General features: G+C 38.8%; 4 protein-coding genes across 20 annotated transcripts; 1 reads left to right on the top strand and 3 right to left on the bottom strand.

Moving 5' to 3' along the window:
• Nucleotides 1–12,460: 12,460 nt before the first annotated feature.
• Nucleotides 12,461–13,952, bottom strand: LOC103707933 (transcription factor MYB93-like). Its single transcript, XM_039134252.1, has 3 exons — nucleotides 13,746–13,952; nucleotides 13,501–13,630; nucleotides 12,461–13,392 (listed from the first exon to the last, which is right to left on the bottom strand). Exons 1-3 carry the CDS (start codon nucleotides 13,876–13,878, stop codon nucleotides 12,678–12,680), a joined length of 978 nt encoding a protein of 325 aa, XP_038990180.1. The 5' UTR covers nucleotides 13,879–13,952; the 3' UTR covers nucleotides 12,461–12,677.
• A 9,822-nt stretch (nucleotides 13,953–23,774) lies between these two features.
• On the bottom strand, nucleotides 23,775–37,480 carry LOC103707934 (tobamovirus multiplication protein 1-like). 8 transcript variants are annotated; one of them, XR_604220.3, is made up of 13 exons: nucleotides 37,129–37,472; nucleotides 34,913–35,003; nucleotides 34,781–34,833; nucleotides 32,641–32,733; nucleotides 32,485–32,556; nucleotides 32,337–32,409; nucleotides 32,080–32,125; nucleotides 31,908–31,971; nucleotides 29,231–29,284; nucleotides 28,902–28,979; nucleotides 28,682–28,787; nucleotides 28,475–28,588; nucleotides 23,775–24,108 (listed from the first exon to the last, which is right to left on the bottom strand). XR_604220.3 is itself a non-coding variant. In XM_039134249.1 (12 exons), the coding sequence occupies exons 1-11, from the start codon at nucleotides 37,288–37,290 to the stop codon at nucleotides 28,686–28,688; spliced, it is 888 nt and encodes a 295-aa protein (XP_038990177.1). In that variant the 5' UTR covers nucleotides 37,291–37,474; the 3' UTR covers nucleotides 23,958–24,092; nucleotides 28,682–28,685. The 8 variants fall into 8 exon arrangements, 6 of the variants coding, with proteins under 6 accessions (XP_008790872.3, XP_008790877.3, XP_038990177.1 ...); XR_604219.3 differs by having other exon boundaries at nucleotides 23,933–24,092; XM_039134249.1 differs by lacking the exon at nucleotides 28,475–28,588 and having other exon boundaries at nucleotides 23,958–24,092; nucleotides 37,129–37,474.
• Nucleotides 37,481–40,178: 2,698 nt separating this feature from the next.
• Nucleotides 40,179–44,679, top strand: LOC103707935 (protein SENSITIVE TO PROTON RHIZOTOXICITY 1-like). 7 transcript variants are annotated; one of them, XM_039134247.1, is made up of 3 exons: nucleotides 40,179–41,376; nucleotides 44,369–44,392; nucleotides 44,424–44,679. In XM_039134247.1, exon 1 carries the CDS (start codon nucleotides 40,269–40,271, stop codon nucleotides 41,364–41,366), a length of 1,098 nt encoding a protein of 365 aa, XP_038990175.1. In that variant the 5' UTR covers nucleotides 40,179–40,268; the 3' UTR covers nucleotides 41,367–41,376; nucleotides 44,369–44,392; nucleotides 44,424–44,679. The 7 variants fall into 7 exon arrangements, with proteins under 7 accessions (XP_038990175.1, XP_038990176.1, XP_038990174.1 ...); XM_039134248.1 differs by having other exon boundaries at nucleotides 44,366–44,392; XM_039134246.1 differs by having other exon boundaries at nucleotides 44,363–44,392.
• Nucleotides 44,680–47,679: 3,000 nt separating this feature from the next.
• Nucleotides 47,680–66,835, bottom strand: LOC103707936 (LRR receptor kinase SERK2-like). 4 transcript variants are annotated; one of them, XM_008792659.3, is made up of 12 exons: nucleotides 66,624–66,835; nucleotides 64,036–64,159; nucleotides 57,844–57,976; nucleotides 57,585–57,656; nucleotides 55,430–55,573; nucleotides 55,263–55,334; nucleotides 55,024–55,089; nucleotides 54,875–54,945; nucleotides 54,599–54,739; nucleotides 53,859–54,200; nucleotides 52,772–53,166; nucleotides 47,680–48,271 (listed from the first exon to the last, which is right to left on the bottom strand). In XM_008792659.3, exons 2-12 carry the CDS (start codon nucleotides 64,100–64,102, stop codon nucleotides 47,957–47,959), a joined length of 1,818 nt encoding a protein of 605 aa, XP_008790881.2. In that variant the 5' UTR covers nucleotides 64,103–64,159; nucleotides 66,624–66,835; the 3' UTR covers nucleotides 47,680–47,956. The 4 variants fall into 4 exon arrangements, with proteins under 4 accessions (XP_008790881.2, XP_038990169.1, XP_038990170.1 ...); XM_039134241.1 differs by lacking the exon at nucleotides 66,624–66,835 and adding an exon at nucleotides 66,562–66,591; XM_039134242.1 differs by lacking the exon at nucleotides 66,624–66,835 and adding an exon at nucleotides 66,500–66,519.
• Between the last annotated feature and the right edge of the window lie 3,984 nt (nucleotides 66,836–70,819).

Genomic DNA, 70,819 nt, shown 5'->3' with positions numbered 1-70,819 from the left:
TGCAATCCATCAAAGATTTGCGATATTACGTAATTTCCCAAGAAAAAAGGCTGCCATATGTTTGAAACTTCGAGATCGTGCCGTGGATAAGGAAGACATCGTACAGCACCGCATATATCACATCTTATCTTGAACAGGCCAAAATACGATTCAATGAAGCCCGTCCGGTTTATTCCCGCTCACGTAAAGTTCCAGCTTATGGACTCAAAAAACCGCACGAAAGAGGGAAGTGCACGTCCCTAAGTTCATGAATATTCTCGACAAAATCTTGTGCTTTACACTGGCATCCCATCCACTGGATAGCTACTCAAAACTAGCTTTTCATGTTTGGACAGCACAACAAACTACAGGAATATCGTCCCATGACTCCCATCCAACCATGGTATCATGTCCCAAAAATTATGCCTTGCATTGCCATACTGATCATAAAGCCATCATTGATATTTCCAACCACATGCATGCATGGATACGATTGAAGAGCTTATCCGTGTGAGATTTTTATACTAACCTTTCAATTCAGTTGCTGAGAGGAGGCCATGCATGAAGACAACAACAAAGTCATTGGTCTAATAATTTTAAGATTTGCAAGACGTGGTTGATGGATTGCACTCTTGTACATCGATGTGGTTCGTGTCGAAACTCGAATCCATATGATTTTCAGGTTCATTCTCTATACACAGGATAATTATATATGATCATCATCATGTCCAAACCATTATATTAATGTAAGATAGATAGCATGTGTCAAGAATCCAACTACATTGAAACCCAATTAGCTAGAGGGGACATTGTACTTAAGCTGAGAGAGGAGAAGACAACAATATAGAGATGGAACTATCAAGCCTCGCTCCTCTTATTACGGTAAATTAGAAAACTACGAATCACTATTTGGATTAAGTGAAGTATCCATGTATGGATTTTGTTGGGAAAAAGTAGGAAACAAAGGAAAGGTAAGTGAAGGGGATCCAGAGGCCCGTGATCCCACTATCCCGAGATTATAGGATCACCATTGACATGACTGCTATACCTCAAAAATTGCAAATCAATGGCTTTCATATGCTCTCCAACTACATTTTTGTTCATCTCTCGTTTTAGTTTAATCGGTTCCCAATCCGGCAAATGCGAGATATTATGGGGTATAGCCTTTTAATTAATATAGTGATTATATGCTTCGCATTCTATTCCATTATATCTTTAGGTCATCCAGATTTCTTTAGGCCACTAATGATACTTCACAATATATTGGTTTATTATAAAAAACAAACGGTGATCCGGTTGTTTTCTAATTCATACTGTCTTACACATCAACCAAAGAGAGTTAATATTTTTGCTGGTATTGAGAGAGTGTTTTGAGATGCATGCCCATCTTGGCATGTTTAAATTGGGTGCTCTCAATATGAATCTCAAAGTGGTTAAACTTTATGGACAATGAAGATCCATATATTGTCCTATTTGAAGTTGGACATAAACCACTCTATGCAAATGCGCTATGTCATGTGAATTACTCTGCTTAGGGGTCTTTTGGAGGCAATAGTTGCAAGTTTGGGTTTGGCAACTTATTTTTCTCAAGACAGTGACATCATGTTGGCCCATAGAAGTCTCGAAGTTTGATGTCTGAATAGTTTGTCTTGCAAAAAATGATTCTTGACGGAGAGAGTCTCAACTTGAGAGGGACACTGGACAAACCTGGCTAGTTCGCTGGTGCTTTCGAGAACACAGTTAATTTTGAACAGCCCATACAAGCCAAACACTCACTCAGCTCTCTCTCTCTCTCTCTCTCTCTCTCTCTCTCTCTCTCTCTCTCTCTCTCTCTATCTCTATCTCTATCAATCTATCTATCTATATATATATATCTATATCTCTTGAACATGATAGTTATCTACAGGGCATGCCAATATGATAAAGAGGAGGTAAAGAACATAATTTTTTTGGAAAATAAGGATGGTAAATATTAACTTCAGTAAAATTAGGGTTGTGTCGACAAACTCTTTAAAAAATCACAATTTACCATTACAATAAAAGTAATGATCATGATTAGAATTTATAATAGAAATTACGACAATTGCCACAAAAAATTAGCAGCATGATTTATATTCTCACAGCTTTACACTATCTTCCTGACTTACATCCAACGAGAAAAAGGGCACGGTGGTTGAACTCTTTAATCGAAGGATAACGAATTGGAGAGTCAATTTGCCTTCTTTTGCCTCTTCGCTAGTCTTGTCACAATTCACATGGTTGTTAGGTCTTTTAACCATGATCATTTTGAACCAAGAGAAGGATCAAATTATTTGAAAGTCAAGCAATAATGGCAAATTTTCCACAGCTTCTCTATATCTCTGCGTGGGTGCGTTGGAAAGAATGGAATTTCAGAATTTTTCTTAACAAGCATTCAATTGTTGCGGCTGTAGCCTAAAAAAGACTTCACATCTTCAATGATTGGTCTACATTATGTGATTAGGATATCCTAATAGAATTCGGAGAGTTTAGGTGATGGTTAGCAATATCCCCAAAAATTTTCATGAAGGCTGACATATAAGATGTCTGGTTCCTTCTTTTTTTTTTTTATCTCGTTCCATCTACCAGATCTAATATAACTTCTTTATATCTTCCTTCCTCCCTCCTGTAATTCTTTTCCAATCTTCAATAAAAGCTAGATGGCCATCTCTGCCTCCCTTTCACACACTCAAGCTTCTATTGAAAAAATACATTATTATTTTTAAATATAAAGATTTGCAATTTCATCTTTATATTATTTTTTAAATTTATTATCTCAATAAATTAGATAGGTACCAAGCGGATAGGTCTTGGCGCAACTATAAGGTTACTCTATTGTAATTCGAGTGTCATGGGTTTGAAAAAGTGAAATTAGGTAGGGGCTAGAAATTCCTTTATGTTGTCAGGAAAGTTTCCAACTCCACCAATTTTGAGAATTGGCCATAAAAATGTTTTACATTTACACTATGTCTATATATGTTTATAAAATCGTAAAAATATTTTATGTATGTTTATATTTTTTTATATTTATTCAATAGTATGTTTCAGTTTTACATATTTAATTTTCATATTAATTATATTAGTATATTCTAAATGATCAATTCTATATTGATGCAGTCTACATGGATAAGTGGAAATTCGAGTGAGTCAAATTTTTGTGCTGTTAATATTGACTGTAATAGGATTTTAGCTAGGCAAAAGACATTATTTATCCATTTGTTTACACTTCATCCTCTTCCTAGGAGAAGATAATATTGATTTATACCATAGCTAGCTGTTTTAGAACTGTCAAAAAACTATTGCATTTGACTACCGGTCAATAAATGGTTGATTGATTAGCAACAACAAAAAAGACTTTTTAGGCTAGTCAGATGTATCTACTTAGTTCGCAGTCGATTGATATTCATCTGTATTGTTGCTTCTATCTTAGCCCATGAGCATCATTCATACATCGAAAAGTCTCTCTTAGTGCAAACGACTTATAAGAAACTCAATAAATGAAGACTGTATAAAGGGCGTTAAAAGAAGAAGAGGTAAAATATAAAAGAGAAAATATGGAGCATGGTTGAGAAAGAGATCATCAGAAGAAAACATTCACGTATTGTCTTGGCCGACAACGCTCGTTACTGTACTTAATTGGGCACCACTAGAAAAGCAGCAACCTAGCTTGGACCACAAAGTCTTAATCACATTTAAGATCAAATAGCTCTTGGGGCCCAACTATGGTATCAAAAATTATTTCCACAGTTATCATGTCATGTGGCACAAGAAGGTTGGTATGTTTTGTCCAACCATGATGGAGTTGTCCTATAAATCACCAGCTATGAAGTGAATATTTACAGCATATCTGTCTTTGTGAATGGCCTACAACCATAACTTATGATGGCCCTCAGGTGATAATGCTAGTCAATGTGGGATCCAAGCACAGGACTTGGGTTCCAGGAATCAAGGCTTTCGTGGGTCCTATTGTAACAAGGTGCACGACACGTATCTAATGTTTGAAGCCAATTCGAGCACGTCCTAATTCAATTCCATACAGGTGTTACACCCCGTAGTTTTCATTCCACCGTACATTGATAGTTATATATATATATATATATATATATATATATATATATATATATATATATATATATATATATATATATTATGTAAAGGGAGGCAAAAAAAGGAGCCATCCAACTTCTATAGAAAATTAATCATATTTGCAGCAGAGATGATTTATATTATCAAAGAAAGAGAGGAACAAATGCGAAAAAAAGAAGCTAAATGGTTTCAAACTAAATGTCTGATGATTAGGATAGAAAAGTATCTCATCTAAACCGCTTGCAAGTAGCAGCATGATGGTCATTGATATCAAAAAGACTTCTCAGCGTTTTGGCTGTTGCTGAGATACAGTATTTTTCGTTGATCTCGTGGACCTCTTCTGACTTATAACTACTGACAAGAATATAACATCAATAGTTCGGATCCCACCGGCTAACGTTCGACTTATGGTCTTTTTTTTTTCCTGTTGCGAATTGCCTACTCATAGTTTTGAACGTTGTAACGAGCAAAGTTCTCTTGTTATGATCTCATCAAAATCGTTACATACCGTTGTGTTGGTTGTAATAATCCTTATTAACCTGAAAAGTAGAAATTTAAATTTCTATATATTTAGAGTAATTATTATTATAATAATTGTTGTAATGGTTTTATAGAATATATTATCTTTACATGAACAGCTTATGTTGTGAATTGATTGCACTCCTACTCATAGTTTTTAACGCTGTAACTGGTAAAGTTTCTTCTTTAATATAAACTAGAATGGTTTTAAATATTGTATTTTGTTGTTATAATGGACTCCATCTGACCGTTGTAATGGTTGTACCAGTTATTATTTATCTAAAATCAGGAATTCAGTTTTTATATTAAAATATCCATTATGATAATGATTGTTGTAATGGTGTTATATATGGAATTATCTTTTTCCATCCACATTTTATTGGTTAAAAATATTAGCTTTGGGATGTAATTAAACTTTTGTAGGGAAGGTTGATGTAAAAAATAAATAAATTTTGGAAAAGTATTTCTACAGCAAATATATAAGTAAAAGTAACGACTATTATTTACATGTAATAGACCATTATAATGCTAAATAGTGTGTTGTAATGATCATTGTCTTTTTCTCCGTTACTTTATATATAACATAACAAGAAGGTATCAAAATCATTTAAGTTGTCATGATAACAATAAAACACTCTAATTTAAAATCTTGGTAGCTAGTGTGGCCTAGCCTGTTGGTATTTTGGAGGGAAAAAGGTCCGAGGATGTCATAATTTACAAAACTTCATTAGCCTACATAAATATTATAACTCAAATCTTATATCAAAATACAAACATACCTATATGTACATACATATATACAAATATGTATACATACACACACCCATATATATATATATATATATATATATATATATATATATATATATATATATATATATATAATTCTGCACCACCTACTATCCTAGTGAGGCGTCCGTCCAAAGCCCATCCTGGAGGCTTCAAAGTACCAAGGAGTATTACAAACGGGGATGGCCATGATGTGCATCCCATGCGCATGGGTCACAGGGCTCGGCTGATAGGGAGGGCCGCTAGGCGCAGCGGACTCGCATTCGAGGGGTGCTGGCTTCGACCACCCCTTACTTCAAGATATCTGGATGATGGTGAGGGATAGAAAAGCCTTACAGGCCAAGCATGTTTTTAGAGGAGCTAACGGAGCTACAGATTAGATGGCTGCCTATATGGCCAGCCATGTCGGAAGTACCTTATGGGTCATAGAGGGAAAGTTGCCTCGAGCGCTCTGCGATCTTTTGTTTTCTGACTTTATTGGGTATATTCGTACACGTAATGTATGAATTACCTACTTTAGCAGCAAAAAAAAAAAAAAAAAACCGGCTACAAGAGAGAGTGATTGTGGGCCGACTTCCAGCCTCTCAAAAAAGCCACAGTAGCCTTCCTACCAAGCGATGAAGAAGCTACAATAGATTTGCTATGGTATTTTTTTTTTTTACTAGGACGGGCTATCTGACGAGTACGAATATATCCAATAAAGTTAGAGAACAAAATATCTTGGAGTGCCCGAGGCAGCTCCCCATCTTCAGCCCACACAGTACTACCTGTATGGCTGGCCACATAGACGACCACCTAATCTGCAGCAGCTCATTAGCTTTATGGAAGACATGCTTGGCCTGAAAGACCACTCCATCCCTCGTCATGGCCCAGATGTCATGAAGCAGAGGGTGATCGTCACCTGCACCTCTCGGACCTCCCTAGATCTCTCTAATAACCGTGTCTGAGTCGTTCTCCAGGATGACTGAGCGAGCTCGCAAACCTAGTCGGGCATGCATGTCGAAGGCCTGCCCACGTGGCCCTCAATTCTGCACCAGGAACCAAAACATCGAATAGCTACCAGTCACCTGTTGCCATCACCTTAATGTTTGGGTCCCTAATAAAAAAACCCCACGCCACCCTGCGTACCTCCGTCCGAGACAGATCCATTAAAATTGACCTTGAGGAAGCTCAAGGGTGGGAGCTCCTAGGTGAAGAATACTGTACGGGATACTACCAAAGCAGGATGGGAACCCCAAATATTCCGAACTGTCAAAGGCCCTTCTGCTAATGTAATATAACTGATTTCTGCCATCTGTGCCTGGGCGATTTCCACCACGAGCCTCGGCGACACGCAATACTCACCGAATGTTCGAGCATTTTTTTCCAGCGAGATCTGGTAAACTGTGCAGGCCGCTCTAATAGCCTCTAGTCATAATGGTGGCATACCCGCTCACCGACGGATGGCCTACATGTCTAAGCTTTCTTTTCCAATGGAAAAAACTGAAAAAACATTCCAAACTGTCTTACGTCACCTGATCCTTCTCGGCTCCTTGCCCTGTGGTTCAGACTCTGTAGTTGTCGAAGTGGACCGCCCAAACCTGCGATGCTTGTCTTCAAATTTTCTTTTTTTTTTTTTTTGCTTTGCTTGCTGTCCATTCTTCCAACAGGATGAAGCATTTCTGGATAAGTCTAGTTGGCGAGTCTGCTTCACGCACGAAACTGCATTTGTTTCGCTCCTTCCACAGGCTTCAGCATGCTGTGGATGATATCATGCAATCCCATTCCCATCGTGGGTCATTTGAGAGCTGGTTTCGCCACTGGGACCACTGGTCTTCAACAGTTTGTGGAAGGGGAGGAAGAGACAGTCGGCTTGAGACTTCAGACCAAAACATCTGCGAGCAAACACAACTCAGAAAGAGATTATTCGAGCATTCATTTTCCTCACCGCAGAGGATGCATGTCGGCTAGAATTTGTTTCTTCTGAAGATTGTATGTTGTTCAGATCTTGTTCAGGATCAAGAGCTAGTTGAAAATTTTCACCTTTTCAGGTATGGGGAGTTTCCAGATGATTTTTGCATGGAAGGAAAAGGACTCCTCCATGCTGAAGAATCTATAACTTCCCATAGATGTGAATGCATAGTGTTTATCCCATTTCTACAAGGCTTTGTCTTCTTCAGTAGAAGTGTCACGTCCTGTAGGAATCGTGTGAGTTGCCTTATTTCTTCTTCGCCTCTGTGACTCATGCTAGCTCTGAAATGGCGTCTGGTGTGTCTCCATCTTCCACGAAGTCTGCCGCTGCAATATTTGTATCAGAAGTTAGAACGTAGAGACCCGGAAAGAAGAGTTTAAGAGACCCGCCTTGCAATATTGCCTACCCCGAATCTTGGAGGTTGGCCGAACCTTTACAACGCTTTCCCACACTTGGGAAGCAACTCTGAGATTCAAGGGGACCTTTGCTCTTGTAATGCAATCCGTAGATGAGTTTCCTCCAAGGTTTATTTCGCTTGTTGAAGAACCTCCACCATTGTTTCATTAATAGGCATTTGTTAAACAAATTTAGGTCAATCACTCCTTGGCCACCGAAATCTTTTGGCCTACGAACCTATTTTCAGTTGATTAAACACTGGCCGCCACGGCAATTCTTGTCGCCTCTCCAGAAAAAGTTTCTCCTCTTTCTATTAATCTTCTTTATTACATCATCAGGAATTTGCATGGTGGACATCCAGTGGGTAGTGATGGAAGTAAGCACGGTGTTGATCAGCACCACCCGTCCTCCGATTGAGATGACGTTGCCTTTCCATGCAGCCAATTTCTTATCAATTTTTTCAACCAGAAAGTTCCAACCTCATCTTTTTGGCTTGCCAGTGTGAAGAGGATATCCTAGATCTTGAATCCGGTAGCTTAGAATGGTCACAACCTAGCTCTTTGGCGAAGCTCTTGCACCATTCCTCTGCGGTGCTGATACCAAACAGTGTGCTTTTTTTTTCCCAACTTGATTTTTTAAGACTTGTGAGAAGTTCCAATGAGTAGAGAATAAATTTAAGCTTGTTAACGCAATCCCTTTAAGCGTTGCAGTACATGATAACTGTATCATCCGCGCATTGGATGCAGTTGATAACTCATATTTTCTTCATTGCTCTGATCCTAGCAATATGTTTGTTGTGTGATGCCAACTTCAACATCTCTTTAGGCTATCAGTCGCAAGAATGAAGAGCATGGGGGACAATGGATCTCCTTGTTTGAGATCCTTCCTTGCTTGCAGCCATTTCGTGGGTTCGCCATTGATAGTTAATGCAAGCTTACTCGTTTGAAGGATATTTGAGATCCAGTTGCACCATCGTTTCCGGAAGCCTCGTGCCATGAGTAGCTCTGTTAAGAAGCTCCATTTTATATTGTCGAATGCTTTTTTGAAGTCCAACTCAAAGAGTACTAATGCTAAATGTGTAGTCCAACTCATACATAGATACATACACTCTCACACGTAGATATTTATGCATACGTACATAGATACACAAAATTCATATTATAATGCAAAATCATACATTCATATTGATATACAAAAGCATTTATTAGGCGCGCACACATATATAATATACTTATATTTTTGTGGATTTACAAATATTCAAATACAACATGTCCATACAAATAATTATCTTAGAGCAAAACACAAGGAGCTAACGATGCATGGCGGAGGAGAGAGGTGAGGCCGTGCGAAGGCGGAGGGGCGAGGCAGTGGAAGAGAGAGAGGTGGGCGAGCTAGATTGCGGGCCCTCTCCTATTAGTCCTATATATGGATGCCAATGGTTTTATGGGTTCATACGAGCTGGAAGTATGTTTGGAAATTAAAGAAATTAAAAATGGCTTACCTTATTCTTGAGGATAGGAGGAGGATGATTGCTACGTTGAGCTCGTTGTAGCAATCGTTCTAGATCTATCTCCTACGAGTTGGCCCAATCAGTCTCACTTCAACTTTATAATATTTAACATATGGATGCTAGTGAATGTATTTACTGTAGAGCCATGTAATCATGCCACTTTAACACAGAAAAAAAATTGCTCGAAAAAGGGAAGCTTGCTAAATTTGTTTGTGCATTTGACATGTTAGCCCAACTTTTTATTGGAAAGCTGTTGGGTTTTTTTTTTTTTTTTTTTTTTTTTTGCTATAACAGATGATTCATACACTTCTAGTATGATCACATCCAAAAAAAGTCAAAAGATAATAAATCTCGGAGTGCTCTAGACAACTCCCTCTCAACGACCGATAGGGCCCTTCGGAATAGTCAGCCACATATGAAACTATCCAATCCGCAGCTCCATTGGCCTGTCTATACACATGCTTGGTCTGAAAAGCGATATCTCCACCTACCATGCCCTGAATATCCCGAAATAAAGGGTAGCACTCACCCGTGCCAGCGGTGTCCCCCTAATCTAGCTGATCGCCGTACCCGAGTCAAAAGCTGTTGGTTTTGAGCAGAGCAAGTCGGAGGATATTAAAATGGCATTAATTAAATGCTATCCTCTTTCACATTGAACTTAATTATGGAGCTTTGTAGGAGTTAGTAACCATAAGTATATTCTTTCATCGATTAAGAGTTGAACCACTTAACAAACAACAATGAAATATGATGGAGGATAATGGTTAGGAGCAACTCATCGCAGCAACATGAATGTGAGAACTCGGAGAACACTTGCACTCCATAGCATTATCCACAAATCCAAATTTACACTTCAAGAACCACACGTCAGTGATATTTGGTGTACAAAAACAGGTATATGATCACAATCTTTAAGATTTTCCTAGATTATTTTTATGATGCAATTCAGGCACACAAGTATTTAAGATTATTTCTATATAGAATCATTAGAGTCGTTGAATCATCCTCCTACCAACTGTTGATGGATTAATATATTATAGAGACAGAGAACGTCCCTTTCTTGTGTTTGCTACTCCCAGCCATCATTTCCATCCATCAGTCACCAACTTTGTGAAAATTTGGGCACCAAATCACCGGGTATCATATAATCTTAAACGTTGTTTACACTTTTTTTTGTGTGGATGAAATCTTTACACATATAGTCTTTTACATTAATTGTTCGCACTGATCAGTGACATAGGAAACTTCATTTGGTATCCAAGACATGAGGCAGAGGATTAGGTACGTAGTGGAGTTTCCCTTTGCACTTACCTGACAACCAAGCCCAAACCCCCTTCTAATCAAACTATCTCCACAAAAAAAAACTTAGTGTAGGCTTTACCCAAGACCTTAAATCATCAATATTAATTAGCGTGTGCGACGTGTGTTAATGTGCGTTGCAACTCTATCAATGGGGTAGTGATTTTGGTCTTAGCAGTCAATCCCTTGTAGGAAAAGGCATCAAGTACTCCACCTACTCACTAAGAAAATGGGACATGGTTCTTTGGAACGTTAGGGTATGATTATTGATTAGTGACTCCTGAGAGGTTTACTCTTAACAAAGAGACTGTGACATAGGTGTATAAAGCTTTCCCTCATGTTGCTTGACCGGGATTGTGAGTGATGTCATTGTTAAGATGTTGGTTTAAATATTTCCTATCATTGCTATTAATTCGTTCTATGACATGACAGCCAAGGTCAAGTATTCTAACCGCCTGACGCGCATGTTTCTTTCCTACTTCTTTTTCTTTATCATAGTTGTTAAAGTTATGATCTAGAAGGATGGGTTAATTACAAGCCTCCTACTACTACTTGAGAGGGAAATAATCATAGCTTGCAGACATATCTTTCTCTAAAAATTGGAGAAGGTACAAGTTTGGTACCTCCTGTTGGTCCTGGATGAATGCTATATGTGGACCGTAATTGGTTGGAAAGAAATGAGAGTCTATCTTCTGGGGTACTTCGATCTTCCCTCGAACTGGATTTCTCGGCTCAAGGTTGATAGATGGACCTTATTCCGTCTTAGTAATACTGTCCTTCTTTGTTTCTTCCTTCTCCCTTGTTCTCACACCCTGTTTCTTCTTTTATAAAACTCCTTTAGTGTACCCCTCTTCATTTTCTTAATGAAATTGTGACAGTTTACCATGTTACATCAAGAATTAAAAAGAAAATTTCTAGAAAAATGTTTGCCAAAATTTTCATGTTGGCTGAATTATTGGTTCGTTCAGGAATATATATATATATATATATATATATAATGATATTGGACAAGTTAGTGTGAATATATCAGTTAAGATTATTAATATTAGTTTTATCATCTCAAAAATTAAATCAAGGTTGAAGAAGATGGTCTTTGTTTTATTATATCATCTGGTACTTCAATATTTTAGCCGTTAAATAACAGCCAATTAAGCATGCCCTTGGAATACCTCCATCTTTCGCCTTTGCCAGGGTAAACTGATATTTCAGTTCATCACTGAGATGGCCAATGTATCAGGCTTTCAGAATCACTCTCTTTGCCCACCTTCTTCAAAATTATTTTTCTAATTAAACAGATATATTTCAAACTAAGATATTTCCATTTCTCTTTCTCTTCCAAGGGACTTCCAACAATTGCAAAAGTGGTGGGATCAAGCATTAATGTTCTGGTATGCAATTCATTGACAAATATCTTTGCTTGATTATTTGAATATTCATATCACGACATCAAGATAAAGGCTTCATTGTGGCTAAACTGGAGAGGGGGAAACAATGGTTGCAGAAGGAGGGGGGGGGTTCTTAAATGCAAAATCCTTAAATGAATCCTACTTGCCCTATGATTAAGATGATCACGGGAAATAACCTTCTTTTTTAACAGTAGATTCCCAAACGAATTCTACTTAATGGTTAAATAACTTGGCCAGGATCATTTAGCTATTATTCTATGTTTTTCTTATACGAATGATAATTCATTACATATATATATAATGCAGACTACCATCTGTATGTAAACATGCATTAAAAATTATTAGCGTTGCTATCGTTATTACGTAACAAAGACTATGATCATTATGCATTATCAAAGAAAGGCGCAGATAGAGGATCTCAAATGGATAAAGCTGGACTAATATCTAGAATTGAAAAGAAAGATAATGAAAAAAACCCATAGAACAAAAGGAAGAAAGAACAGAGAATAGAAGCACAAAAAGCCAATCCAAGTATATATAAGAACCATTTTTGTGTGCGCACATATATGTCTACGAGTGTCTGTATAAGAGATGCACTGCACTAATATCAACGAGCAGTGCATGCAAATACTATTAACACTGATCTCAAACTCCCCAAGAAATGACAAAAAAGAAATGGATATATAGAGGCTATAATTATATGGAAGTATCGAAGGGGGGAAATTCAAGCAAACTCGGTCGTAAATGGATCATCAAGCAAGAGCTCAGGCCAGAAGGAAGGAGTCCCACACCCACCACAGCTAGAGGTACTACAAGCATCCCCTGGATTGCCGGCCGACACATCGGTGAGCGGAGGAAGGGACGAGGGTGAAATCAGTGTCATTCTTGGGGTGCTATTCTGATCTCCCTGGCTTAATACACTAAAGTCGGACCCTTGGTTGGTCTCGTTGCTCATAGGTTGGTCAGAAAAAGAGCAAGGGATCTGGAAATCTGGAAGTTGGCTAATTTGGTTCTGGCCAGTGATACTCTCAATAAGACTTGTGGAAGGGACTGAAGGGAAGGAAGGCATCTGTGGAGCGTTCAAAAGGCTCATAGGATCCATGTCAGTGGTGGTGATAGTTCCGAGGCTATCGGTGTTGGAGTTATTGGCCATGGTGGCATCCGACTGGAGGACGTACTCAAGGTACTGAAGCTTTGCAGCCTGGACGGCCTCGGCCTGGAAGCGTGCAGCATGGTCATCCCAGGGGCGGCCATCGATGAGCTCACGGAGGTTGGCGAGGGCAATAAGCTGGGGGAGGGTAGCAAAGAAGTCAGTCCTCGGACGGTGGGTCATGGGATCAAACCCCATCTGGATGAGCTTCTTCTTGAGGTGGGTGTTCCAGAAGTTCTTGATCTCGTTGTCAGTCCGGCCAGGGAGGTGCGTCGCAATGGCCGACCACCTATATCAATCAAATTGTTAGCTTTCATTTAGATCAAACATGGCTCACTGGAGGTTATATAGTTAATTAGCATATATAGAGTCTCTTGTATGGAGTGTGGAACAGTACTTGTTGCCCAGGATAGAGTGGAGATTGAGGATGGTTTGCTCTTCTTCCTGGGAGAATTTGCCTCTCTTGATGTCTGGCCTCAAGTAGTTCGTCCATCTTAGCCTGCAGCTCTTGCCACATCTATTGAGTCCTATAAGAGGGAAGAGCACCTAGCTTTAGATAGTGCAAAGGAGAAAGAGATATGAACCCACACACACATACAGAGAGAGAGAGAGAGAGAGAGAGAGAGAGAGAGAGAGAGAGACCAGCAAGCTTAGGGAGGGCTCTCCAGCTGCCATGGCCATGCTCCTGAATGTACTGGACCAGTTTCTGGTCTTCTTCAGGGGTCCAGGGGCCCTTCTTGAGGCCATTCTCATCACAGCAGGGAGATCTTCCCATGGGTATTCAGCGAGTGGGAGGGGTGGGGTTGGGGTAGGGATGGAGTAACAGCTAGCCTTCTCCACCTTGCCACCCACCAGAACTATGCTTTCTCATTTATACACTTCTTGGGCTTTATTTCCCATGTTCATCAGAGCTTATGGAAGAAGACTAATTAGTCCTCTTATTATATTAATTAATGTTTTATATCTGTTCTAAGCTCTAACCCGAACATGGCATGTGCGCTGCACGTGACCGTCTAAGGGGAGCTGCGATTCTGCTACCTAATGGTTCAAGAACAAGAAGTATTTGATATTCTGATACGTCGCTAGTATCGCGCATATGTAGTACGTATGGGACATTTGATGCTGCATATTTTTCTAAGATATCTTGTGCATAATTCTAGCGTCTAAGATTTTCTTTTTAAGGATTACATTCCTAAATGTTAATCCCTTTTTGAGCATATTTACACATAAATTAAAAAACAATTAAAAAAACAAATCTCTGAAAACAGAAGGATGGAAGGAAGGGGGTTAGACCAAGGTACGTACACCAGGACTCAAATTCAACAAAATTGAGTTAAAACAGTATAAGATGTTTGATAATGGGTCACTTGAGCGATGTACCTGGCTTATCTATTGATTTGATGATGAGCTGAACCCGTTTCGCATTCTTAGAGCAAGTTCCACAAACTAGCATATCAGCCACAAGAAATGAACACAAAGTTTACAATAGAAAATATGTGTAACTTGGGAAATAGGGAATTAATCAAAATAAATATCTTCAAAAACTAAAATCAAAATTAGCATTAAAAAAATCTCCCCAAGCTCCCAATTGTAAAACATGAGTCGCATGGATCATTTACGATCTAGTTCTAGTTGCCCATGTGCATCAATAACAAGTCAATACGAACCATGCTGGCAATCAAGCATTGAATTGGTGGAACTTTGGCTTCAATGACTCTTTACCTCTCCGACAATTGGAGTAATTATTGGTTGGACCAATCGAACAACGAATCAACATGCACAAAGGTGGACACAAAAGAAATAGAAGAGAAAAGAAAGTAATGAAGTCTTAGTTGTATGTGCTGGTTCATAATTGGACTGGTCTATCAGCTCAGTTATGGTCCTGGACAACTAAAGCTAGTGTTTGGTTGCCCAACTAGGATAACTTTAATGTCCGTGAAACATAAATCACTCAGAATTGCAAAAAAAAACAATCATGCTTTCATGCATTACAATTAGCTTGGTTCGTGTCTCTTTTTCTATAAACAAAATGATAGGTTTGTTACCCTTAATTTGTAGCCAAAAGATTGTAAGAGAACATGAAATGCAACCTCATCAAAGGCGCTAGAATAGTTAGCAGAAAGGACGTTGGGAATTTCGGATGAAAAGCATGGCCCATTGCAGTGTTCTATCATGAACAGTGTAAGTCGTCACCAGCTCCATTAATGAAATAGAGAGAGAGAGAGAGAGAGAGAGAGAGAGAGCGTCAGTGGGAGAAGCCCCCCTGACGGGGGACGTGAGGTCAGAAAACCTCCCCACGCACGCAACATAAGAAAAGCAGATGACTCTCGTCACCACCCCAACCTTCCCCCCATTAATACACAAAACCTTCTCTATCAAGTTTCAAAGCCTCTTGACGTTCACACGTTAGTCTTATCCTTTGCATGCATACATAAGATCCTCACGTAGACACGCCTTCCTTTTCTCAACCCTAGGGCTGCCTAAGCTTTTTGATGAAGTCCACTCTTCAAATCAAAGGCGGCACAGTCCTTCAACTATAATCCAACGGCTGTCAACTCTTTTATTATTATTGATGTCAACCACTGGCAGGCTTAATCAAACCTTAGTCACTAGACAAAACCGATCCAATGACTCAGACGAAGAAAGAGATCGAGAAGAGTGCAAATGCGTTGATAGAAAACAACCACCCAATCTAAAGCTTTGAATCGAGACTATTGAATGAAATATTTTCTTTACTGAAGATTCTGAACTACTCCCCATATACTCAGGGAAATGTTCCTAGACGAGGCATCATAGGAGAGACAGTAGACCATTTGCAGGTCCACCATTCACGCTTATGTCAAAGTAGATCTCCAGCAGGCATCTTACTACAACATTTTTTACTCATCATATGTATAGATCTGAGTATATTATATATGGTCAGGCAGTGATTGACCTTGGAGGGACGTGGACGACAAAAGTGGATCCAAAGTTAAGATGTCCGTATCATGTAATGTAGCTACTTTATACACTCAGAAACAGAATACATGGATAAACTTAGATCCACTATTAAGAGCTCATTTGTAGGCTCGCGATGACAAATAAATACATCAAGAATTAATAATATCAGGTAATGTTCTTTCTTGCTAGGTATTATAATGATGAGGATAAACAGATCGATCCTGTGGCAATAAGCCTGCTAATACTAGCTGCGCTCGATATTATCATCTCAGGCGCCACAGCCGTGTAGAGTATAGAAGGATTGGCTGAATAATCTCTTTGACCATAGGATAATATGTGTGTATAGAGCGTCCTTACAAGGAGCTAGCAAAGAACTGCTTCTAAAGGAAACAAAGATAACAGATATCCGATTAAAAAGAACAAGAGCTGGTGTGAGGAACCCACATTGCCCAAAAAAAAATGCACTCTATTTAAATTGTTACAGCAAATCCAGCACTGTACGCACAACAAACAACGCCTTGCACCACCAATCAGCAGCTCACAAGCATGCATGTATCATGCAACTGAAATGGGGCCCAGAGAGATCTGCGCAGAATTCATTAGTGTTACAGAGTCATAATTGGCTACAAACACTGTTCTTTGCTGTTGCTCTCCGGCGGCGGCAGTCATTGCTGTCCGTGGAAGTGACAGTTTTCCCACCCTTACCAACCCCTCCTCTCATAGGCTTAAAATTTTATTTAATATTTTGAGGTATATAGAATTCTATATGGAAATCGCAGCCGGTTGGCCTCCTTAGATTTTGCCGAGGATATGCCGATATGGTCCCTACCCCCAATCATCTCCCCACTCCATTAATTCTATTCACCAATGTTATTGTTGGTGGTAAAATGGACCACCCCACAAATGCAATTATAGCACCCAAATCCGTCAGCAAGATCGAGCTCATCCAAGTGATCGGGCTCATAGGCCGAGCCGAGCACAGCGAGCCGAGCACAGCAGGCTGCCAACCACAGCGAGCCGAGCACAGCGAGCCGAGCACAGCAGGCTGCCAAGCACAGCGAGCGGAGCACAGCAGGCTGCCGAGCACAGCAGGCCGAGCACAAAAGGCTGCCGAGCACAGAAGGCCGAGCACAGAAGGCCGAGACCAGAGAGCGCCGACCAGAAAGGCAACCCCGCCGAGCCCATGCCTTTGCCAAATATCCAATCTCCGCCTAACCCTCCAAAGGATCTGACAACTAAATATATGACTCCACTTCAATCTACCACCATCCCCAAGTCATTAAGGCGCAAGATCTCCGCAGGCATTCGGCACACCCTATCATTAATGCATGAGACCCCCTCAGGCCTCCAATGCACTCAGTCATTAAATGAACACAGCTCAAGATGATCTCCGGATCACTGAACCATCAAAGCGTACGGCTCTTTCTGACCACCGGTTCACTCAGCAATCAATGCACTTGTCATCTACGGACCCCAGGCCCACCACGGCCGGCGGTTCAACCACCCCAACGGGACCGATCAATCGTGACAGCTCCCTGACAGTGACGGTAACCCATTAATTCGCCCAGTCACATCACAGGTAATCCGGCCACTCTCCCTATAAAAGGGGAGCTTCTCCCTCTAAGAGGGGAGAGGCCTCTTCCTCCCAAGGGGATTATTTCGGACTTCCACATACAATCCTCTCTCCCTTCTTCAAAGTTAAGCCCCCCTCTGACTTAGGCATCGGAGGGCCGGCGCCGGGGAGCCCGGCCACCGGTTTTCCTTGCAGGACTTGCACACCCCCCGCGGCGGAGGACGCAGCCAGCCGGCGCACCGCCGCCCGCCTCCTACAGCAGCGGAGCTCCTCCTTCCCCGGCTTCACGGCGGCCCCCGGGTCCAATTTCCAGCAACAGTTGGCGCTAGAGGAAGGGCCCGAGTTCGCTGCCATGAAGCTAAGAAGCAAAGGAGCTTCCAACGCCTCTCGACGTCCTCCACTTAGTTTTGGACACTCTGTCCAGAACTCGCCACCTCCGGCCGAGTCAACCCCTCAAGTTCGACCGGAGCAGTTTCATGCCTTGGTGCAACAGGTGCAGGCCTTGGCTACCGTTGTCCAAGGCTTGCAACCTAAGGGCGCCCCGACGGTACCGCCCCCTCCGGCCCCAGTTCAACCGGAGCCTCCTACAAGCGGACTTCCCTTTCGAGGTCAGGACTCTCAAGTCCAGGCCTCCCTCTGGAGAGAACACCCAGCTAGAGGCCCTGGTGGCTGGCCCCAACCTTCAGAAGCTGAGTCGGTTCCAGGGCAACCTGCACCCGAACGGACCGCTGCAGCGATCCTCCAGAATGATGAACTCGACAAGAAGGTCGAGAAGTTGGAGCGCCAAATCCAGGCACTCCACGGGAGAAAATCAGGACGTGATAACGACTTCGAGTTCACTACGAAGTCTCCCTTCTCCCCGGAGATCGAAGATGAACCGGTCCCACCACGGTTCAAGATGCCCCAGGTGGAGCCCTACAACGGCAAGGCTGATCCACTGGACCACCTAGAGAGTTATCGGGCCTTAATGGCCCTACAAGGAGCCTCGGAGGCCATGATGTGCAAAGCCTTTCCAGCAACGCTCCGAGGACCGGCCCGGCTTTGGTTCACCGGGTTGAAGCCGAGTACTGTCTCCTCCTTTGAGCAGCTCGGCAGGCAGTTTGCCAGTAATTTTGCCGCTAGCCAGCCCCAGCGGCGGACGTCGGACTCCCTCCTTGACATCAAACAAGAGGAGGGAGAGTCCTTCAAGGAGTACTTGGATCGGTTTACTGCCGCAACATGGGAAGTCCGGGAGCTGGACCAGTCAATCGCCATGTCGGCACTAAAGACTGGAGCCCGGTCTTACATGTTCCTCTTCTCTATCGAGAAGAACTTCCCTGCGGACCTCACCGAAATGTTGACCCGAGCTCGCAAGTACGCCAAGGCTGAGGAAGCCATGGCCTCTCGGCGGGAGGAAGCCGAACGACCTGCCAAGATGCAGAAGAAGCACCAGGAGCACTCCCGACCAAGTAGCAGATTCCCCTGGCATGAGAAAGAGCCCCCTTGGCCCAAGAGCCTAGCTCGCCCGGGGTCTCCCCTCCAAAAATTCCAGACGTACACTCCTCTCACATCCACCCGAGCAGAAATCCTCATGGAGATTGAGGGTCGGGGCTACCTCCGACCTCCATTGAGAATGCGTCCGACAGAGTCGCGGAAGCACTCGAAAAAGTACTGCCGCTTCCACCGAGATCGCGGCCATGATACGGAGGATTGCTACGAGCTTCGTGATGAGATCGAGGCACTTGTCCGCCGAGGTCGGTTGAGTTATTTTGTCCGTGATCATGCCTACAGGAGAGAGCCCGAGGAACAAAATCCAGTGCCGCATAAAGAGCAGAATGACAACTGACCTCTCACGGGCATCATCAATACCATCAGAGGGCGGGCAACTAGAGGCACCAGAAGCTCCGAGCTCGGAAAAAAGAGCTTCCTCAAAGCATCCGTGCACTGTGAAAGTCACATCTCCTTTTCTGATGAAGACCAAAAGGGTGTTGAGCCCTCTTTATGACGACGCTGTAGCTATTTCCCTCATCATTGCAAGGCTTTAAAAAAAGGATTTTAGTACATAATGAAAGCTCGGCTGATGCCTTATTTTGTATGCCTTCCAAAGGATGAGCGCTCCTCTGGCTAGATTCATAGGAGATTCTACCCCAAGAAAGTACTATGAAGCTAAATCCTTTCATGGTCCAGAAGACTGCCGAGCTCAGAAGAATGCCGAGCTCAGAAGGCCGAGCTCCGAAGGCCGCCGAGCTCAGAAGGCCGAGCACCAAAGGCCGCCGAGCTCAGAAGGCTGCCAAGCTCCGAAGCCCGAGCTCAGAAGCTCGAATGCAGAACACCTCCCCCAGAGAATCGAGCCAAAGAAAGCTAGTGCCAAGCTAAGTCCTAAGGGACTTCGAAGTCCACTGTACTCACTGGAAGATTCGAAATGCCAACCCTACTCGGAAGCCATTAAAATATCTCCAAAAGGTACAGGACGCCACTTTGGCTTCAAATAATTTCAATATTTTATCTATTTCCAGGTCGGAGAATCCAAAAAAGACCAACGTCGCCCCGAATAGGGCGCACGATCGCCAACGGACGAGGTCTGTCTCCTGTATGCGTCTCCAATGATGCTCTAGCTAAGCTCGGGACGCCGATTCGACGCCATTCGACGACATTCGAAGACATTCGACGACATTCGACGCCATTCGACGCCATTCGACGACATTCGACGCCATTCGACGCCATTCGACGCCATTCGACGCCATTCGACGACATTCGACGCCATTCGACGCCATTCGACGCCATTCGACGCCATTCGACGCCATTCGACGACATTCGACGACATTCGACGCCATTCGACGCCATTCGACGCCATTCGACGCCATTCGACGACATTCGACGACATTCGACGCCATTCGACGCCATTCGACGCCATTCGACGACATTCGACGACATTCGACGCCATTCGACGCCATTCGACGACATTCGAAGACATTCGACGACATTCGACGCCATTCGACGACATTCGACGCCATTCGACGCCATTCGATGACATTCGACGCCATTCGACGCCATTCGACGACATTCGACGCCATTCGACGACACTTCGACGCCATTCGACGACACTTCGACGCCATTCGACGACATTTCGACGCCATTCGACGCCTCCTACGACAAGCCAAAGAAGGCCGCTGAGTCATCCTGGAGCACTTAACTCCAACTGCATGAGAGGTACACCCTACTTGGCACGTACATCTTTATACATATTTGGCTATATTACAGGATGATCGACGACTGGACTACTTCCTTCGTCCGAGCCAAAAAGCAGCTCGAACTCGGAAGTCGGGGGGTAGTGTTGGTGGTAAAATGGACCACCCCACAAATGCAATTATAGCACCCAAATCCGTCAGCAAGATCGAGCTCATCCAAGTGATCGGGCTCATAGGCCGAGCCGAGCACAGCGAGCCGAGCACAGCAGGCTGCCGACCACAGCGAGCCGAGCACAGCAGGCTGCCGAGCACAGCGAGCCGAGCACAGCAGGCTGCCGAGCACAGCAGGCCGAGCACAAAAGGCTGCCGAGCACAGAAGGCCGAGCACAGAAGGCCGAGACCAGAGAGCGCCGACCAGAAAGGCAACCCCGCCGAGCCCATGCCTTTGCCAAATATCCAATCTCCGCCTAACCCTCCAAAGGATCTGACAACTAAATATATGACTCCACTTCAATCTGCCACCATCCCCAAGTCATTAAGGCGCAAGATCTCCGCAGGCATTCGGCACACCCTATCATTAATGCATGAGACCCCCTCAGGCCTCCAATGCACTCAGTCATTAAATGAACACGGCTCAAGATGATCTCCGGATCACTGAACCATCAAAGCGTACGGCTCTTTCTGACCACCGGTTCACTCAACAATCAATGCACTTGTCATCTACGGACCCCAGGCCCACCACGGCCGGCGGTTCAACCACCCCAACGGGACCGATCAATCGTGACAGCTCCCTGACAGTGACGGTAACCCATTAATTCGCCCAGTCACATCACAGGTAATCCGGCCACTCTCCCTATAAAAGGGGAGCTTCTCCCTCTAAGAGGGAAGAGGCCTCTTCCTCCCAAGGGGATTATTTCGGACTTCCACATACAATCCTCTCTCCCTTCTTCAAAGTTAAGCCCCCCTCTGACTTAGGCATCGGAGGGCCGGCGCCGGAGAGCCCGGCCACCGGTTTTCCTTGCAGGACTTGCACACCCCCCGCGGCGGAGGACGCAGCCAGCCGGCGCACCGCCGCCCGCCTCCTACAGCAGCGGAGCTCCTCCTTCCCCGGCTTCACGGCGGCCCCCGGGTCCAATTTCCAGCAACAGTTATATTTCCCTGATTCAAAGAGTACCAAGAGTTAATCTTAGTAGGCACAAATGCCACAGCAATGAGATCTTTTTGTTCAAATAGATGTGAAGGGTGGTAAGTTCCCAAGGGCACTTGTAAGATTAAAAAGCGTCTAAGGGTACAAAGGCATCATGGATTCGCAAAGATGGGAGTAGTTGGATATGAAAAATGAGTAGTTTCACAAGAGTATATGAGAAAAGAAGGTCATGATTCTATGCAGTAACAAATTGTACAAGAATAAAAACAAGAGGGAAAACTGGCTCCATTTTTAAAGCGTTTCTATTTCTACGTGTGATCGTCTGCTTCCATCATGATCTGATCGGGATTGGAAGTTTCAGAACCTCGTGGCATTGAAAAACAAGTCTAGATGATGTGTGACTAGAGTCAAATTATCACCAACGTACCAAAAGTATAATTATTCCTCAAAAATAGGAATAGTGGTTTTGATGAGGTATAAACAACTTAATTAGCTGCCAGAATCAGTTTGATGATCTCCAATCAAATGCATATAATCACCAGTAGCTGCAGTAATTTTCAAGAGATTGAGATCATAAGCGAATGGTGACACTTTTTTTGACGATGTGGTGGGGTGAGCGATGGAGTTGGTGCAGCCAACACAGAAAATCTCCTCCACCACCTTCAGCAATCCCTTCAATTAAGACGTTCTTCATCGCTGACGCACTTTGTGCCAATCAACAAACTGAAACAAACATCACTACTACTGGTAAAAAAAAAAGAAGAAAATTATCCACGATATTTATTCTTAGTTTAAGTGTATCTAGAGAATGCATCAATGCTTTCTTCTTGCAGTAGACCTCCCTTGCCTTGCATCTCTCCCTAGTCCTAAAACCAGTGGGGAAGTTGTTTAAATTATCATCGGGTTGTTTGAAAGTTGACATGCATTCCAAATATATCCTGTGAGAGTTCATAGAATTGGGTGGGTGGCAAAGTGGTTTTCCTGCAATATCACTCAAAACTACAGCTTGTTTGAATAGAGGAACTTTAAACACCAACTAAACCAGTAAAGGAACAAAACCTAAAAGGGGAGTGGCATCACTTGCTACAAAGAGTCAATGCATGAGGACAAGAAAAGGAAAAGGACTTTTCTTTCTTTCCTTCCTTTTCTTCTTTTGCATGCATCTCTTTTCTCCTAGACTTGCATCATTTGGTGTCGGCAATAAGTTAAGCAATAAGATAAACCCAATATTAGGGGAAAACTAGATTGCTCGCTCCTTCACCGAAGCTACGGTGTTTGATATTTCGAACGTTGCTTCCTTGATTAAGGTACCTTGTTGCATGGACCACCCTCACATGAGTAAATGTTATGTAGGTGAGGGTGTCTTATACATTGTGGATCTCTTATGTCACTCATCTAATGATAAATATATATATATATATATAAGCCCAACTAAACAACTTGTTCCTTGGAGTCTTCGTTTCTAACCATATGCCTCTCCGTTTCCAAACACAACAAATAGAAACTGGTGAATCAAATGGTATTTTATAATACGACCACCAAGCAGGTGATAAACTGTTGTACACCAAAAGAAAAGGGAAAAGGAGGAGTATAACAATGTTAAGTTTATGTCATTCCTCTGTATACATATCATTTCTTTCTTCTTCTGTAGGATTCATCAAATAATAAGCTGAGAGGATATTCTTGAGTAAGACATCATATTCTAAAATGAAAAAAGTTCAAAATATGCAGTTAGAACTTCAGATGAGTGGAAGGGTGTTGTCTTTTGTCTCAAGTTCTAATGGATTAGAATAGTTAAACTAATGCAAATTGGAAATTTTAGATTAAAAACATGGTATCAGACTACTTCATAAAGAAGAGAATCAATATCTGCAGAAGTGTATAACATCCCATACACGTGAGTCGTATCTGAATCATAATTTAAAACCAGCCACCCCTTCCTAAACTGTTGAAGTCCTTCAACTGTTAATAAGTACTAAATTAGGTGTAGGGTTTTGCAAATCCAATGCTAATTACATCAGATCTTTACCCATTTCAATGAGAATAACAGGCCAAGATGTTCGCCAAATCTTTCTTGAGGGTTGAACCATCGCAGCCTGGTGGTTATGACTGGAGTCCAGCAGTATCCATGTCATTGGTTGGGTCCTAATCACCATCCCATCCTGATGTCATCAACCCCTAGATTATGATATTAACAGGAGAAGTGTTTGAAATAATTGCGATCTAATAATCAGAAAGATAGTAAGCAATTAATTAAGAAGAAAACCATAATGATAGAAAAGTATCTATCTTCTTCGGCTAATTTAAAGAAAAGAAGCGCTTAAATTCTCATGTAACCTCTTCACTTGTTCTGCATATTAATGCTTCACAAAGTTCTGACAAGATTCAGAAAGGAAAAAGACACACACAAAAAAAAAAAAAATCCAGCCTAATAAGAAGATAACACTGCATGATCTGCACATCGAATAAATGAATTTGATAACAAAAAACTTCCAAAGAATAAAGTCAGCCATCATAAAATATCTCATTTTCTACCTAAATGACACAATTAGGGGTTAAGTGTTTTGCAGCGAGATCCTTGTCTAGAAGCACTCTCATTTCCTACTATCTCAAAGACATCAAGCAAATAAGACAAAGCCCAGAACAGTATAAGCTGTGCACGTTTCTGAATAAACAATTGTTCCCTTGGTGCTGGGTTTTCCCAACCGTTATGCCCAACTTTACAGAAGTTCTTGTCTTCAGTACTTTCCATTGCCCGTCTCATTTCATTGCAGTTGATGTTATGTCTAGAGATATTTTTCCGTGCAATGCCTGTAAGCTACCTAATATTCTATTTTTGGGGCCAGCAACTACTGCTCTTCTGTAGGCCCAACTCCCACTGGAAATGACCTTAGTCCCTAACCGAGATTAGAGAAAGTTTATCAGACTGATTAATTAATTAATTAATTAAGCATACTCAACTTGACAATTCAAAACAAGAAACATGATTAAGTCCAGCTAGCTCTTCCATGTTTAACTTGTTCTTCACTTTGGCATCGATGAGTTGGATCGACACAAACGTCTACGATACACATGTCTGAAAGCAATAAGTTTTTAATTAGGTTTTCCCTAGAATTAATCTTTTGGAGTAAGTATCATGTAAAGAGCTAAGGTTCTTTGATCAATGATAATATTACCCTTAACAATTGAACCTGGGGACAGGCACATATTCACAACCACAGAAATTATTTTTAAAAGTTGTAAAATCCATCTTATTAGATCCTCATGCTTGTCATCAAATCTTTAGGTCAATCAGAGGTGGAATGATGGCAGATCAACATGCTCACAACAGTGTATACCACTTGCCGAAACCAATGAAGCAGAACGACATGCATGCAGACACCGTTGTTCGATTTAAGTGACTGCATATTCTTGTAATTAATTAGCCTTATATTGGTTAGTTTAGATTTATGTTATATGATATGGTATTTAGCATTCTACTCTAGCATTAGACCTCTAACCATGCTGCCCCAGTGCACCCCTTAACAAAAGATTCTTCATTTTGACATCATCTAATTGGTACCAAACAAGCCCCATACTTTCAGTGCTCTGCCTTCAACCAGAGGCCTAATTCATCCATCCACATACATATTTCTTCATGTCAATTTGTGATAATTTTAAGACACTGCAGATTCTTAATGTGTGGCTTTGTTAGGTGTGGCATATTGTTCATCGACTAGCCCTTAAAAGAAGGAACCTGTCTTTATGGATAGCTCCAACGATGATACATTTTGCAGTTTTGTATTATCCATCTGTTGTTTCTCATGAATAGCACAGATTAGATTAGTAAGTATAGGAACCAAAGGGATGTTTCTGAATCATTTATCAATGAAGTCCAACTTAAGCATACATTAATCGTCATGTAATTAACTAAGTGTAGTTTGTACCTTGCAAAGACTCGTTATGGGGTGTTTTATTATAGGGAATAAGTCAGTCAATACGACAATCATGTATGTGAGATACAGATAACTACTTTATTGGACGTCTGACCAAAAGTTTTTGCAAAATTGATTCCCTATAGATGAAACCAAGGACTAAATTTCAGGGCAGCAGTTTTGTAGCAGATCTGTTCATGTATATATATATATATATATATATATATATATATATATATATATATATATATATATATATATATATATATATATATATATATATATATATATATATATATATATATTAAGTCGCTGGTGTTGGCAGCGATAATGCATTATCAGATAACGGATGATGGCAGTCTGATATAATAATCTACTCAGAAATCATCGTTCGACGACAGATCATTAGTTTTTGTCTACAACTAGAAGACTTCTGGCTCCCATTATTTAATGATCAATTTGCTGAGTTCTTTATACATATTTTTTGTTAAAAAATCAAGCTGCGGATTGTTTAATGCATAGTTCTTGATCACTAGATCTGATATGATTCCATGACAACACACATTCTAATTACATTACGAGTCTAAGCCATTCCAAAATTTTGTTTGTAGTTATGGCGCTCATGGTCCCCTGATCCTTAATTATCCACTTGGACCAACTGGATAAACAAAAATAATTTGATTAATGTACATTTGTTGGATTTGGTATTCATTTTTGCAGGCTGCACAAAGAAACTGCATTAGTTGGAGGTCAATGCTGCTTCATTGGGTAGGTCACATAAGGCATGATCAACAAGATGCACCAAATATCTAACTGAAGAGCATCATGCTCAAGGTTTTCTAGACAAACTACAGAACCCTCCAAGGCTTTTTTTTGCTGGCCAGCAAAATGGAAAACTAGTGATCATAGAACTGACTGGGTGATGGAACGGATTGTTCGGATGCTAAGAAATCAACCAATTCACTGAAGAGTGGCAATTCAGCAGCATCCAGTTTCATAAATCTAATCTGCATCATAATGTCGTTAGAATGGTTGGTTTCTTGTGGGTGGGGGTGATTCAGGTTGGAATCAAAGTTATCTGATCCAATTTAGTCATAGTAAGAAGGTCCAACTTATGGAACCAGGTTTAATCAACAAGTCCAAGCCCCGGGTTTTGTTGTTTCTGGTTACTTTAAGTTCATATTACAAGATATTCACTCCCTTGACAGTCCAAGTATAAGACATATATTATAAATGATAAAAGGTGCAGTTCTGAGGGTAGGTAACTTCCATAATCCATGAGGATCATGTCTATGTAGAATACAATAAAAATAATCCGTACTTAAAGATATAATGATCTTGTTTATACCCACACAAACTCTCTTTACTAATGATACGAAGAAGTAATATTTTTACGGTTTATAAAACAATAAATGCTGATGATGACAAATTAAGGAGATTGTTGATAGCTACTTGCTCATCGGTGAAGGGAAGGAGAAGAAAATCCAAAGAAGAAAATCCAAACAAGACACTTGTTAGAAGGATACAGAAAATTTTATATGGCATCAAGCTGATCAAGAAGTTAGGTGATTAAGTTGAATCTAAATAGTTTCAAGTCATGTCCAAACTCAACAAATTGGTCTTTTGTGTAGGATGAGACTACCCATTTACTCCATAGATTCTAATCATGTCCAAATCTAATGAGGTTCACAACATGAATATATAAGTTAAGTCAGGTTGGATCAGATCTATTATTCACTTCATGTCCAAACCGCCAATTCTACCAAAATCCAGTGAAAAGATATTAAATTTTAACAAAGAACGGGCTCTAAGATTCTAAATCAGGTCAGGACCAAGTCATATTCGAGTCTGGAGCTACGGCAAAGGAACGAGTTCCAGTAATCACAATTAGAAAACGTGCATATGTATTAGGATGGGTAAAGAAGCATCGTAAACTACTTTTAAAAATTATACAAATCTCAAGGACCGAAAAATCCCGGGAAAACTAGGTTAATTTGGTCGATTAGCATATTCAATAGCATTTTGAGAGTAAGGACATATTGAGAAGTTTTGTTTTATTTAATTTATAAGTGACATTTTTGATGTAATATGGGAGTACAAGCAAAGAGAAATAAGAGACACACACACACACACACACACACACACACACACACACACACAGAGAGAGAGAGAGAGAGAGAGAGAATCCATTGGAGCTGTTCCTTGCTAACAAAGAGAAGGGGGCAATGCCAAGGAGGGAGGAGTCATCAATGGTGGGTGACAAGGAATAGAAAGCAGTATAGGGAGAAGGGCCCAATGCGAAGGAGGAGGAGTCATCAATGGTGGGTGAGAAGGGACCAGCCTGATAAACTCTGGAATTCTAAGATACTCCACTCAAATCATGGTTTCAAATTACTCTGGAATTAGCTAATTTCAAAGTTCAATTAAGAGGATGATGCAATGACAAGGTGCATTGGCACTCCAGTATTTTCTCAACCAAAAAACAAAGGTGCATTGGCACTCCAGTATTAACAATAACATTCTAGTCATATTTTCTTTTTGAACATTTTATTTGCTATGATTAATCACTTAACGTTCCTAATAAATAAAGAGGTGCTCAGACCATTTTGCTAAGTTTTAAATTAACTCACCCATAAAATTAACAAGAAATAAAATGTCACTGATTAGCTGGATGCAAAGACCAACATGCCGCATCGAACCAGCATTGTCATGGCCAATTGAGTGCCTGAGACTCATCAACTAGTCTGACAATAAAGCAACATAGAAAAGCAAATCAGCAACTCAGCTTGATGGATGCTACTGTTACAAAAATCACTTGCCAGCATAATATCTCTCACCCTACTAAAGCTTCTCAGTTAATGGGTGGTATCGATCTGAAACTCGCTTCGGGGGCAGATTCCGAAGGATGAATAATACTAGAGCCGATGGGAGAATTTCAACCAACTAAAAACACAGGAGTGAACCACCATTAGAATGAAACATATACTGATTGTGTTTGATGAAAATTTAAAGTAAAAAAGAAAAGAAAAGAAACAGAAAAAAATGTCGCTGATTTACCAGGTAATAAATTAAATTCAAAATTGGATGATCGAGGACGTCAAGGTCAGCATCCTTGTCAAATGCAGAAAGGGCGACCTGGGGCCAACTCAAAAATTTATACAGATAGTAACAATAATTTAGGTAGGCTATGAGATCACTGTCTGCCTATAGATGCTATGGCTGTCAATTGTGGTTAAACCAAGATTGGCCTTAAGATGGAAGTTCCTGACAGCCAGAAGAACATCCTCTATGAAGAACTAATGCAGAACTCTTATACAGATTCCTAAGGAACAGTTCTGACTCTGTTAAGTATGAAAGGGGAAAATTTTAGAAACTAGAGATCTTACCACAAAGCACCGCATCAAGAAACATGCGCAGCATATAGCAGTCACAGAACCAACCTGCCAAAGGAATCGACTTCAAAAATTATTATTACAGCCAACCAAAAAACCAAATATATCACTGAAGCACATAATTTCACATGAACAGTTTTAACCCAAAATTGGGTTTCCTGACATTCTACAATTTTTTTTCACATATTAGCTAGTTCCTAATTTTTAATCAGTTATCATAATTTAAATTTCAGAAACTGTACTATAAGAAATTGAGTTCCAGACTGAAAGAAGCCAACCTGTACAGCATAACTCACTACAAAACCAGATGTAATGATGAATATGAACTTGATTGATTAGGGGTGTCAATAGGTTGAGGGGTGAGGATAAGGTCTGCTCAAGGATTAGAATCATCAGGCTGGACCCAGAACAAGCCCATATATTCCTAGCAACAAACAACCTCTCTTATTTTGTTTTACTTTATGTTGTCCATGCTGGACCAAGCTCAAATCAGGCTCTGACTTCTTCTTCAAAGTTCGAGGAAAAAAATGGCTTAAATTCATGCAAGCTTCAAATATATAAACCAGGACCATGGTACTGACTTCTGATTCTGAACCTAGAATTTTATGTGGAAGCGTTCAACAAAGTTTAGTCTCTTAGAACCCTTATAAGCAGTCATTTCCTGCAAGGGAACCATGGATATCCATTTTTTTCATATTGATCCATTTAGATGTGTTAAATCGTGCATCTAACAATTTACATGATTTGAACATAGTTATTAGAAGGTCTGTCTGTTTCAATATAAATAAAGACGTAACAGAAGTGGGTTCCTCGAAGATGAGATCCTCTTACACGCATTTGGTGTAGTAAAAATCTTGTCTCATAGTTATCCCAAATGTGGCAGGTAGGGTAGCTTTCATGCCATGTTAAGCCCGTTATAATTTCTTGAGGTCACTTAAGGGAGTCTATCAGTGGTTAATTAAGTGGGATACATGAGTTGTGGTAAACTTTTGATAATAATTCTCTGAGTTCTCTGAGTACAAAACTTTCATATTTTTAATATGTAGATGAGCAGATACGGTTATTGGCAAATTGCCCTTCATAAATTAGGAAATAGAGGTCCATATGTTTTCCCCTTCTCTATCAATTTCATACTCTTCTTGTGCTATCTTAATCAACGCTGCATCTTTTTATCCTTTAAAACTTAGTTTACAATCCCTTTAAACCAGCTGTGTGGTGTAACTCGCATGAAATATTATAGTTTTTATTTCTTCCTTACATTTGATTGTATGTTTAATTTCACAAAATGGGTCTGGTTTAATTTAGGTAAGGTTTAATTTTTTTGTCTACATCTATAAGTGGCTGAAACCGATGTGAACAATGCATTTACTTGTTTTTTTATTGTTGTAATTTCTATTAATCTAAGATCAAACAAATATGAGAAAGACTTAACACCCCCCCACCCACCCACCCAACCCAATGCCATGATAGAAATCCTAGCTCTGTCCCTAATCCCATTTCCCCAAGCAATGTCCTCCAATACTCCCAACTCTCAACCCCACTCCTCCCTTAACATAAAAATTCCTTTGAATATATTCTAGTTTGTTATCAGCTATAACAAGAATTTGGAAAGAGATGACTAAGCAATAATAATATACCTAGGCATCTTTTTCTTACAGAAAAAGCACTGAAAGACCAAAATTCCCTTCTAAAATTAAATGCTGAGTCAGTTTTCCTTGATACCCGGCCCCAACTCACATCATATAAATTGGATACCTAAACACCATATGCATATCTTTTTTCTGAACAAGCATGGTTGCAAATTGGATAACATCCATATTAACATAAAAATGAATTAAGGCTAAAATAAAACATCTGTATGTCTAGCTGATGATTCACTCTCCGTGGGAGATGACTGAGTTTCAGATCATAAAACCATGTCAACATTATTTAGCAACTTCCACTAAGGAAATTATCTTCTTTCTGAAAGAAACTACGACAGGATACCCATTCCAAAGCTACAGCATATATCAACATATATTAGTATGCTTGTCTGTAACCAAATCCAGAAGAAATTCTAAATAATAACCATACCTGTGCATGTATCAATATCTAAGACATACATAAAAACAAACATATTAAATAAACATGTATACAGAGTAAAGTATAGCCAATTGTGCATATAATGATTAACATGATGAGATTGCCTAGTGCAGCATCTGCAATGTGTTGTTGTCACATTTCTTTAATTCAGTCCAAAGATATTATTAGTGTGACATGGTTAGCTTCTTACCTTGGAGCCATTGAGCCCAAAACAAGGAACTAGTCTCACAAAAACTACAAGAGATACAGTATTTTTCCGTATTTATTGTAACAATACGAGCATTGCATGCCTTAAAAATCATAAGAGAATCAGCAAAAGTTAAATGAGAAGATGGTAATATATACGTAATTCCTCAATAAAGATGTTGTTACTAGGAACTAAAATGATGAGATCCTCAAATCTATGGACCACCAATACAAATAGCAAAGGTAACCTTTGATAAAATTCTCGCCGCGTGCAAAAGGGCAGAGCATAGATACAATCCTTTATGCTCTTTTGCTTTCCATAGGTAGGCAAGTGCTTATGTTCATAATAATGCAGAAAAAAGGAGGAACATTAAGTTAACAGTACAGATACTGTCAACACTACCTCATTCAGCTTTTTTTGGCGACCCTTAGATTCAATTGGGAAGCGCCTCAGCATAAAAAACAACCTTCAATGAGATGAGAGTCTAGATGAGACAATAGCAGGGAATAGAAAAACGAGGGCAAAACAAACTTGGATAGTTTTAAAAGATTAATAAAGTTACAAGAATCAATACCTCCCACCATATATCAAAAATCCAAAAGCAGCAGAGAATGAAACAACTGCAACAAAAAGGATGCACCAGGCTTATGACTTGATTAATAAACGAAATTAAAAAAAAAAAATGAGAGAGCCCCTTAGCTCTGTGTTTTCTTAAGGCATTTAATCAGAAATGATTATACAACAAACCATAACCAAGTAATGAACCAAATAAAGATAAAGATTTAGCTGAAAAGGTCATGTAGAACTAGATACGATGTCATTTGTTATTACTTGCCAAAAAGACTTTAGCAGCTTCAATGGCAACAGGCTTAGGACTTATTTGGACATATACCCAAATGCAAATCTGCAAATTTTTTTTAAAAAAAAAAAGTTAATAAAGGCTTGTATCTTAAGAACTATATTGAACATTCTCATTTACCTGTGTGATGTATATGGCCCCATTGATTATTAAATATGTAGGTCTTAGCTTATCAATTGGAAGGCTCCTAGCCTGAATGTAAATATAAGATGATAAGAAAAGCTCTGGTATCTATCTTAAATAGGAAATATCCTGCAAGAAATAAAATATAAGTACCTGATGATATATCTCTGCCCAAAATAACACTAGTAGAGTGTAGGTTGAGAAGAACAATAGACCAGGGAGATCTAGAAGTGCCATCTCAAGAGCCTGAATCAATAAGATATTTTCTAGTGTATTAAGTTGGAGAGGAATGAACCGAAATTGAAAAATTGCCTTGTCAACAAAACAATAAGATATCAAATAGCTTGAGTGGCTTTATGTTGAACTGAAAAGTATGCCCATGAAGCTAGTTTCTTGTCTCGATCTGGAAGTAAAAGTTGACCAAGACCAAGTGACTGTTCCATGAAATAAACAATAAGGAAACAACCAAAGATACCTCCAACAAGATCAGGTTGATCATCCACTTTCTTGGACTAGCAATCACATCCATGGTTAAGTGTTGAAATGTTATATAATGCATGAGGAATACCTTTATGAGTAAGGTATTACACTGAGCTTCATGAATAGAATTCATATATGGACTTTGTAACATAAAATTCATGCACAAAATCAGATAAAAAATGACATGTCATGCATAAACGTGATACAATGGACTGCTCCACTTCTATTTTCTGAACATGGCATACTTAGGCTAGCATAGCAATTATATTGTCACAACAAAATATGGAATCATAATGACAAGTTATATTAAATCAGATAAATTACAATCATATTTATTATGTAACCATCATGGTTGTGCAGACTATCTGAAATTGGTACTTTACTGAACTATTTCATCTCTTCAATTATGACATGTGGCACTAAGATAAAGTCCAAAAACTTAATATACCTGGAAATTACTAAGTCAGTATTGAAAAAAGAGATGCTTTCACAAAATTAAGACAACTTGGAGTTTTGAGCACCATGTTCTTCATTATCGATATTGCACGATTGTGAAAATTTACACTGAGGTTTTATGATTTTAGACATCCATGGTTTGTCCCACTTATCTGCTTTAGCTTTCAGACCAGATGAATGCTACTTATTTTCCCCTCCTTATTTTTTCATGATTGTAATAAACTAGACCTGTTTGTTCAAGAGATGCCATTCATAATGCAACAATGCAGCAAACATAATAGAAGAGGCTTGGCATCAAAAATGCATTGAGGTGATGCGAAAGTTCTTGCAGCTTGTGAAACCTTAGTTTATCTTCCAAGATTGCTTAATTGAAACTGGAGATGGCTGACAAGTCCCATCCTTCCATAGATTCTGAGATGAAGTAAGATGTAGCCACAGATAATGTGTTTGCTTCCTGTTCCAACTGCACATTCTTTAGCTTTAGTACTTACTTCATTTGTCTCAGCATCTTCTGGAAAGATGCAAGCATCCATGGATACATGGCATTTAATTATAGTGATCTCCTGAAACTATCTACACAAGCAACAAAACATTCACCACAATGCCGAAAATTCCATGTCCTAGGTGAACAAGTTCTATAGCTTCCAATAAAGCTAAATTTAGTATCATTTGGACTATGTCATATTCATTATCATCATCATAACCAGCACATATATAGAAATAATTTGCTTGTCAAGAAGAATGGCAAGGCCATGACAAGCCCATGTTGAGTCTTCTTAATTTTCCCCAACAAGGTGACCATTTCCACCAAGATCTTGGATACAAGTAAGCCAGACAAAAAACATGGAAACAATTAATTTCAATAATCCTTACCTTCTTTTGGAATAGTATACACCAAACTTTCCCTAAGTTACATATTTACTGGGCTTTTACAACCTCAACATCATCCTTTGCATCAATAAAAGAACCCAAACCCGAGTAACATAGTAAAGACAGCTGGACCACTTATGGACCACCTTAACTTCTCCAGCAAAGGTTCAAGATTGGGTCGCTGATCAAGAAACTGAAGGAAAAAAATAAAGCTCATTTTCTTCACAAGCAGAACGCATGCACATTCCTCAGTTATGCTATAAAAATTTACTCTTTTGTTTTTTAAAATAAATCTAGAGAGGCTTTATCATCAGCTAATCCAGCCTAAACCAAGTGCTCCCCTAGAATGATTCACAAAACATATTACAAAATATGTATGAATAAACACTTCAAATCAGTAGATTAAAAACAATGAGAGATATCCACAACCTGAGACTTATACACAAAGTAGAAGTATGACAGGCTCAACCCAGAAAAAGAAGCTAACCTTTGATTTGAGAAGAAACACGCGGTGGTAGAAGCCAAAAAGTACCGCACGCACTGCATTCATACAGACATACTTAGTATGAAAATATGAAATCAGGGTAACATATTTAAAAGCATCCAAACTTGTTCTTACATCCATTCGCAACAAAATTCATTAGGTGAAAAAGCTTTTGCGTTGTCCATCCGTATTCCGGCACCCTTAGATGAATTCGGATAAGTTGCACCTAGTAGAAAGGATGTTCAGACTATCCATCATAACGATAACATCAATATTTCAAGTTGCAAAATTAATCAGTTATTTTCGTCACATATAAAACTACTATGAGATATACTATATAGTTCTAAAAAAATTAATAAGGAAAATAGAGAAGCTATCCTAGTACCATAAGAAGGGAGAAAGAGAGAGGGGGAGGGGGGGTGGAGGGAGGTTTTTGCCTCTCTTCTCTATTGTATGAGGAGGGACACGGCATCTCTCTCTTCTTCTTTGCCTTTATTCCTTCTCAGCAAGTTGAAGTGCCTTTATTCCTCGAAATGTTGAAGAGTTCTTGTGGATGGGATGATATTAACTAAGAGAATCTCATGTAGACAAATGGGACTCGTCCTATTTCAAGCATTTTGTGTAGTACTTTTGTCTGAGTTGGAATTCATTCTGCACCACCCCTTTGGCAAACATATTTCGTCCCACTATATAGCAAGACTGAGAATCAGTAAGTATCCTAGTTCTATTTTATCTTTATTCAGAGCTTGGAGAAGGAAATGAGATATAGAGGATCTTAGGGTGGAATAAGATAATGTCAGATATGGCAATATGGTGGAGATTGGGGGGAAAAAGAGTAAGAGAATCTTCCAAATCTTTAACACTCAGGCTAAAGATATTTTGAAATATGAAAGATGCTTTTTTCCCTTTTTCCTGATCTCAATTTTCCCAGTTGATTTCTTCCTTGTCGATGTACCATTTTTATTTCATTTTCCTATCTTTTCTTTTCTTTTTTTAAAAAAATCTTGCTACGATCAAGATATCAATTTCTTTGAGAAAAAAAATCACCTATCCATCATTTTTTTGGAGAATAATTACTCATCATCTTAATGAGTTTCTTAAACAAAGTAATGTCCTCTTTCAAGAAAAAAATGCATTGGAAAGAAATCTTTTTCAATCTAGAAATTAAGCAATAAAATTTGAATCAAAATATGACACCTTGATTCATCAAACGAGGTGGCCCAAAAACCTAAAAAAGTTAAGTTCGCTTACTTAACCACATCTTGTACATTAAATGTGAGGACCGTGCGAGCATATATTCAATCCCACATCGGTAATGCACTGGATAGATCTTCGATACTCATACAAAACTAAGAAACCCAAATAATATTTTTCAGCTAGTTTATTTGGATAAGGTCCTGGATTGTTCTAAATGGTATCAAAGCAGATCCAACTCATAATTTATATGGACTAGAGGACACTACAATATAAGTCCGTTTGAGCTGACTACAGGTTGATTGTGGTATTTATGATTGGATTTGAACGCACTGGAATTCTGGCGAGGATATTAGGGCTTAAACGGCCGGAGTCGGTAAGAATCCGTGAGGACGTGTATTTAGTCCCACATCAGTGATGCACTAGGTAAATCTTGGATACTTATATAGGATAAAGGAATCTAAATAATACTTTCCGGCAAGCTTTTTTGAATGTGGTTCTAGGTTGTGACACTAAAACAAAGACAACGGGAGAGAAGGGAAATGTACCTCCTTTCAGAACACAAACTACATTTTGAGCAATAAAATTTGAATCTGATCAAACGGTGCCTCACCACATCTAAAACGTCCAATTAAGCTTACCCACTCCGAAGTAACCACGGGTCTTTTAAACTAAAACAGAGAGAAAAGTGCAAAGAATAAGGGAAAAAGAAGTCTCCTTTCGGATCAAAACTACATAGCAATAAAATCAAAAGGCGGTAGTCGAAAAGAGTCCAATTTCGGTTACCCACAGTCCGTAAAACACAGATAGAAAGCCTCCTTTTGGATGAAAAGCTACATTTCGGGAAATCAAATTTGAATCTGATCAAAAGGCGACTAGATTCATCCTAAGTGGAAGCTGCGAAAGGTTCGACTTCGATCACCCGCCGTCGGTAAAATAGGAAGGAAGAGAAGGGACCAAAAGAAGCCTCCTTTTATATCAGAAACTACATTTTGGGCAACCATATTTGAATCCTAGCATATGGCGCCTCGATTCATCCAACAAGATGGCCGGAAAAGGCCCAGCTCCCACACTCTAACCTCAAATAACTATCCACCCACACTAACACAAATAACAAGCGAGATGGAGAATGAGAGAAGGGCAAAACAGCGTGTTACCAGAGCGACAAGGGAGACGAGGGAGTAGGCGGCGCAGAGGGCGTAGAAGATGCCGCGCTGCCACTCCTCCGAGCCGTCGATCTCGTCCCACCACGCGATCCCATTCCTCCAGGCCATCCCCTCCCCACCAGAGAACTCCGCCGCCGTCCTCAGGGCCGGCATCGAGCTCGCTCCAGACTTCCCCTTCTCTCCTCGAGAGATCCGAGGAAGACGGAAGCGAACCGCGAGAAAGAAAGTGCGGCGCGGGGGAGTTGGGGGTTGGCGGCGTGGGTACACAAGGGACCGGCCGCGAGGCGAGGGAAGGGTGTACGTGGCGAGAGCTCGGGCCCGACTGGCGTTGGTTCGTCCGCAGCGCATTGGATGGATGCACCGCTTAGTCCCCTCCGGGTGCTTCCTTTCGTACCTTTGCACTATTGCTTCGTGGTCCGGGGGGATCTCGACGACGTTTGGGTTCGACGCGTAGCACATAATCGATTCGGAGCAGAGTATGTGGTGGAGCCCGCTAGGCAACATCGATATTCCAGATGCTTGTATGGTAGATTAAATTGTAAAAATATATATATATATAAAAAGAAAGCATGCCATGGCATTGACGATTAATGGATGTGAGAATAAAGTATTATACTGCATACTAGCTCGATTATATTAAAAGACGACTTGGCCATCATGCTCAGCTGGATCCAGAGTAGCCTCAACGATAGTGGAGGGGGACATCTTCTGCTGTGAGATATTTGGACTATGGTGAGAGATGGAATGGCATTTCTGTTTAAATATGTATTTAGAAAGGCCAACGGAGTTGTGAACTAGATGGTTTCTTATGTAGCTTACTACTTCTGAGGTACTATGTAGGCTGGAGAATAAGAGTTATCTATGGTACTCAGAGACTTGTTGTTTTTTTATTTTATTGTGTATATTTATACTTGTAATGCATGAAATGCTCAATTTTAGCAAAAAAAAATAATAAATTTTTATAAGCTTTATTTAGTTTTTAAAAAAATTTAATGGTTGTGAGTTTTATGGTACCCTCGTTAATGAAGCCAAGTTATTAGTTGTTGAATCTTAATTAAACACTTAATCTGATTGCCCTTTGTTTGTTATTTGATGGCAAGCAATAGGTCTGTGATATTTGTATGCCAATTGATGTGGCTTGGTCAAGCAATGATTTTTTCCATCCTTCTATCCTTAATTCCAGCATAAAAAATGGGTGGTATAGTAAATAGATCATGGTTCAGCCAAAGGCGTAGTGATTTTTTCTTGTCTCGAGATGGAGGAATTAGAGAGGGATGTGCTTCGAAGAAGAAAGGACAAGCTGAGCCTAGGTAGGTGGATTGGATGGGGAGAGTGGTGCTTGGTTGCCATGATTTTGGTGCTGAGATTACAAGTATCATCAAATAAAGTTGGTTGCTCCCGCATGAGTTGATAAGAATTATTTGCGCATCTCTCTATTTACATTAATTGTTTTTTGATCCTAAAATAATATTTCTTAGGTCCTCATGGCTTCATATCGAAATGGACTATGGATCTCGAACTATTGGTCTATGCATGATTCACCCTCTTTCTTTTGTCGCAGTTTTGGTTGGAATAGGACCGTTGATTAACAAAAGATTATTTGTGTATCTCCACAATTACATTGAATTATTTTTTAGTTTCGAAAAATACAATTTCTTTAAGTCTGCCAGATGTTGACTTCATGGTTAGTCAATATGAATCAGTAAAAAAAGACATAAATAAACCCCTAAAATGACATTTAACTATTTTGCAATATGTATAGATCTATGAAATGATGTTAAAGATTGTGGGGCCTCAATCTGCAATACTTATGTAAATACTATAATTACCAAGCAGTCAATGGTATTCATGAATGGATAGTGATTGATTGAATTAGATAATATTCTCCATTTTGTGAAGAGAGGATTGAAATTTTCTTTTTTTAAGAGAGAGAGAGAAAGGGAGGAGACCCGATTGTATTTTAGTTATCTGGGTCAAATACTTGGGATGCACCATCTAAGATCTGAACTCAAAACTTTTGGTTGTTATATAGATTAGTATGACCGTTAGGAGAATTTTGCTTCACATGGGGTTCCAAAATTAAAATCAAGAGTTTCTAGCATTCCAAATGGTGGGTTCCTTTGTAACTTTATTTGCCATCATAACTCATTACGACAGTTTGCTTATAGCACTATCACCCAGCTAACTTTTCTTAATCAATTGGCAATGAAGAATTAATATTACTCTATTTAAATAAACCAAAAATCAAATAACAAGTGTTATTTTCATTATATTTTTGATTAATATATATATATATATATATATATATATATATATATATATATATTCATTTTATAACAATCATTACCATTTTTAAGGAAACGCATTGCAAAGCGGTACAAGAGTCGTCATCTTAGACCTGTTTTATTTTTTACTTGGGCACCAGTTGCATAATACACACAGCATGTACCCAACCCACCACCTCCCCCAAGAAAAAAAAAATGTTTCCATTTTTTCTTCCCTCCGTACCTTCTTCTTCTCACTTCCTCAGTAACACCTGCAAATTACCATTATACTTTAAAATAATAAATCAAAAAAAATTATAACTACAATATTTTAAAATTAATTGATTGAAAACTCGCTAGATTGAGGCATACGAGAACATTGTCCTAAAAACGTGTGACAATTTTGTTCTCGAGATACAATAATATAGTTCAGCCCGATCTTTTTTGACCAGCACAATCACTCACGATTGATCAGAATAATTTTTTCAAATTTCTAAAAAGGATATCAAGAATTCATGGTTTGATCATTAACTTGCAGCCAAATGGCTCATTCGTGGGCCACACACGAAAATCAGGACAGTATTTTAGCTTTCTTTCACCATTAGATCAGGTCATGAGCTTGGCTCAATAATGAGAAATTAAAATAAAAAATGGGACATCAAGAAATAAGTGGTAAATTTGGCAGCGTTTTACTTAAAAAAATGGAAATAAGAACGCTGTCTCCTGTTTCCATCAGGACTGAGAATCCTCGCTCTAAAGTGGTCCTAATCCACTGTGACAGCGGCCGCCGCCCCCTTCGATAAAACCCCTATCCCCGAAAGATGCGGCTTTTTTCTTCATTCCGGACATCCAAAGCTGTCTGCGCCGATGGTCGGCTCCGGATGCCGGAATCCCGGACAGACATCCGCTGGAATCGATCCTAGCTCCACTGCGCGCGACGGCGACTCCCCGCCAGCCCCCATAGCGAGATCCGACCCCCGACTTCCCCTCTTCAACCTCTCCGTCCTCGGCCAGAAGATGGACTCCCTCAGCCGTCTCCTCTCCGACTCCATCGGCCGCCGCGCCCCCCTCGACGGCGGCCAGCTTCAGATCGTCTCCGCCGAGATCGCCTCCGCCGTCCACCAGACCATCCTCAACGGCGCCGCCCTCCTCGCCTCCTCCCAGCCCGCCGACGGCGCCCCCACGTCCGCCATCGATCCAGCTGCCGGAAGAGTAGCCGGTCAGATCGGTTCCGACCAGGATCCGGCGAGCTCGGCCGCGGAGGACGGCGACGCGGCGGAGGACGGCGACATCGTGGAGATCGACACGGCGGAGCTGCTGGCGGAGCACGTCCACTTCTGCGAGATCTGCGGCAAGGGGTTCAAGCGCGACGCCAACCTCCGGATGCACATGCGGGCCCACGGCAACCGGTTCAAGACCCTAAAGGCCCTCTCCAAGCCGCCGGACCGGGACAACCGCCGGCCGGAGGACGGCGGCGGGAGGAAAGTGAGGTACTCGTGCCCGTTCGTCGGCTGCAACCGTAACCGGCACCACAGCCGGTTCCGGCCGCTGAAATCGGCGGTGTGCGTCAAGAACCACTTCAAGAGGAGCCACTGCCCCAAGATGTATTCTTGCCACCGGTGCAACAAGAAGAGCTTCTCGGTGCCGGCCGACCTCAGGAGCCACCTCAAGCACTGCGGCGAGAGCCCGTGGCGGTGCTCGTGTGGGACGAGCTTCTCGAGGAAGGATAAGCTCTTTGGGCATGTCGCTCTGTTTGAAGGGCACTTGCCGGCGGTCGGGACGGGAGATGAGGAGGAGGAGGAGGAGGAGGAGGGGAAAGCGAAAGAATTGGTGGTGGGAGGAGGAGAGGATATTGGAAGGGGAGGAGATGAGCCAGTTGGTGGAGAGGGTCTTGATCCCGAGTTCTTGGACAGGTTAATGAAGGAATTGGAAGGGCTTGAAGGTGGTAACTGGCCAGAACGTTAGCATATAACAGGTAAGTGTATTTCCATCCTGTTAATGAGTTTTTTGTTCTAAATTAGGATTTATTGTGTTTGCAATAAGATCTTCCTTGTGTAATTTCTGCACGCTCCTGAATATGTATAGCAGTATACGTTTCCTTTTTTATTTTTTGGCTATTTTTCTGTTTCTTTTTATAGTTTTGTTTTTCTTGCCCCCCCAAGAAAAAAACTTAACTTGAGCTTTAATGGCATACAGCATTCATAAGCACAGAGGATTGAGGGTTGACATGATTAGTTTTATCATTCTTAACTTAACTTGAGCTTTAATGGCATACAGCATTCATAAGCACAGAGGATTGAGGGTTGACATTATTAGTTTTATCATTCTTAGATGCATTTTTTGGTTGGGAATGTTTTAGCGTTCATTGTTTTTTCTTGGATTTTTTCACAATGAAGGCATGTGTGACCTGCCCTGCCCCTTGTGAAAAGTTTGTTTCTAGAAAATGGCTCCTGCTTGGTATCCATGGAATAATCTCATGGAGGACTTATTTGTGTTGTTGTTTCCGAGGAAGCAGATGTTATTATATGTCTTGTTCATCATTGTTGAGGCAGCTGTGACATTTTGATCATCGCTGCTGTGTTTTCAGTTGCAGGTTCGTTTAGGTTTACGTTAGATTAGATCCAGCCGATTGTGGCACAATATCCTGATGCAACCCAGATGACAAATATAAGCTTCAATGAACTTATCTTGCCGTAATCTGCTTAAATCTGGGCGGATTTAATATCTTTTGCAGATTTCCCCCCCTCTTTTTGTTGTAGTTACAGAAGGTTCTGTTTTAGATATTATATTCTTATTGGATGAATGTTGAGATCTCTGCACTGCAGCTTAGGGCCTGTTTGGTATTGCTTTTGTTTTGTATTCCATTTTCAAAAACCTAAGAAGAAAAATGAACTAGATTGTACAAATGTATGCTGCGAACACCACCTGTTTAATTGCAAATGGAGTACTTGTTTAAAAAATAATTAGTCTTAATCTTCAACTGATGGTCATGATAAGTTCAGTTAAATCAATGAACTGGACAAGGAACATATCTCTTAGTGTAATAAAACAGAAGCCGCCAATGTAGCTTTTCTACAGAAAATTGAATGAAGGATTTGATAATTTGATCTCTTCATCTCCTCTCTTTGTCCTCAGCTTTCTTCCACTTTAGATGATCTTCTTTGACCCAAGGCTTAAATAATCACATTGAGATTACAATTGTTATCCTGAAGTGCTGAAAATTTCTACAAGCGTAAATAATTTTTAGATATGAAATAAAATTTCAGATCTAAAATATTCACAAGAACCTTGATTTAGATTTTCATCACATTTTGTGAGACTGATTCTACCTACCGAGGAGAATTTTTAGCTAACTAATTCTCAAATTAAGTATCACTAGCTACTAAATTCTACTCGAACTTCATATCAAAGGAAAAAAAAACTACTTGAACTTATATAATATTTGAAAATGACCGGCATGACCTGCTAGGTGCGAGTTTTAATGTTTGTGATCATGTAAGAGTATTGAGGATGACAATGTTTTATAGATTAGTGTCAAGTATTGCCAAGTTGGTACACTTCATCACATCTTAATTTTTTTTTTTCTATGTTTCATGTTTGGCATGAAAACTATTTGGATATCTTCTTATATTTATTCTTTTTTGGATTTATTTATTTTTTGGGCAGTGTTGACCTTTGAGCACCAGTTTATGCACCTGCCTAGCACCTATGTTCTTGATAGCCCCTACCTACCCATTTGTCCCCTACAGTTATTCAAAACATTGAATTAATATCTTCCTGGGGAGCTAGACTGATATATGTATGAACTTGCTTTACAATGATAATTAAAGTGCAATTAAGAGGCCTATGAAATACTTAAAAGGAATTTTTTCTTATGGTTTTTAGTTCATTAGATTTTCATTGTAATAGACAGATCTCAACTGCTATGGTTCAAATGAAGTTATTTCGCTCTTCGTTAGCTTTAGGCTTCTGTAGTTGGGTGCTGTGCGGTGGAACACCCTGGGGGTCTCGCATATATGGGTGTGGTTCTGCCACCATAGCTTTGATATTAAACGTTATACTTTACAACAACCCTAGCTTAGGTGTGCATGTTAAGCCAGTACCTTGTGATAAGAACCTGACCTGTAGTATTAGATGGTATAAAATTCATCTTCAAGGAAACCAAGTTCAAGAGCTTGGACATATGAAACATCTGTGAATGATGGTTATGAAACTTCAAGTATAAAAAGATGGCTTTTGTGTAAACATTGTACATGTTGTATATCAATCTTCATCAAAATCTTCAGTACATTTCTAGTTCCTGTTGTAGTTCATGGGGTGCTTATTGCTGACCTATATGACATATGGCATTGTCCTTGTTATGATCTTAAATTGACCTCAATATTCTATGCAACTCAAAAAGTTAAAAATGCAATAGGCTGCATTCTTGGCCTATGGATATTGGGGTCCTGTTCTATAGGAAGATAAGCATAAATCTATTAGGATCGCAAGGGTTTTAAGCTATAGATAACTTCCATAAGTGTCCACACCACAAAGAACAGCTGAAAATAGATGAGTAAAAGGCACCCACCTTGAGAGATAATTCCTTAGGTTCTCTCAATACTCCTCTTTGTCGTCAACTGCTCCTTTTGCTTAGGCGGATGGCAACCCTCTCCACATTGTTAGCACTAGGAAGAAATCCTAAGTTCAACTCCTTGTGGCATTTCCACCCATTTTCATTTTTTTTAAAAAAGAAAATTCTTGTTTTTCTTCTCTACAAACTCCCTCTTCTGCTTTGAATGATACGACTCCCAGGCTCCTATGTTGCCCTGCACCTATATTCTTTTGAACTCAAACATCCTGCACCAATTTTCTACAAACTGAAATATCTACCTTTTCTTGCTCTTTCTCAAAGAATTTGAAGTTGTAATGGCACCTCTTTATGATTGTTACTTCGATGATTCAATTATGATTTCAAATAGAAGAAGAAGAAGAAGAAGAAGAAGAAGAAGGCAGGAGAGATGGAGCTATCGCATACTGAAGGCAGGAGAGATGGAGCTATCGCATACCAAGAATTTTTTTGAGAGGGACAGAAACCCAACTTCACTATAATTATACAAGTCAAGTCCCAGTACTTTGGGAATGTATCATGTAAGATTTATACCCAGAATATTTGGCTGCTAAGGGGAAGCCCAACGCTAGCAAATGATATTGTTTATCTGGTCGTTCTGATTGTTATGGGATAGCATTCATCTGGAAAAGGAGTATATGGTGCATAAATTTGCATCAATCTGGTGCACCCAAAGGCCTTAAGCTCTTCTCCTTGGTGGAGATCCATGGTGTGCTTGCGTTGATGGGGTCATGTATTGGATGACAGATGTCAACAAAGTAGGCTGGTTGACTACTAAATTGGATAATAAACACCTTGCATCCTTTTATCATTTCTTTCGACCTTAGAGATGATAAGTAGTGATTGCACCAGCATCTTCTTTCTTAAATTATCCATGGTGAAAAATTTTCGTACAAATATCTGAACTCCTTCCACAAATTTGATGGGAAACTATATATAGTGACTTTTGCGTTAAAAAAATGCCTCTCAGGTTTTTAAAAGATGGACTATTTGTAACAATCACATAAAGGATATTGTGTAGTTTATATAGACGGTGTCTCAGTTTTCTCTAAAATAAGAAAAGAACATAAACAACAATCTGTAATGGCTTCATAAAAAATGAGACTTTCTTTTTCACCTAATAAGATTGAGCCTGAAAACAAGATATTGAATATTCAGGTTTGCATATTAGAGAAGGAAAATCAAAAATGAAACCACATATTCGAGAAATTTTTTTTAAAAAAAATCCAGAATTGCAAAGTCTAAAACAAATAAAAGTTTCTTAGGAATACTTAATTATGAATGAAAATTCATCCAAGAAAGTTAATCCAGTATATCACTATCTTAAAGATCAACCAGAAAAATCATCTATCTTGATTAAAAAAATAAAAAATAAAACAAAAATTTATAGATATTCATTAAAAAGAGTGTGTAAATCTTCCATGTATATATTGGCCAAATAAAAGTGACAAGTTAGTATTATACTCAAATTCTAGTAACAAAAATAGGGGGAGTGTATAACAGAAAAAAATATTGAGAAAGTATGTGGGCATGGTAGCGGAGGGTTTACTAATGCAGAAAGAAGTTATAATATATATGAAAAGGAACTATTAAGAGTTATTAAAAGTCTAGATTCTTATAACATACATCTAATAGATAAATATTTATTGTTGGAACTGAAAACAAGTCTTGGCAGAATGTATAAAATATAGAAGAAGAGAGATTAATGAAAGAAGAATAAGATGCTTAAACTATTGAATTTATTGAAGAGAAATCTAGTATTCTTGCCAATTATTTTAGCAGGTCAGAAGATTCCTAAAACAGGAGACTGGCGAAGATTCTAAGCAAGTGTAAAATTTTTATTTTGAGGAATAAAACTCAAAGCTTTGAAGACCTCAACCAATCTAGCCAATTATTTTTCATTTTGTTGCTGAAGTAGCTCCTTATGATGTAAAAGAAGTTCATTTTGTTTATTGTTGTTGCGGACCATGATTTTGAGATGAAGTCGGACTTCTTGAAGAGAGAATAGGAAAAGGATGAGAAAGGATGAGAGATCAAACTGAAGCTTTGATAACAAATACTACCGGAAATAGTAGGGTAAAGCAAGCGAAGGAAGATAACAAATAGGAAAGAGAGATAACAAGTAAAATCTGCTACTAAATTCAAAGAAATTGACCACAAAATTCTTTCGAAATTCTTCACCATACTTCTTTCACTACTATGTATGTATTTATGTGGACACGAGATGACCTTGTATATCCCATTGCATTAATGCTTATACTATTTTAAAGACAAACTCTAAAAGACATCATGCATGAATAGTAATAAATAAGGCTAGAAAAATTAAGTGACATTTAATATTGATAATATATAATTAAAGCGTAATAATTTCTAACTATTAATAGCATAATTAATACGAGACTTTGATTTCTTAACTGAACTATAAATCACTTCAAAATGGGCTGAATCAAGATGGACTGACCAAATGTAGTTGCTCCATGGCTCCTGTTTCAAATATTATGCTTGATGAATATAAAAATGAAGGTCAAATGAGCAGTTACTCTTTGATTTCAGAGCATAACATGATATAGAAAATGCTATAAAAATATAACAACAAAAAGGCATGATTCATGCCCATCCACCAAGGATAAGTAACAAAGTCAGGAGCCGCACATAGTGTTTAGTCCAAAAGTCCACAAACCCAGCTAGACCTCTTTTGTTGGAGATAAAATAAATGCAAGTAGACTTATATTAGCACATTCAATATGGGACTAAGTAAAGGAATGTTTTAGATTTCCCAATTGTATAGTGTTTTGCCAAATGATACGCCAACTGAAAAACCATTTAAAATCATTAAAAAAATCCAGAAAATAACTTTAAAATTATCTAACAGTGATCTATAGAATAATCACACAATACAAACCCTCTTATCTTATTGTTATACAAGATATGACCGATTCCTTGAAGCTCTCTCATCTTCTGTTGTATAAATTATGTAAATTCATCATTAATCTTCTGATGTTAGTTTTCTGAAATGGCAAATCGATTTGGAGACATTGTGGATGTTTTGATTTAGTGGTTCGACAAATTGAAACAGTGATCAACTGGATGAAAAATTTCACAGTTGACCATAGGACCCCTTGTTTTCTCAAAAAGAACCATAGACTTCTACTGTATGTTCAGAATACTTCGGCTAAAATCGATTGAAGCATTAAAGAAATTTCTTCTGCCATAAACGAATAAGGCAGCTATTTTGTCTCCCATACGATCTATGCCCAAATAGCTAGAAAGGTATAGTAAAATGGTAGCAGTTCCAGAGCACGTCATTTGACTGTACATCATCGAAAAGTTCTTGACATGAGAGAGAGATGCGAGACAAATTCTCATATCAAATTTTACAACCTAAATTAATTCACCACAAGCACTTAAAATGTACCAAGTAAAATAAACGGTTGGATTTCGATAAGAAAACACTTTCAGTTTAGGAGATTTTGCAGAAAAAATTCACTTTGATTTCATCTTTGCAAAACTCTCTTTTTGCAGAAACTAACCATCTCAAACTATACCAGATTATTATGCCTTTACATTTAATAAATAATCAGTATGCACATGTTGGTAATAAATAGGCGTATGATAGACAAGTGTTCACCCAAGAATGTGCTTAAGCAAGTCATGAGGGAAAAGGTGCAATGGTCCAAGGAAGTTTGAAGTGGATTTTTTCTTCAAAAAAGGAATAGAAGTGACCTGCTTTTCAAAATGAGATAAAGTGGGGTTTCTCCATGTACAGCTCCCTTCAATTCAAAAGGCATAATGGGATTTCAACAAAATGTGAGATTCTTCTCGATGAAGAGAAGACCAAGGCAGAGGCATGTACCTAGAGGCCCTTTAGCCTCTGCCTGCATAGCAACAATTACAAAAACAAAGCAGGAATAAAGAAAAGGAAACTATTTTCTCACCATTCTTCAATTCATCTTCCCCCAGAGAGTTCAATGGCTTCCAGGTTACCCACAGATGAAGCATCTTCCTCCCAATCAAATCTCCTTTGCAGCATCTCATGTTCTTGCCTCCGTGAAACTTCAATCCACTCTTCCCACCTCTCGGCCAGCCCCTCCCCTTCAAGCATCCGAACTACTTCAGACATCGAGGGACGATCCTCTGGTGATGCTTGGGCGCAAAGCAAAGCAACCTGAATCATTATTTCCACTTCCTGGCTGTCATAGTTCTCATGTAGGTTGCGGTCGACAATAGCACCCAATCGTTTTTCCCTCTCTAGTTTCTTAACCTAAATTTGCAGAAGAACAGTCACTAGCAATATCATTTAAGAGCCACTAATATGAGTAACTAATCTGAATAGCAAAAAACAACAGCTATCTGCATATGCAAGAAACAAACATTTAAAGGTTCCTTGTATAAATATATAAAAACAAAGATCCACATGTTATCAAAAGGGCAAGCAATGAACTATTCTCATTTTGTATGAGATTGAGACGAGCACGCCTAAAACAATTCAATGGTAACCAAGTTCTTCCATGCCAACGAAATGTTATACTTCTAATCTAGCCTTCTTGCATGTGTATAATTGAGATCATGTCTAGTTCATCCTATGGTAGAGAAATTGCTTGTTGATATTTTGTAAAATGACGTAGGATGGAATCCCATCTTCAAGTCAAAAATGAGAAAATTTATGAAAATAAAGGAGAAAAAGAAAAAGAACTTGCAGACTGCATCAAAGCATAATATTATACTTTTTCAGTGCAATTATCTGGTATGTTGTATATAGAAGCATAATGGAACCATTTCCAAGGATGCAACAAGCTGTAATTGATTCAGGTTTTCCTGTTCAGTACATCCAAAAACCCACATTTGTCCACGATAGAGGCTCAAGTTCAAAAAGCAGTGGCATCAAGTTTTTGCCGGCCTTCCTAGTCTTACAGTTCATCTCATGTGCCCAATAACTATGTACATGTGACAGCGTATATATTTAGTACGTAGTTTACGATATTGGTATATTTTTAGTAGTATTCGCATCTTGATAGTGACCACTTTTTTTTTTATGTATCTTTACTTTGAGCTGTAACTTAGTGCGAGAAGCCCAATCACAAATATGGCTTCACAGAATTTTAGGGTGATACTGTAAATGATGTGGTGGGTAAAGGACAAGCGAGTACCAAAATACCATGCATCTTGCACCATTCAAGATAAGGCATTGCCTATGATAATACTGTTGTCTTGCTGAGTATGCGTCTTGCACCATTCAAAATAAGGCATGCCTTATAATAATAGTGTTGTCTAACTAAGTATCAGTGAACTCAGACATGCAATGCTACAGATACGATCTTAATATCCAATTCTTTACAATTCTTGTACTGTATGCAAGAAATAAAACTTTGGGCTTGTTCTTTCGGGAGTAATTATCATGGAAAAGTTGGTCAACTTTCTCATTGACCAACTTACCCATATTCTTATGCTTCTCTAGATGGATTTTTCCATGGGTAGCATTTACCTATGAAATCGAAGGAAAATCTTACCCACCTAGGATGTAGGTAAGACATTTTCCCATCAGCCAGAGTAATAACTTTTTTATTTTGCTCCTGAAAAACTCCTAGCCCCATAATAATAATAATATTAACAACAACAGTAATATATTATATTATTGGTATATTACATAATAGTCTAATATATAATATAACATAAAATAATTATAAAATATATTATAATATATAATGTTACAGTATAATATATATTCTCTAAAGTATATTATATGTTGTTATATATTATACTATATAATATAATATGATATATTATAATATAAAATATAATACACTATACTATTATTATCATAATATAACATATGATTATAATATATTATATTCAAATTTAATATATTATATACTTATTATATTATAATATCATACTATATTACATTATTAATATAATATAATATCATTATTATATAATATTTCAATATAATATATTTTATTATAAAATATTATGTTATATTATATTATAAAATATCATAAGGTGTACTATATTATATTATACATAATATATTATAATATATAATAATATAATACATATTATCAATATCTTATTATATATGATTATATATTATATTTTAGATATAATATAATAATATATTATTATAAATAATACTATTTGTATAATAAATGGTATTATGGAAAATATGGATAGATCTTAGCAACTTACTCGAGAAAGTAGTAACACAAGAGAACATGGGTAATAGATTATAGAGCCATTCTCTAATGCATAAAAGAACATAGGTAAATTATTTTCCTATCTAAATGTTGCCTGAGAAATACTTACTCGGAAAAAATACAGATTTTCGGTAAGTTTTTCACCCTCCAAAAAATGGGCCATTAAGAACTAAACATGTTACATGTACTCTCCAACATTTATCATACGATAGAAATTTCCCCGAACATATTTTTAGGAGTTTTCCACATACCCTTGCAAATATGGATTATATCTACTAATAAAAAAAAATTGTTTGCAAACAAAATGCTCAATTCATCCTTTCTTGCATTGATAACCCTCAAGTTAGATTTTTGGCTAATAGCGTAATGTCCTATTTTAAGTATAAAATGACGCTTTCAAGGTTTTAAATCTCATGGGACGGGAGCATTCCAGTTTTTTCATGGAACGGGACACCCCACATCCCACCCCATCCCCTTAAGCATCCCAGTCGAGCATCTCGGACGGATAAATCATCAGCTGCTGGCGTTGAGATATGTGCGGATAGATGAATAACAGAGCTTTGAGACTTTGAGATTTGTGTGGTTAGTGATCAAATGATGCTTTCATGCTAAGGAGAATCCTTTTGCACGAAAGATCCCCATTCCGGTCTTCTCCATGTGTGCATCGGAAAGGAGAAAAAAACACGTGGACTCTGGCTAAGGCGCTAAGACCCATGATTGGCCGAGTGCCCCCGTGACTACTAAGTACTGAGCCTATGCTCACCATGGAAAAAACATAGAAGAAAGAGGACCCCCACCAACCGAGTTGCCTCCCTCCTCTCTCTCAGTGATCATGCCAATGCATCAGCAAAGAAAATAAGGTAAAGAATAATCGCTTTCCTACTTCCTCCTAGCAACGAGTCGAAGCATCGTCAAAAAAGAAACTGAGGGCACGTCCCGATCGGGATAGCCATATTGATGCGTGACCGGCGGGATGAAGGCAGCATGGTCAAGACAGGGGACAAAAATGTGTTTTGGGGTCCCGCACCATCCCACTTGCCCCGATCTCACTGGAACGGGACGAGATGGCTAGGACGGCCCCCATCCCGCCGAGACTTCAATCCTCAGACTCTTTTACCCTTTGGGTCGATACCCCTGAAAAATATATGCAAATTATAACTTTATGATACAAATTGAATGTTAAATTTTTCAGGGGTGATATTGTAAAAGGGTAATATAGTCATTTCATACTTAAAATCGGTACTTATTAACACCATAAGGCAAAAATCTAATGAGAGGGATATCATTGCAAAAATAGGATGACTGAAGGGGTAGAGACACAGATACTGATTTTCAACTGGTAAATATCTAATAACCCATATTTGAATGGGCATACATGCCAAAGTCCATTTTCCTAAAAAAAAAATGCAAGTAAAAACCATGATCTCCTACTCATTTTGTGCCAATTCTAAGCATAGCGTATTGTTATTATTTTGCACCAAAAGATCGGTGTGGTCTCTTCATTTAAAATGGATGCCTGGTGTCAAGATGCTCAGATGGTCGCTGATACTTCATCCTCCACTAAATTAACATTTATATGATTGTGAAGAGATAGATACAACTAACATACTACTAAGAAAGCCGATGTTCATTTTGTTTTATATCAAGAAAATGGAGAAAAAAGTGCAAACTTCAGAAGTAATCTTGATGACTTCAGGATAATATTGTTTGGCTTGAAATGGTTGTAAGTTGAATTGCTAATACTTGCAATTAAGTACTCCCAACAAGACACTCCAAAAAAATGTGCCAAGAGGTGATAATTCGGCCTAAGTTAAGCATGATATGCCAAATTTTGAGCAAGCAATATAAGTAACAGTAGCAAGTTTCGCCGTCTCGGTACCAGATCCTGAACCAATACCACATTAGCATTATGTCGGTACAGTACGGTACGAAGTTACTTCGGCGTACCGAGTGTCGATACGCCATCCGTATCGGCTACCGATACCGAACTGGTATGGTACGCCCCGCACTGCCTGATTCAGGCCAGTACAGCAAACCATGAACAATAGTATAAGTAATATGTCATTTGAGTTGCACAAATCGTATAGATTGTTATCATCTAAGCTATTAATGTATTAGCCTATTTCATTTATGAGGATGCAAGTCATAGAATACAACATTTATAAGTCATACATATATGAAGACATGAAATATTGGGGCCATATAATTTAATACAAACTACTATGAACACAAAGATACACAAATGAGACTTAGTAACTCATGTGTCTACAGAGTAGTTTAGTCATTTGACCTAGGCAATCAAGGAAGTCACCAATTCGGAATAGCTAAGTGCTTTGATTATCTTTTCAGTACCATAAACAGCAGAAATGCAGCAAAGTGGTGGCAAGTATCAACTATATGACTATGTCCGTTAAAACTAGAAAAGTTTATAATGCGAGAAATGTTTACTCACATAATATGAAAAACCATGCAGAAGAAGAAAAAAACAAAATCATGACATAACCATTGTAAGAAATCATGTGATTGAAAGCAAAAAGATGTAATTCAGCGGAGCTAGGTAAGCTTACATGATCAAGCAAGAGTACATCATCTTCTTCCTCTAAGCGAGAGAAGTCTATAGCACGTTGTCCAGTAACAAGTTCGAGAAGCATGATCCCATAACCAAAAACATCAGTTTTCTCAGATGACCTTCCAGTCGACAAATATTCAGGTGCTATGTGGCCCATAGTCCCCCGAACTTGAGTTGTCACAGATGTACTCCTCACATCAACCAATTTTGCCAAGCCAAAGTCCCCAACAACTGCTTCAAAATCTTCATCAAGCAAGACATTAGCAGCTTTAACATCGCGGTGTATAATTTTTGGGTTGCAATGTTCGTGAAGGTACTCCAAACCGCGTGCAGTGCCTAAAGCCACTCTTTTTCTTGTAGGCCAATCTAAAACTGGTTCCCCGGGTTTAAAGTCTGCATTCGTCAAGGCATCAAGGACATACAATCAGAAATCAACAGTAATAAAGATAGGTGTTAGGTTAACTGAAAAGTGATACTCCAATGGACTCTGAGAGCAAATGACATAGAATCAAATGTGAATTATAGTGCATCAAATGCATGACTTATTGACATATGCCAGTCAATTCAGATTGCATGCCAGACCATTGCCACTGAACATGCTAAGGTGAGATTCAGGAGGCACCCACTCATCCTAGAAGGTTTCCTATTCACTAAATATGATAAATCACTTGACTCTTGGAAAAAAAAAGTGTTAAAGAAATTATGTTCAAAATAGTATGCACTTCCTTACAACCCATAGCATTTTAGTAGGCCTTCTTATGACAGTTTGAAGCATTGATGGTCTTCAAGACCTTACTCACCAAAATGTAGCATTACTATATAGTACTCCACTTGAATATGTAGAGGTCAACATGAAGTTTTAAGCACATTATATTAGTGTAATTATGCTTTCACACAAAAATGGAAATGTTTGAGAACAGGGGTAGAGCCTTAACTAGAGCAAAGATTTCTTGCCCACGCAATAAATTCCCTTCTTAATAGAGGGAAAGAAATCAGAAAGAATTCACGCGGAAAGAATGACATATTGGGAAAAAATTATGGAATGAAGAAATTTGGTAACTTCATAGTTGTCTCAGCATTAGTACCTCGTAAACGGTAGGCAACACTCAAGTTTTGCATAAAAGGATAAACTAGAAGCCGTTCTGTTGGTGTTGTACAGAAACCAAACAACCTTAATAGATTTCTGTGAACTGCTACACTTATCAGCTCGACTTCACGTAAAAAGGCAGCCTCCCCTCCAGGATTTCCACAATAAGTCAACCTTTTTACAGCAATTTTCGTGTTATCTGGAAGCACTCCTTTATATACTTTTCCAAAACCCCCCTGTCCAAGAATATTTTTCTCACTGAAGCTGTCTGTTGCAAGTTGTAATTCTCGCCAAGCAAATCTTTTCAACTGTCCAAATGCAATCCTGCGATCAACTTCACCTAAGCATCAAAATTGTTGACAATTTGTCAGAAACATCTGCTCCAATCCCATGGAAACAACCATTTTAATAATATTGCAATCTTTAAGCTGAGGTCATGCAAAATATATACAAAAAATGAAGGTTGATTTTGAAAATTGATAGATAGAGCGCAAGCCAGCAAATTTTTCCAATCCCCCTCCAGTTTAACTTAAGTTGCAAATGTATTGAAAAATTTAATCATGATGAAGAAAGATTTAGATGCCCAAAAACAAAAATTCAGAACACTAGAAGTGGATACTGAATGGGAGAAAAGACAAAAGCACCAAGTGCAGTAATACCAATTTAAATATGCATACAAGAGTTCCAAATGAAAGCTTGGTAAACCATCTAATTTAATAAATAAATGAAAAGACAGACCTGCAACATCTACAAAAACTTCCCGTCGATAACTTTTCCTCCTAATCTTGCACAACAGAAACACAACCCCTATAACAAGGACCCCTATTACTCCTCCAACGCTCCCCAGCACAATTCCAATCTCTGAATTGCTGGGTCCTCCTGTCAAGACAAGTCAAAAATAAGGACTGTTGCCTAGAGCCAAAATAGAGATTTTCTTCCCTCCCAAAGTAAAAGGTTTTCCAAATAAATATAGGTAATCCTAGAGAAAGGACATAACAAATAGCGCATGTTTACCTTGGCCAGCTACATTGGATGCACAAGGGTGTGGAAAATTTGAGCCACAATTTAGATTGTTACCTGTAAAGCTGCATGAAATAACCAAATCAGATCAACAGCCATGATTGGAGCGCTTGCATCCAGATATTGTAAAGATCTGGCCATACTTGTATTTCGCTACTTGGAATAGACGATCTGGTACCTGACCACTAAGATGATTAGATGCTAGACCACTGCAAACACAAGTCAGATTGTGGTTGTCAAGATTTATAAGAAACATTTCCGAACATAAAGTAATGCTTCAACATTGTCAAAAAATATCTAAGCATGAAGACAGATTAAAACACATTTTTGTGGTTTCTTACAAAGCATACCCAAAATCAACATCATTAGTGGTGGCACTTACATGTCATTTAAGCCTGAAAGGTTTGAAAGGGATTCAGGAATATTTCCAGTAAGTTTATTTTGATTCAAAGTCCTGATCACAAAGTTAAACAAATGCAACAAATGAGGAGAGGTTGATTCCAAGTTTCCAACATTTGACTTAAATGGTAAAGTTATGATCCTACTTACAAAATTGAAAGCTTCAAAAGCCTGCCAAGAGAAGCAGGTATTTCTCCACTTAAAAGATTATTTTCCAAATTCAAGTTTGTCAGACTAGATAAATTTCCAAATGATTCTGGTACTCCGCCAGTTATATTGTTATCTGGCAATGACCTGCATAGTTACACATCAAGTTAGGTGAGAAATGAGGAACAGGGGCTAGATGGCTGCAACGATGCAGTAATTCTAATATGGGGAATTGCACCATGTACAGAAAGCCATTGGTTATTACTTTCCCATGTAACATGTTAGGCAAAATGTATGTACAAATAAAGTAACAATGTACAGATTTACAAGCCTATACTCCCCCCAACACATGCATGGATAAAAAGCATTATTTACACTTTTGTTATTTCAGAATCAATTAGTGCAAATTCAAAACCATGGTGTTGATGCTGATGGGAGTTACATCAACTCCTTGGCATCCCTCTCCTTCTAGGGAGCACCATGCTCTTGATGGTAACTTTCATAAAAGCCGCAGAAAATCTAGAATGTGAGGACAGATGGGTTCCATAGCAAATTCAACATATAATATAAAGGTGCATAAGATCACTCCTTTCCTCCTGGAACCAACCTGACCTGGACAGGAAATATTTCATCCCACTCTTTAGTGATCCTTCTGTCATTGCTTTTGTACTTCTATTAGTGCATTGCTTTACTATCAATGCGGACAATTCTCAAGCTATATACTTAGATTAATAAAATTATTATATGCTAACTCCCGTAATACAATGAATCTGATGCCCAAACTGCATATTTGGATATTAAGCTTAAAAAACAAATCGCAACATATAAGTTTTCCTCATTTGACTTAGTATTAATACTCAAATGTATCAACAAAAGAAACAACATATAATTCAAAATATAGTCAGCGGAACCATCCCAAACTATCCGGTTCGGAGCGTATTGAGCCGTACTGGCGGCGGACTGGGACGGTTCTGGCAACCAAAACGAGAAATCGGTGACGGAAGGGGAAAAGGTGAAGGAACAAGAGGAAAAGAGAGAGGGCGGGGGAGGGAGGGGGAAGGAGGGAGGTGGAGGCCGGCCGGCAGAGGGCCGGGGAGCTGTGCAGAGGAGGGGCTCCGCCAAAATAGGGGAATCAGAGGTGGAGTTCCTCCTCTGCACAACTCGTCGGCCCTCCGCCGGCCTACTCTCTCCCTCCCTCCCCCTTCTCTCTCTCTTTTTTCCTCTCTCCTGTTCTCCCTCTCCCCCGCCCCCTTTACTGTGTTGGTATGACCCTGTGTTGCCCCCCCTCTACTGTGTCGGTACGGGCCCGGCATAAAACAGCATGGGGCCGTATCGACCCGTGCCATTGGGCAACCACTACGAGCTCCAGTCCCGGCATAGGAATTCTTGATTCAAAATAACTTTTCCATCATAAAAGCTAATTATAGCATATGTTGACTATACTGACTCTCTCTAAAGCCATTTACAATGACAAAAGTCACTTTTCCTCAAATGAAGAATTATAGTGGATAGCCCTATCTTCTTTTTATGCGGCAATTATATAATAACATAACTATAAGTATATCATAAATATCTGATGCAAGTCATGTACAAGCAAACTGAGTTGGATCAAGATCAGCAATCTATAGAATAAAAGAAAATTGAACCCAATTTCACAAAAGAATAGCTCTAAAGGTATTTAGTCTTTCTATCCACCAGATAACACAACGTGTTCCCCCATAATAAGGAATTGCTTATGAGTGTGAGCTCTAGGAGATTTCACAATGTTTCTATTTGTCTCAATCCAGTATACCAAAAAGAAAGTTCCAGTTTTCTATATCCAATTATGCCCCTTTTTTTTGTAATCTATGCCCCTGCTTCTAGCATCAATCTTGTAGGCATACTTCCTAGTTGCATGAGCTTACAATTTGTAACTGTGATTGGCCTTCTGCATCATACATCAAGCCCTGCCAAAAGCTGGCTTTGCTAGGAATTTCAGTATTGTATCATAGCATGTTGAGTTCAGGTTGAGAAACAATTGCAGAAAGTTTTCACACTTCAATGACCTCTATTTTGATTCATTAATTTAACCTGTGGACTAAGTTTTGCAAGTGTACACTAAGGTAAGGTGATATCATGAAGATTTCAAAAATCTTTGGAGACAAATAACTACACTTACAATACATTTAAATGGTTCAGCTCTCCAATTCTTGGTGACAAGGTTCCGGTGAATCCCATGTTAGGCAATGTTCTGCACAAAGCAACAATACCAATAAAGGAAAAGCAAGGCATTGTATTAGGCATTGTTCTGAGCAAAAGGATAAGCTAGAAATCAAAAAACGTGATTAAATTGGTAATGTATATGTACTCCATAATAGCAAAAAAAACATCTGGAAAGAATAAATAAACAGGCACTGAGATATCAAGAAATAACTTACACTTGAATGACATTGTTGTTATTATCACAAATAACAGAGTTCCATGTGCAAGGATTGACTTGATTTGGATTCCAATCAACAAGCTGACTGCCAGTGGCATTTAACTTAAGCTTCATGTCATATAATGCATCTCCTAGAAACACAAGAATATTAATAAGTTCAAAAAAATAGATAACAATAGAATGCATGGCAGATATATAACTTTGTCAATTTTGAGCAAATAATAGAATAAAGCAGTTCATCAACTACATTTTGCTAATAAAAGTCCATTGACGCACATATCATCATAAGCATGCCAACAGTCAAGGTCTAATCGTCATTGGCCTGCCAAAATATACACATCATCTTAAAGTAGCAGATGCACCTGAAGCTTATTCCTTCCTGAAAAAGTTAAATATTTTTACAGGTGGGGGTTAAAGAAAAGCATTTTCTTACACAACTAAATGTCCTTACGGTACTTTTTAATTAGTTCTTTTCTGCACCATCAAGTTGGAAAAGCCGGACAAACCTCCAAACCCACCCCAACAGTATAAATTGTTATGACCCATAACTAATACACTAATACCCACCCAGTCATACCCCATTCTCCACTCCCAGTTCACCAGATAGAGCTCCCAATGCCATCCTACTCCCACCCCTTGAAAGTTGAAACAGACTGTGTTCAATTTTTTCATTTTCTTCCCAAATACTCATAGTTCCTTTTCATACACAATGGATCATCCAAGTGTACCAGAAATGAGGCCAGGTTATTCTTTTTATCGTGGTCCAAAATAATGATATTAAGAAAGTTAGGTGGACTGAAACTCCAAACAAATACAGGCAACGCCAAAACAATCCTAATTTTGCTCCCATATCCACCCAATTAGCCTGCAATGAACTAGATGGGCAATTGTCACCTCCAAGGCTCCACTTGACACCATGCGTACTTTCTTTTGGTTAATAAAACTGCAACATCACATTTTACACCTAATGGCATCTATTAGAAAAGCAAGAGCTTACATACTGCAAAGCTTATAGAAACCCTCCTATCAGAGTATCCAGCCCAGCATTAAGGCAACAATGGTCTGGAGAGAAAAAAAAAGAAAAAGAAAAAATGAAAAGCTTTGATAGACATATACTGCAGCCTCTGCTCAATCTATTGACAACTACACCCCTGCATCTGCTACAAAGCAAACTGAGGCATTTTCAAGGAGAACAAAAGCCTGCAAAAGAATTTCTAGCCAGAAATGCGACAGGAAAATGTAGTTGGTTGCAGATCTACACCATTTAGTACTAGGCTCAAATTGGCAATCTTATAGCAGATTAACATCGAGTGATAGAGCTTATGCTGCTACAAAGAGGATATCAAGGTAGCTAAAGCGATAACTATCTTGAGCAATTTGAAGCATATAAACCCCTGGAAAAATTTGTCTTATCCATGGAATATCAACACCACCATTTCCTATATAGAGCACTACTGCAACAAATTAGGCAGAAGCTTGCACACACATGGTATGAGCCTGACTAATATCTTCTTGCCAGCCTCACTGCTTCCTGGCAGCAGACCTTTTCACATGATATTGCTACACTATTTAATTTTTTAAAAATGTTAAGGAAAAACAACCAATTTCATCTATATGATAAGTACAGAAGGAAGCTGTTGATATATGCAGTCAGGTGTTCTTTTGATATCATTGATAATCTTATGATTGACTCTCAAATAGTTGCTAAAAAGATGACGTATGTCATTGGCAATGAGAAAAGAGATAGCAGAGATCCATGTCTTATGCAGCTTACCACACAAGAAAAGTGAATAGATATGTTTCTCTAAACAAGTAGGCATCTGTAATTTCTTATAATTTGCAAATTATCGTATTTAAATTTCATGAAGCATGCATGCTTCAAGACATTGGAGAATACTAATATCTACACTCCAGTTTTCTGTGTTTGGCATGGTTAACCGTTTGTATTGCTCAGGGATATTGTTACTTAGTCACACCAACTTTCCTGTATTCTGCAAGTTAGACCTTTTCTTCCATAACAGCAGCAAAAATCATCAGAAACATAAAAGTAAGAAGAAGGCAAGACAAACAGGACAAGATAGCCAAGATTCGCCATTAAGGTGACAAGAGAACAGGCAAGCAAAAAAATGTCACAGAAGTAACTCCCTTCAACCACAAGACTGACAGCACCCTCAAACAACCAGTTGATGCAGATTCTAGAGTCAATGTCCAAAAACCACTGTTATTATCAAAATCATGTTCCACACTCTCCATATCTCATAGCTATAGTTGTTTGAAAAATCCTTATTTACTTCTTTCCAGATCTCCAACTAAAATCACAAGAGGGTATATTTCCAACTCTTTCTCTCTTCTAATTTGTGTGGGTTGAGCAAATGAGTCACCCCTCATTGTCCCCATATAACAGAAGCATTGATTTGCTTTTGTAAACCTAAATATTACCTATACTATATCAAAAGAAGAGGTTGGAATTTTGGAATATTCGATCAAGACTCCATCCATCACTTTTCTCTCAACATATTCAGCACCAAGAAAAGAGGGAAAAAATCCTTGTCCAACCTCCTTGCTCCATCTTTCTCAAGTCCCTTTCTCTCCACATTTCACAGGCATATAAAAATATGAAGAATCAGAAGATACAGTACCTAAGATATAGTTAGCTGAACAAGCCAGTTAATATCACATATTATTATAAATATCGTTGCTGCTTCTATGTTCCAATCGAAATAGGTTAATATCTCAAAATTTCCATATATAGGTATCTATCCTCTATTACATTCAATTTCTCATGTTATCATAAATATACAAGCCTCTCCTCTATTTCATTCAAATAAGCATTACAGCCATCGATTAAGATTGATTTTCTTCCATAAAAAGAGATTGACAAATGGTACACCAATAGAAAACTAAGCTTATTTAACCATTTACATCCATCCATCAGACATCAACTCATTTTATTATTTTCTATTTGTATGAAATTTCATTTCCTATTTTATTTTGTGCATTGTCACTTTTATTTTTAATTCAATTAATAATTTTTGTGTTCTTTTTATCTTTTATTCAATTTTGTTTTTTAAAATTTCCTTTGACATGCGTTGCGCTTGCTAATTTGCTAGTATGCCAAATACTCCACATAAAACAACAATAGAGAAGTGATGTAAAAACATTTTCTTCCAAGTGAAATAAAAAACAATTTGAATCAACCTCCATAAACACATCATGTGAATCCTTTTTAATGAGATATCAATCCTAGATTGACTTGAGATGAGAGCTTGAATTTTGACAGAAACCATTGGATATTACATTTCCATATTCCAAGTACAATGCCACCATCTGCAAACAAATGATCTCATTCTGAACATATTATTAATCTCCCACCCTCAATTTACTCCATCATGCTCTTCCAACCCCACCTTGAGTTTCTGAATCCCGAGTATTTGGTCTTTTATTTGCAACAATTGTTCCAATCCATCAAAAAGGAATTGTTTGATTCCTCCATCTCCACTTTGTACGATATCACTTTGGATCAAGGTTTCAAATATCGCTAGAATGGGCGGTACGAACTATAACGTATCATTTTGACAGGTTTCCAGCACTGGTAACTAGTGTGTTGATATGGAACACGGTCCCATACCATCTGTCACTACCTGGTGCCATATCATTTTGGCAAAAAAAATGGTACAAGGTCTGATACCAATATCTAAAACCATGCTTTGAATTCTATAATGCAACCCAATTAAAATATATATATATATATATATATATATATATTAAATATGCTGATTCAAGAAATTCGTTCTCACTAGAGTAATTTTAATTTTAAAAGACACAACACCATTCTTCCACCCTGCAATTTTCTATCCATTTCTCCAATCCCAAGGTTTCATTACCAATCTCATGGACACCCCAAATCAGAAATAAGCAGCAACAATTTAGTTAAAGTCCAACTAATTAACACCTAGCTCAAGTTTTCCACCCGCCACCAAGACCTACTAGATAAAGTTTTACGACAATTCACTCTTAAGACTATCAATCTATCAAAAGAAATCAAGGAGAACATTGAGGGTAACTTTTGCAGATAAGTTTCATTAAAAATAGGAGTACAGTTGTATAATGCAAATGGATAACTAGTGGTGCTTCATGTTAAACATAAAGCCCCATTCGACCCTACCCCTCAGTTCTAGAACATATTTCTTTGCGGCAAGATATGCCATCTTAGTACCGAGCCCCATACCGGTTCCACACTATCACTGTGTTGGTACGGTACGGTACGGAGCCGATTCCGTATACCGAGTGTCAGTATATCTCCTGTACCGTATACCGGTACTGCTCGGTTCGGTACAGTACGACACACCATGCTTTGAGAGCCTACATCATTATTGTACAATGTTGAGCTATGATAACATATAATCTTAGCACTCCAACAACTACAGTAACTTTAGATCATCTGTTAATTTACACTTTTATAGTCAACTCATCTATGTGCTATCTAGTCCTTCCCAAATATGCCCCAACTCAATTTTAATCACCATTATCATACTCATATTCATCCAATATTGAACTTGCATATCCTAAGTACATAATGAAGAAGCAATCTCTTACTTGCGCCTCTTTTGCGCAAGTGCTTAAGGCAGCTAAATCAGTTGCCATAAGTTGGCTTCAAGCACTTTGGCAACAAATATCAGATTAATCCTGTAGCTTTATAAACATATAGGTCTATAAAAATCTGATACCTCTTCTTAAAATTTTTGGTATTAAAGCAGCATAAGTGGCACTGATGTCAGTAAAAAACATTAATGACAATATCTCTAAAAATCTTCAAAATATATTCCTTGATTCTGCATGTGTATCTTCTAGAAAAGTAAAGAGTCGAGATCATGCTGCAAAAATGTCACGAAAAGCGACAGGTTATAGAAGGAATGGAAGACAAAAACCAGGCACTCAAGTGTATTTAAAAAACAGAAGGGAAGACAGACTTGTTCGGGTAACTCCAGTAGAGATTTACTATTTAAAACTAAGAGATGTGGTTCATCAATTGTAGTAGAACTACTACGTTGCATTGTGATGTAGATCTGAACACACACAAGTTATTTCTTGCCATCTCACAATGATGTCCGATGCGATTATGCTCTAGAAATCAGAACCACTGCATCCCTAACAGACTTATATACTGCATAGCACTATGACCAACACCAAAGGGTACTTCTATCTTATTAACTGTCCAATTTAAGTTACAAATGTTTTTGAAAAAGCAATTGTTCCAAAGTTATATGTCCAAAACATAATATTCTAAGAAAACAATCTTTCTAGCCCAAGAATACATCAAACATTGATGAACCACTGCATCCCTAACAGACTTATATACTGCATAGCACTATGACCAACACCACCAAAGGGTACTTCTATCTTATTAACTGTCCAATTTAAGTTACAAATGTTTTTGAAAAAGCAATTGTTCCAAAGTTATATGTCCAAAACATAATATTCTAAGAAAACAATCTTTCTAGCCCAAGAATACATCAAACATTGATGGATTTTGATACAAATAAAACAAACAGGAACAATCTTTTGTTGATCTTAGCAATCTTGACTGCCAAAAAGTAAACAAAGGATATCACACATCATAATACAATGGTTGCTTGATAATAGAAAATTGATCAACAAAATGATAATATGAAGATCACCTAGATTGATGATCAAACAAATGAGAGAAAAAGAAATACAATGAACAGATGGCATCATAAATTCAATCACTCTTTTAAACAGCACGATTCAATAGTTAAACCATTTATGTAGTGCTTGGTGCCAAAGTATCACGTCAAAGAACAAGACCATAACAGGATCCAGAGTAATTGACCAAAAGTTCCTTCGCAAACAATCCTATATGTACATAGCACAATTTGCTAGTGATGAACCAGAAAATGAGATATTCCCATACATTTGTAAGAAACTTTACTGAATAAATAGTAAGAATTCCTTCCCTACTATAAATAATCAGGGGAAGGCCAGAAAAAGATGTTAATAAACTTCTTCCAAAGAGATATAAGACCTCCATGAATTCATACAGAAAACAATCACGAGTTAAAGACTAACATGCAAAAGAAGAAGGACATACTTCATCCTAAAAAGAGAGCACACCAAACAAAGAATCACTCTTAATTATTTCTAAAAGATAATGAAGAGAAGTCAAAAGTACCTTGACGATCAGATTCAGCAAAAGGTTGCAGAAAGGCCACAATGAACAGTACAATGATCAACTTCATCTTTCTTGAATTTTCCTCACTTGTGCTAGTTAAAGTGGTCTTAAGGAAGGCAATTTCCTAGTAGTGTCATGTGATCAAGATAAACATAATACAGAAAATATCAGTATACGAGAGTCTTGTTAAAAAGAAAAATGGAAACAAAGAAAAAGAATTTATGAAGACTCCCCCATGTAAGTTAATTTCAAAGGGAATGATGGAAGAAACAGGGTTAACATCTACACTCAACATTTTGAGTTTCCAAAAGGGTTCTTAGGTTGTATTTTGCAAAAGTGACATGAACCATACAAGTATCCTATGTTCCACATAAGAATTCAATTACAGGATGTTCCACATACAATTCCATTTACGAATCACAACTATGAAACACTACATCTGAAATATGTTAAGGGAAACAATCGTATCTAAGACTTGAAAGCAAGTGTTGGAATGAACAAAGAAGATGTATGATCAACTTATGTGGAAAAACAACAATAGGCAGACTCTATCACATAATATTAATGTAAGTATCAAATGGAAGAAAAACAAATATACATGGACAGCACAGAAATAAGCATGCACATAGATCAAGCTCACCCAATGAGACCCCAAACTTGACCTTATTTAGGCTTGGACCTGGTTCCCTAAGTTTGGGCTTGATTTATTACAATTATTGATCATTGGATGGGCCTTAGGATTGACACAGGTGAAACACTGGCCCCTGAGACATTACATGTATGCCTATCTCTTAGGGACAAAAAACTGCATCAACCCCTCATGAACTGCATCAACCCCTGTGAATTGCACCAATCCCCTCATGCTATGTTGGCACAAGGAACTAACAAGGCTGAGAGGCGTGCAATATTGTTACTCCTTAGACCTTTTAAACTCCCAGCTTCATGCAACAAAACTAAGGCATGCAGTACTATCTAGCCCCCATAGATCTAATATTAAGCTGATGCATTACTAGTGATATAAGCCAAGAGAGCAGAACCACACTCATGTAAAGAAAACAACCTAATCATTAAACATGTTAGTTTATTAGGTAATAGTTTCAACTACAAGGGCTACAACTGATTCTAGAAAATTTGATTTGTAACAGAAGCAAATTCTAGCTTGACAAATATAAGATTGTTGAACGGTAACCATGAATTTGAATCATGGGATTTCTTGTTGGTAAACATCCCATCAATGTTTTAGAAAACTTAAGTTACAGACGAGTGGCCACCAAGAGGAAGGTGAGTGCCTAGGTTTGGCCTAGAGGTCAAGATGACCCCAAAGAAGGTGAATCAGAAAACTAACAATTTTTAAATTTAAAAAAAAATCTAAAAAGATGGTTATGATCAGAGGAAGAAAAAAGAAATGCAGCATATCAAATAAAAGAAGCAAGTCAATGGGAAGTACAAAAGCCAGGCACCAATTTGATATTGATTAAATCGATTTCTTTCTATATACTCAACAGGATGTAGAACATTAAAGTGCCCTAGGAAATAATGCACTGTTGGTTTTGATTAAAATAAGCCCATGTAAGGCATGATTGTTAGGTAACTCTCAGTTTATATCTGCATATGATGAAGTCTCTCAGTTTCAGTGATGAACTCCATTGCCAAGCACAAAGCCAACATGGCCCGAACATGGGGGGCCCAGTTTGAATCAGATCTATTTTCCTTTCTCCTATTTCTACTGTTTTTCTTTTTTATCATGGTTCATGGAGCTCCATACTTTCCATCACTCCATCTCCATGATGCTGTAACTATTCTCATCTTAAATAAACGTAATCCACAAGAGAAATGCACCTCCCAAAAATTGAGTGCGAATTTATCAAATTATATGAATAACAAAAAAAAAAAAGAGTACTACCTCACATGTGCATCGCACATGCCAGAATCTAGTTGATGATTATGAGCCTATTTTCACTATCCATTTTCACTGGGCACTCTCTCCATACATAGCCAGAAATTTACCACAGCTATCTATAGTGCGCAAACTGGTTACAACCTGAGATTGCATCCCTCCTTCACTTGGAAGGAGGTTCTGAGTTCAAAACTTCAAGAGATGATTCTCAACACTCTGACATAGTTAAATTCTCATTAGTTATAGCAATTTGTAGGGACAAGATATGGATGCTAAAACAGGAGGAAACAGAAGACGTCAACTTCACAGTCACTCGAAACACACACAAAAGAAACACAAAGTGAGAGAAAAAACGAGGCCATGATAGCATACTGAAAACGTGCTCCGGACCAATGATGCAATCCCCAATAGTTCAAACAGTGGGAGAAAAACGGAATCTTTCCAATCTTCCAACGAATCCAAAGCCCAAAAAAATCACAACTTTTGTCAAAAATCTTCGAAATTCCCAACTCACCCCAAAATCAAAAAGAAAAGAAAAAGAAGAAAAAGGAAAGAAATGCTCCTCACCGAAATTCTCCAAAAAATCTCCCAATTTTAACACGAATCCACTTAAAAGAACATAAACATACTCGATCTGATGTCATAAACCGGCAACAAGAAGAAACTAAACGGGACAACAAGATCTCTAAACCTGGAGGAGGATGCAAATCGATTGCGCCGAGAACGACAGAAATCTTTACTCCTCACTCGTTTTCCACTAGAATTCAAAAGAAATCCTTTATGCCCGGCTGGTTGCCCTACTTTTAGCCAAAACTATCCCCATTCGCAGCCTTTCCTCTGAGCCCCGCTATCAATTACAGAGAGATTGCAGCTCGCTACCCACCCCCGCACACAGCTCACGAGGCTTGTAGTGAAAAAATATAAGAAATACGAAAAGCTTTAAGCTTCTTAAAAGCGTTGCCGCCGAGCCGGGATGGTAAACTCGCCACTAAGCGCCCGGTCGGACATTGAACCGGGTTTTGCCAAGCGGGATCTAACGGTTCCTGTCAAGCATTTGCGTGATCCAACTACAATGGTAACATTTCGGCCTGTTACGTTGGTTACCTTTTTTATTTATTTATTTATTTATTTACGAAACCAAAAGGAGAAGGGGCGAGGAAGGGACAAGCCCACCGCCGCGTAGCAGCCCCCACTAGACCCCCACCCCACCAGAAGAATTGTTTGATGCAGGCAGAAATGATCGTGTTGGGCACCCCGGCCGGTTTTACTTATACCCTCCCCATCCGTAGGTCCGGCTTGATTATTCCTCTAGGCTCCGGCACGAACCCTCCGTGTGAATACGTCACATCCGGTACCATCAAGGCTACCAGCGGACTAATACGCCCTTCCAGACTCTATGTCCGAGCAGAAAGCATCCGGTCTCCACAATTTAATCGATGCCTGCACGTTTCAAACTCGGAACCACTTGGTTGGAAGTAAGGCCATGATACCACTGAGTTACCACCTCAGTAGGGTTGGTTACATTTTCTGGTTTGATGGGCCTACAGTGGTTCTACCGTGTAACAATGTAACATTTCAGCACGTTACGTTGGTTACAATTTTTGCATGTCATAACTGAGAGTAGCATTCCATTTATCACCAATATATACTGGTAGAGTAAATTACTGACATCAATGGCTTGCTTAGATTTGCTTGTTGGCTGATTTGGAGATGGCTGATTTGGAGAAAAAAGTAATGCGACTTTTGTGTGCATGCAACAAGGTTGGCAAATAAGGAGGAGCTAGAGGAGATTTATCCTCATGGAACAGAGATTGTTTTGATATTAGTCTGAAAGTTTTACAGGTTGCAAGGAGTTAGCTTAATGAAAGATTAGCATAGGATATCTATGTATGAATACAATGCACCCCATGTTGAAGTTCTAGGCAGCATATCCAATATTCCAAAAGACAACATTGGATCGATGTGTCCAGGTGCATAACAAGCAGTTGGTTATTTAGAAAAGTATTTCAAGATTTAGCTATCGAATCACAAGTAAAGCGGCGGAATCAGAACATCTTTATCACCCATGAGAATAACAAGGTGGCTATAAGTTTTAGTTAGTCGAAGAAATACAGTCTAATATTCGATAAAGAAGGATAGTGGTGACATCATGAGCGGCGACCGACAGTCCACGTAGAGGTCGGCGCATGAGAGAAAAGTTTATGTTTCCTCATCCAACAGATATCATAGTCCAAATCTTACATCTCCATTTTGGTCCTACTCAGTACTCACATAGTAACCTAATACCACTAGTCAATACAAATTATCCTTTGTATGGTGGCTGTTTGCAACTGATAAAACAAATGTTTTTCATCTATCTCATTAACAAAAAAAAAAAAGTAGAAGAAAAGAGAAGAAAGACCAAAAAGACTACCAAAGCAAATCTCAACTAATAGCAATTAAAACTATTTCCGCAGACTAGATGCCTAATCTCGAAAGTTGGATGATAAACTTCATTTTGGGAAAGATAAATTCTCTTATAATATTTTAAACTGTAAATATGCCATTCATTTTTTTTTTAATTATTCAAGAGTGATGAATGGTCCTATAATCATTTGTAGTTTCAACAAAGTGAATGGATGTATGATACTACTTCCTTACCAAACTTGTTTATGAATGGATGCCGGAGTGCTGGTAGGCAGCCTCCACTTCTGAGCAATTGGAAGTCTAGGGGAAAATATTCAAACAAGCAGTAGCAACAATTGCCTCTACTTAAAAAGCAGGCATAATCATCTTCTCTCATGATGTTGCAACCTTGCAATATCTTAGCAGGGGGTAGGGCGAGATTTGTAGTGTTAGGCCAGATTCAAAGCCACTTGACCAGGGCCTAATGATCGCCATAATGTTCTAAAAACCCAGCCAATGGCATTAGCAAACTTTAATATCTATGGGTCCCCAGCAGTGATTGCACTGAGTGGCCAACATTGAGATATTGACTGCAAGGTTATGCCGAGGCATTGTTAGGAGATGGATTATATAAATAATAATAACAATCAAGATACTGATGGCATGTTTTATATATTAGTTATTACTCCATCATTTTTCTATTGATGTGGAATTCAAACATGTCTCACTCAGTCTACCCCACCATAGAGTAGATTTGCCAGTTCCAATGAGAAACTTCACCATCAGAAGATTATTATGAAGGCTGTGATAACTTGGAATCTTTGCATGTGGTCTATATGGTCATTCCTTTAGGTTTATCTTTGTGTCCATTGGGTTTAGAATTATGTGACGGTTCCTTTGGATTTAGATAAGTGTCCTGATAGCAAAGATTTAGGTTGTCGATGTCTGAGCTGTTACGGCACGGAGTAGAGGGCTTATTTAATAAAAAATGAAATAGAATGATACCATGATGCATCTATATTTAGACGCTTAAAATCATGACTCAGATTGTTAGCACATGAGAGATTCATGTTTCTCTAACACTGCATGTAGTTTGAGATCATGACATGGAAGTTAGGGGGCGTTTGATATGGGGTGATCGGCCTAGGATCAAGGATGATAGAAGTGGAGGTGATGAGATCACCACATTTGGTTGCACCACAGTGATTCTATATGGCGGTGATTCTAAATCATCTCCGCTCCTCAAATCACCGCCCAACCCGGTAATGGGATATCCGTCCTTGAGGTCAAGATTCAAGAATCCAAGATCACCCCAGAGCAGTGATCCTAGGTTGAAATTATAAACCAAAATACTCCTCAAACTTTTTTTTACGCTCGAGTCGTTACCTCTTCCCTATCTCCGCTCCGATCTCTCCCATCTCTCTGCTCTCCTTTCCAGCGAATGCAAGAAAGGAATCCAAATGCTAATAAAAAAGGAAGGCCTCCGCCCAAAGGAAGGCTTCCAGGAGGCAAAGAAAAATAATCACAGAAGGAAGGGAGAAGACAAAATGGCACCGACTTGCGATGAAATAAAGAGAGGAGAGGAGAGAGAGAGAGGGGGGGGGGGCGGGGTAGGGAGGTTCCTTGCCCTGTTTTCTACAACAAAAGATTTGTTTCTTTAGTGTGAAAGAGGACATGGGTTGCATCTTTCGCATGAAAGAAGGATTCCGTTCCTTCGCATGAATCCGCTGTTGGATCGCACTGCATGGATCTCGAAACACTCCAAACTCCATCATTGATCTCGAAGCAAGCAATGGATGATCCAACGGTGGATTCTCATGAAGAAAGGGGAATCTTTCTTTCACATGATAGATACAACACGTTCCTTGTGAAAAGGGCTGCGCAGCGAGCTTGGCCCGCATGTTGGATTAGACTAACAAAAACACGTTTGAAGGTATAATCGGAGGCCTACATATGTCCTCCTGATGGACGAGAACCGGAACAGGTGGTGCTATTGGTTACCATGCATCTTCATCCTCTTTACCTTTTTCCTCTGGTCGTAGCCGCAACAACTTTTGGAAGGTGTTTGGTATGGGGTGATCATCCTAAGATTAAGGATAATGTGGGTTTAGGTGATGAGATCACCATATTTGATTGCACCATGATGATTATATATGGCAATGATCTTAAATCACCTTTACTTCTCAAATCACCATCGACCCTATGATGGAATATCCGTACTTGAAGTCGGAAATTGAAGATCATCCTAAGGCAGTGATCTTGGGCTAAATTTTGAGGTATAAATTTATTAGTAGGAAATTTAATATATTAGTTTTATTTACCTTATTTTTCTAATCAAAATAAATATTAGTATTAAAATATAATATATTATAAGTATAAAAAAATATTAAGTATAATAATAATTAATATATCTTTATAGGACTAATAAATTTATCTTATGAAATATATTAATAAATATATCAATATTTTATTATAATATATATTTATATGATTAGTAAATAT

Source organism: Phoenix dactylifera, chromosome 15 (assembly GCF_009389715.1).
Source record: "Phoenix dactylifera cultivar Barhee BC4 chromosome 15, palm_55x_up_171113_PBpolish2nd_filt_p, whole genome shotgun sequence".
Classification (NCBI taxonomy): Eukaryota; Viridiplantae; Streptophyta; class Magnoliopsida; order Arecales; family Arecaceae; genus Phoenix; species Phoenix dactylifera.
The sequence above is the reverse complement of the archived record's forward strand: the minus strand, read 5'-3'. Positions and strand labels throughout refer to the sequence as shown.

What these genes read in the sequence shown, in the direction of transcription:
- LOC103707936 (XM_039134241.1), bottom strand. An exon ending in CTTTCAGGCTTAAATGACAT is followed by an intron (nt 55,090 to 55,262) that starts GTAAGTGCCACC and finishes TTGTGTTTGCAG; the next exon opens with TGGTCTAGCATCTAATCATC. An exon ending in AGTTTTTGTAGATGTTGCAG is followed by an intron (nt 54,201 to 54,598) that starts GTCTGTCTTTTC and finishes TTTGATGCTTAG; the next exon opens with GTGAAGTTGATCGCAGGATT.
- LOC103707933 (XM_039134252.1), bottom strand. Translation starts at nt 13,878, where the DNA reads ATGGGAAGATCTCCCTGCTGTGATGAGAATGGCCTCAAGAAGGGCCCC. An exon ending in AGCCCTCCCTAAGCTTGCTG is followed by an intron (nt 13,631 to 13,745) that starts GTCTCTCTCTCT and finishes TCCCTCTTATAG; the next exon opens with GACTCAATAGATGTGGCAAG. An exon ending in CACTCTATCCTGGGCAACAA is followed by an intron (nt 13,393 to 13,500) that starts GTACTGTTCCAC and finishes TGATTGATATAG; the next exon opens with GTGGTCGGCCATTGCGACGC.
- LOC103707934 (XM_039134249.1), bottom strand. Translation starts at nt 37,290, where the DNA reads ATGCCGGCCCTGAGGACGGCGGCGGAGTTCTCTGGTGGGGAGGGGATG. An exon ending in TCTTGATGCGGTGCTTTGTG is followed by an intron (nt 28,980 to 29,230) that starts GTAAGATCTCTA and finishes AGTTGGCCCCAG; the next exon opens with GTCGCCCTTTCTGCATTTGA. An exon ending in TGAATTTAATTTATTACCTG is followed by an intron (nt 28,788 to 28,901) that starts GTAAATCAGCGA and finishes CTGTGTTTTTAG; the next exon opens with TTGGTTGAAATTCTCCCATC.
- LOC103707935 (XM_039134247.1), top strand. Translation starts at nt 40,269, where the DNA reads ATGGTCGGCTCCGGATGCCGGAATCCCGGACAGACATCCGCTGGAATC.